The sequence below is a fragment of the Pistacia vera genome, unplaced genomic scaffold, assembly GCF_008641045.1.
Source record: "Pistacia vera cultivar Batoury unplaced genomic scaffold, PisVer_v2 Contig277, whole genome shotgun sequence".
Classification (NCBI taxonomy): Eukaryota; Viridiplantae; Streptophyta; class Magnoliopsida; order Sapindales; family Anacardiaceae; genus Pistacia; species Pistacia vera.
Genome location: NW_022196087.1, coordinates 1,451,876 through 1,510,922, shown reverse-complemented (window position 1 = coordinate 1,510,922; position 59,047 = coordinate 1,451,876). Strand labels below are relative to the sequence as shown.

General features: G+C 35.2%; 5 protein-coding genes, 1 non-coding gene and 1 pseudogene across 6 annotated transcripts; 4 read left to right on the top strand and 3 right to left on the bottom strand.

Annotated features, from left to right (window-relative positions):
* Nucleotides 1-1,564: 1,564 nt before the first annotated feature.
* On the bottom strand, nt 1,565-3,766 carry LOC116133938. Its single transcript, XM_031419602.1, has 4 exons — nt 3,661-3,766; nt 2,200-3,576; nt 1,975-2,088; nt 1,565-1,857 (listed from the first exon to the last, which is right to left on the bottom strand). The coding sequence occupies exons 1-4, from the start codon at nt 3,764-3,766 to the stop codon at nt 1,565-1,567; spliced, it is 1,890 nt and encodes a 629-aa protein (XP_031275462.1).
* On the top strand, nt 3,225-3,331 carry LOC116133962. Its single transcript, XR_004128626.1, has one exon. It is a non-coding gene; the product is annotated as a small nucleolar RNA R71 (small nucleolar RNA).
* Nucleotides 3,767-11,495: 7,729 nt separating the features above from the next.
* On the top strand, nt 11,496-14,111 carry LOC116133937 (annotated as a pseudogene).
* Nucleotides 14,112-15,628: 1,517 nt separating this feature from the next.
* On the top strand, nt 15,629-16,459 carry LOC116133935. Its single transcript, XM_031419601.1, has one exon. The coding sequence runs from the start codon at nt 15,629-15,631 to the stop codon at nt 16,457-16,459; it is 831 nt and encodes a 276-aa protein (XP_031275461.1).
* Nucleotides 16,460-19,635: 3,176 nt separating this feature from the next.
* Nucleotides 19,636-20,460, top strand: LOC116133934. The gene has a single exon (XM_031419600.1). The coding sequence runs from the start codon at nt 19,636-19,638 to the stop codon at nt 20,458-20,460; it is 825 nt and encodes a 274-aa protein (XP_031275460.1).
* A 13,942-nt stretch (nt 20,461-34,402) lies between these two features.
* On the bottom strand, nt 34,403-39,292 carry LOC116133906 (protein NDL2-like). Its single transcript, XM_031419577.1, has 12 exons — nt 39,137-39,292; nt 38,884-38,983; nt 38,534-38,631; nt 38,338-38,426; nt 37,154-37,214; nt 36,987-37,073; nt 36,635-36,712; nt 36,494-36,550; nt 36,278-36,333; nt 36,036-36,133; nt 35,050-35,087; nt 34,403-34,642 (listed from the first exon to the last, which is right to left on the bottom strand). Exons 1-12 carry the CDS (start codon nt 39,194-39,196, stop codon nt 34,403-34,405), a joined length of 1,062 nt encoding a protein of 353 aa, XP_031275437.1. The 5' UTR covers nt 39,197-39,292.
* A 4,435-nt stretch (nt 39,293-43,727) lies between these two features.
* LOC116133933 (protein phosphatase 1 regulatory subunit INH3-like) lies at nt 43,728-44,039 on the bottom strand. Its single transcript, XM_031419599.1, has one exon. It carries the CDS (start codon nt 44,037-44,039, stop codon nt 43,728-43,730), a length of 312 nt encoding a protein of 103 aa, XP_031275459.1.
* Nucleotides 44,040-59,047: the final 15,008 nt, after the last annotated feature.

Sequence of the window (59,047 nt, the reverse complement as noted above, 5' to 3'; positions counted from 1 at the left end):
TTGATCGATCAATAAAAACTTGTGGTTAGACAAAGAAATAATTAATGATAGTCTCTTTCTCAATGAGCTATACTGCAAAATTAATGAAGTTAAAGATATTGTAGTAATTAATGGTGTACAACTTGAACGTACATGATAGGTTATAGAAATTAAAAGAAAATCCTCTCTCAACAATGGTGTTGTAATAATAATATGTATACTATTAATATGCTTTTATATAGGCTAATTGATATTGTATTAAATTCAGCATCACTATTTTAACAAACTGAGATTACATAGATCTACCAACACATGAAAGAATTATCTATAGAAGGCATGTTATTTTAGCAAGATGAGTGGCTTAAGGGGTTGTTGTGCAACTTTTAAATGTACTTGCTCGTCCCGAGTAAAGAAATATCAGAAAAAAAACTCAATAATCATCGAGGATTCGCAGCACTTCAAAATAAAGGAAGAAGGCAAACATGCTTTAAATAATTTCATGCATCCAAACATACAATCCAGCTAATTGTGCAACTCTATCTTTCCCAACCCAGTCGTGCTCACCAAGACTTTATATTTTACCCCCTGCTATTTTCTCTTTTTTTTTTTTTTTTCCTAGGCTTCTTTAGATTGTCGCATACCTTTTTACACCGAATGCACACATTGTGATGAATGCCCCCGTTACTCAGCACGTCACAACACATAAAGTGTTTTGCATACTCATAATTCAAGCTACAGTTTGACGCAAAAGCAAACATGGGTCTTATGAATACTCTGGTTACTAAGTAGCTCGAATAGCGGAGTAGTTCATTCAAAAAAAAACAAATAAGCATAGTTAATTTATTTCAAGACTGTATATGCACACTTTTTTTTTTTTTTTTTTTTTTTTTTTTTTTTTTTTTAAGAGGGTAAGGAGTGAAGACAAGGCTCGGCTGGTACACAACAAAATCATGTAATCAACCATAATTGCATAACCATCTAGAATTGCATACTCTTCAGCATTTCCTAAGATATGACCATGTTTGAATCCTTTCAGACTTGATACTATCACTACTCCAAGTGATTACCAAGTTCATACAAAGAGCAAAAAAAATTTTCTTGGGGATATCACAAAGTTTCGTTTGGGATTGTATCAACAGCATAAGCATACTACCCATACAACAAATACTAAATACAAACCAAACAAAAATAAGATAAAAAAAAAAAAAAAAATAAGAACTTCCTAAAACAAACACACCAAACAATGAAATAAACCATCAATAAGGCGACACAAAAACAAACCCCCACTCCCCCAAACTTAAAAGATGCAATGTCCTCAGTGCATGAAAACAAAAAGAAGAAGAAGAAAAAAAAAAAAAACCTGAAAAATGAGAGACAGAAACTTCCCTAAAGCGGAGGACAAAACTACTAGGAATTTGGGCTCATAAGGTGGTCAAATGTGGCTCCACGAATGAGCAAGCAGTCATTGACAATTGTGATGATAGGCTTTAGGTTTTTTTTTTTTTTTTTTTTTTTATGCCACGGTTGTGTAAAGTGACACGGGGTACCTTGTGGTGAAGGCTGGACTCTGCAAGCTTTTTATCCTTTAACATGACCCTTTTATAAGTGGACCGGCCTCCAATCTTGCTACAATCTCAATTAGGTGCTTATTCTCCCCTCCATCTTCTTTTGAATCAATTAAGCAAGTTTCTAATGGATCTTCATACCTGTTATCTTGAAAATACTCATGAACCAAAGGATCAAAAGCATCGATTCTAAAGCACGTGTTATCTTCTAAAGGGTGTTTTACAGTTTTAAAAACATCGATTTTTACTTTTTCATCTCCTACCCTAAGAATTAGCTCACCTCTTTGCACATCAATCAATGCCTTACCCGTGGCTAAAAATGGTCATCCAAGAATGAGAGGTATATCAACATCTTCTTCCATATCCAACACAAGAAAATCTGCAAGAAAAATAAACTTATCTACCTTGACAAGCACATCCTCCACAATACCTCTTGGATATTTAATTGATCTGTCAGTCAGTTGTAGAGATACTGTGGTGGCCCTTGGTTCTCCAAGTCCCAATTTTCTGAAAATAGATAAAGGCATTAGATTAATGCTAGCACCTAAATCACATAAAGCTTTGGAAGATGAAAGTGAACCAATAATGCAAGGTATTGTAAAACTCCTTGGATCTTTTAATTTTGGTGGCAATTTATTTTGCAAAATTGCTGAACATTCTTCAGTGAGTTTTACTGTCTCTTGCTCTTCCAGTTTTCTCTTGTTGGAAAGGATCTCCTTCAAGAACTTTGCATAGCTAGGCATCTGAAGAAGAGCCTCTACAAATGGAATATTAATGTGCAATTTCTTAAAAATATCTAAAATTTTTGCAAATTGCTGATCAATTTTCTGCTTCTTCAATGCAAGAGGGAAAAGAGGCTGAATCACTATCTTCTTAGGTACAAACAACTTCTCAGCAATGCTGTCTGGTTGCACTTTAGGTGCTTCCTCTTTCTCTTGTTCTTTATGCCCAATTTCTTTGACATTCTTTAGTGTAATTGCCTTCACATGCTCCTTTGGATTCTTCTCTGTGTCACTAGGCAACGTTCCTTGGGCTTTCCTTGATATCAAATTTGCCAACTGCCCCATCTGAGTCTCCAAATTTCTGATCGAAGCTTCTTGATTCTGAAATCTTGCTTCAGTGGAGCTTACAAACTTTGTCACAAGTTCCTCCAAATTGGGCTTCTTTTCTTGAGGAAAACTCGGAGGTGGTGGTTTCATTGCATTTTGATTGCTCCATGAAAAATTGGGGTGATTTTGCCAACCAGGGTTGTAAGCACCGGAGTAAGGATTATCCTGTTGTTGCCTGTGAAAATTACCAACATAATTAGTACTTTCAGTAGAATTAGCAAAAGGGTTACCTACTTGACATTCATTGCTAAGATGGTCTCCTCCATATAGATCACAACTTGTGCTCTTCACTTGCATGATTGGGGCACTCATATTACCAATCTTTTTGTTCAATGCTTCCAATTGAGCAGAAATTGTTGTGATTGCATCCACTCCATATAATCCTGCTGTCTTTCTTTGTGGCGCTTTATCAGACTGCCATTGGTAACTGTTTGAAGCCATCTCATCCAATAATTCATACGCTGCTTCTGGTGTCTTCTTCATTATAGTGCCTCCTGAAGCTGCATCAATTATAGAACGATTAGCAGGAATTAAACCATTATAAAAAGTTTGTACCTGTAACCAAATTGGTAATCCATGATGCGGGCATTTCCTCAACAACTCTTTGTAACGCTCCCATGCTTCATATAATGACTCTCCATCTACCTGCATAAAATTAGTGATATCATTACGCATCCTTGCAGTTTTAGAGGGAGGAAAATATTTAGCTAGAAAGCGCTGAGCCAATGCATCCCAAGTTGTAATAAATTCTGCAAGCAAAGAATTTAGCCAATTCTTGGCTTTATCTCTTAAGGAAAAAGGGAACAGTCTCAATCTAATTGCATCGTCTGTGACACCATTCTGCTTGAATGTATCACATATCTCCAAGAAATTTCCAATGTGAGCATTTGGATCCTCGTGGGCTAAACCACTGAATTGGTAGGCTGACTAAATCATCTGAATAATCGTAGATTTAATTTCAAAGTTATTTGCTGCAATGGCTGGCCTTCTAATGCTAGAAGCAGTGCCTCTCAATGACAGCATTGTATAATCCATTAAAGAACGTGGAGCTGCACCGTCTTCGAGATTCTCCAAAAGTAGAGGATCCTCTTGATTATTATTGTTGTCTGTCATATTCCTTGTTTGCCTTCTTCTCAATGCTCATATTGTTCTCTCAATTTCTGGATCAAAAGGTTCAAGAATCTCCAATCTTCGTCTAGTGTGTGTTATACACTGGAAAATCTGAAAACAAGAGAACTTGAAAAAGAAAAAATTATATAAATATAAAAAAAAAATGGAACAAGATCTAAAGTAAAGCTAAACTAATGATTTCAATATTGCCTACCTATAATCCCCGGCAACGGCGCCAAAAACTTGTTGTGTCGTTTGCAACAACTACTAGCAAGTATACTAGTCTCAAGTAATATAGTATAATAAAATACAGGTTATCGTACCCAAGGGATTGCGTAAACAAGTACTGAAAAATTAATTAGTCTTAAGTTTATCTAGATAATCAAATCTTAGAATGGTGATCTTTAAAACTAAAAATATTAAAATCTAAAATATTAGAAACGAATTGCAGTAAAACTAAAATTAAGAATTCAATGAGAGAAAATGGCTAAGACTTCAGGCTCATCTATGACTTCTCTGCACCGCTCAATTTACTATGGTCAATGAATTTATTTAATTAATGTGACAAAGGGTTTTCCTAGATTAACCAATATTCTTTCTCAAGCAATATTAATTCTACTTCTATTTCACAACCTAGATATCTCTATATAGATTTAATGAAATAGATGAGCATTAAGCTTTGTGAAATCCTCTAGCTTTCAACACAAGTTAATCATGCCTATGACTATTGCATGTATCAATTCATATATCTCTCTATCCAATTAATCCATAACCTATATTACTAGAGCACTCATGTGATATCTCCTCTCGGTCTCAATCACACAAAACAATTCTATCAGAAATTGATCAAGTTCCTAATAGCATTAAGCACATAATATAAACTCATCATTAGAAAAATAATTCACTGACCAAAGAGTAAAAGATTGATCACAGATCCATAGATAGACTAACCCTAGTCTTAGCCTGAGAAAATTAGTTCATAATAAAAGAAACAAGAATATAATCCAAGAAATAAATCATATTGAAAAAGTAAAAACAAACTCTTTGATGAATTTTATTCTTGATTCTCCTTTCTCTTTTGTTACACAATAATCTCTCTCCAAGAATGGGTAAAATTCAGCCTCCCAAGGAGTAATCTTAATTATCCTTAAATACCCAAAAGAGTCCTAAACGAAAAAGGAAAGAAAAACTAATAAAAACCATAAAAGTGCCCGACACGACCCAGACCGTGTCTAAATGTACGTCACCACAGCCTAGGCTATAGTGTTTCCTGTCCTCATTATTTTATCTTCATTCCACCACCACGGCCGTGGTAAACCACCAAGGCAAGGCCATGACCTTCAAACTTGTCAGCTAATCTCAATTTTTTCAAGCTTTGAATTCCAATTTCATTCCAATGTTCCAATCTACTCAATTAATGCCTGAAAATTACAAAAATTCTTCAAATCAATAGCTGACCATTCATATTTCAAACTTAACAAAAATTAACATCAAAACACAGAAAACAAATGAGAAATTAACTAGAAGGCTATAAAACAAACCTAAAAACACTAAATTTATGCAACTTATCAGTACTCGCAAGCTTACTGAGTCTATCGGGGTATAGAAATATAAGCAACGAGGTCGAACCCACAAGGATTGCAAAGCCTAGAAAGTTTAATTTATTCTTAACAAATTATATTTTCAGTCTAAAATAATGAAATTGAAGAGACAATGTAAATAAAAAAATTACTGTAGAAAAAGAACTCAAGGTATTGAAACTACCAAGGTTTTAGAATCCACCATTGAGGAGAAAGAAGTTCTGGTGCTATTTATGCAAGAGTGGCTTAAGGGGCTAATAACTCGTCATAAAGTGAAGGGTGATGCTGATGCCTTTAATGGCCGGTAAGCCTACCGATGGGCTGACATCCTTGAGGACGTTCAGTCTAAATCTAAGACATAAATGTAATAATTTGGAGAAAATAGTTGTTTAACTCACCAACCCTTTTGCTCTCTGGAAATTTCTTCTGCAAAACCTTAATGCAGTCCTGTGAAATTAAAGAAAGAATCTCATAAAAACAACCTACCAATAAGCAAAGTACATAAGTTGGAAAAATGCAACATCAAGGCAATGATAAAGAAAAAGGACCAGTTTACAGAATCAAAAAGCTAACTTAAGGAAGTAGGCTTGAAGTAGAAATTTTGTCCAAACAATACAAAAATCAATGTGAAATTATGATTACAATGCATTTCCAGCAGCAGATAGCCATTGCAACACAATATCCAGAAGTAGAAACCACTTTTGTGGTTCAACTAGCATTTCTGAGAAACTAAATCATGGAACTAAACCAAATCTATAATCACTTTGTTACAGTACACAAAAAATATTGAAAAGAATCCAAAAAGGAAAAACTTAAAAAGGGAAGAACAAACCTTCGCAACATCAAGACACTGACAGTCCATAGCTGCAATTGATACCTGCTCATACAGTGTCCATTCTGCATCAAAAAAAAAAAAAAAAGTATTTGTTGGTCAAAATTATTTGAATGGATGAAAAGCAGTACAACAACCAGAAACAGCTAGCAGGCAAATATATTATATTGATTAAACACAACTAAAACAACAATTTAAAAAGTTATATTGATGAAACACAACTAGAACAACAATTTAAAAAGTGTTAATTGAGCCTATACTATGAATCACAATTTGGCAAAATAATAGAATACTGTATCCAAATTGCAGATTGAACTAACTACCAATTGGATCCATAAAGTGGTCATCCAAGTAATCCTAAAGATACAAAATCTTAAAGTGTATTAAGGAAAAAGGTTCTCTCTCCTTTTCTGCTTCTTGATTCTCCTTGACCTTTTACCACCAATTTCACATCAAAGGCTTAAGATCCAATTTCACCATTTACGGCCAGATCTTTGGCCATCGTTAACGACCGAATGTTGCAATATCGACGTACAATAGGCCAAATCCAGTCGGTCGTGCATCATTACGGTGACTTCCAATCACATTCTAGCAGTGGTGGCCGGCTGTAGACATTTAATGGGTGGGTGGAGGTGTTTTTGTTAATTTTTAATATTTTATTATAAGGGTGTTTATAATTAGCTAATTAACAAACTTGGGAGGTGTTTTTGTAATTTTCACATGCTACTCGTAATAACTACCTAATTCAACTTTTTCAAAAATCTTACCCAAAATAATAAAATAAACTATGTTATTCGTAATTTGTTTTTTTTTTTTTTTTTGTTTTTTTGTTTTTTGAGTTGCATGCAAGACAAATCTAGCTTTTTAATCCTCCCTCTGAAGGATAGTGTTCTAATCATAATATACTATCCGTATTTATTTTTATCTAGGGTAAAATATATAATACAACGTATGTTGTACACTTTTTCTATTATTATTATAACAAAAACTTAAATATACAAAAAAGAATTATGATAAATATATTTCATAAAAATAATAGATTTTCTTACAATTAGAGGTCTTTTAAATGTTTATTGATAGAGAAAGATCTTGAAATTATAATAAAAAGTTTAAAAAGAAAGTATAAATTATATAAAAAAATTTAAAGAATTTTGTAATTAATTAACTTTTAAATGGTCTCATATAACCAAACTTTAGTAATAATATAGCCATTCTTTTTCTCAAAAACTAGCCCAACCTTAGTTTTCTCAGGGCTACACGATTGGAATCATCTTTCGTATAGAATTCTTTCAGAAACTTCGATAAGATTTTTATTATTTGATCAAATTTCAGATAATTAAATTAATAAATTATCTGTTAAATATTGATTTTGAGTTTAACTAAAATACAATAATGTGTATCTTATTAGGTTTAGGAAACATCAAGCTTATCTATATATATACATATAACAACTCCCATAATCTCACGACAACCCTAATTGATTCTCATCATTATTTTCTTCTTCTTGCAAATTCAGAATGGTGAAGATAAAAGTTCACTATCCCTCTCTTTCTCTTCAGAATCATTCATCAAATTCACACAGAGCCACTGGCACTGCCACCGCCGGCAAAAGTATTCGTTTTCCATGCCACCCAAGTAAAGCCGGAACCAAACCCAACACAAAAATCAACAAAAACTTTGAATCGGTTAGAAGAAATAAAAAGAAAGCCCTTGAGCCTGCAAAACACACATTCGAGAAAGCCAAGAGTAGCTATAAAGTGGATTCCAGTGAAACTGAGGTGAAGAAAGGTTTCCAAAACACTACTGCCATTGAAGTCAAAGGGTTCGATGATGAAGTGGGTTCTGATCAAAACCCTACTGATCAGGGTGAAAGGAAGAGGCTAGTTATAAGATGGAAAGTTACGGCAGATGGGAGGACAAAGATAATCAAAGATTCGAATCCGAATGGCGAGCCACGCGCAAACTTGGAAGGTAATGGTGATCATGAAGCAAAGACTGAGAGAGATATATCTTTTATAACTGGTGTACTTGATCTGATATTGAAAGATATGAACAAGAAAGGAAAGAGTATTTTCAAGAAGCAAGACAGAAAAGCTGTGCAGGAAACATCGAGGGAAAGGTTTAAGATATGCACACCAAGGTGGAAGCCAATCGGCAAACCCAGAATTTCACTTGAGGCTCCAGGGTTATGCTCACGCTCATCAGTTGCATACACGAAAGTTCTTTAATTTTGTTATTAGCAAATTGTAATGTCTCTTAATTTTCTGAGAGGATCTGGATCTCCACTAAATCTGTCCAAAATTTCATACAAAAAATATATAGCAAAAACATATTTACCTATGACGATATCAAGAGATATATAGTACTTGATCGATCAATAAAAACTTTTGGTTAGACTAAGAAATAATTAATGATAGTCTCTTTCTCAATGAGCTATACCGCAAAAATTAATTAAAGTTATAAGATATTGTGGTTAATGGTGTACAACTTGGACATACATAATAGGTTATAGAAACTAAAAGAATAATCCTCTCTCTAAACAATGGTGTTGTAATAATAATATAGGTAATACTTTACTGACAAACTCTTCATACTAACTTTTTTTCACAAACGTGACGTGGTAGCTGACCAATGGATCCTGTTTGCCCAACAATGGGTCCTACATGATCAATTACGAACTACCACGTCACGTTTGTGAGAAGAGTTTGTCAATCTATCTTTATTGTAATAATATATACTATTAATATGTAGTTTTATCTAGGTTAATTAATAGATTACATTCAACAGAACTATTTTAACAAATTGAGAAATACATAGATCTGCCAACACATTGAAGGAATAAAGTATACAGATATCTATAGAAGGCATGTTAATGAAATCACTAAGATTTTGAGGAGAAAGAAGTTTTGGTGCTATTTATGCAAGTGTGGCTTACAGGGTTAATAGGGTTCCAACCATTATTTGATGAAGATCAACAAAGTCATGTGGTTCATAGTTGTCAAATCGCGAATCGTATCATGTATCGTAAGATATGTCTTTTAAAATAATAATAAATTTCTAAAAATTAATATCATCACCAAGATTAATTAACGAATTTTGTAATATTATTGGCTTTAAATTATAGTATTATATAATAAAATTAATCACAAAATTAAGAATTTATATCATTCTATTTCAATCATTTAAATCATCTCCAAGATCAATGCCAATATTTATATCTTCACTTGTGTTATTATTATCATGCAAAAGGGTAACATATCTTTCTCTTCACTTTCTCCATACAAAATGGGTAAATTTAGATGGGTTGGGTGACCCAGCTCCAACTCCAAATTTTTTTTTTGAGCCTTTGGCCCAAATTAACAAAGTCATATCGATATCTTTAAGGATAAAAACTAATACATATTGTATCATAGAATACATATCAACGTATTGAAAGATTTTGGATATATTCTCTAATACGTATCATTAGCGACCCATATCATAGGATATATATCGCATATCATATGATACTAATAACCATAATGTGGTTGACTGGTTATCTACAGTACTGAGTTCTGTTTGAAAGAACTCAGATTGCAAGGGGGAACTTAGCGAAATTTTTTAGTCTAATATAACATGTATTATAAATAATACTAATTATTTTTTCTTATACAACATATATCTAATGTTTCGACATGGAGAAAGATCTTGAAAATAAAATAAAAAGTTTGAGCATTTTGTAATTAAACTTGTAAATAGTCTTATAACCAAAACTTCAGCGATCATAACGAATTTTTTTCCAAGAAAACTAGTCCAAATATGCGATTGTTATCATCATGTCTAATGGGTACATATTCTTTTTTTTTTTTTTTTTTTAAATGATCGGGGGTATCTGAGCCAACTTATACACATCTTAACTAATCTCTCAAGACCCTGAAACTACCAGCTGAATAAGAACTCCAATGACCTCACCTATTAGCAACCGTAGGGACTCGAACTTGGGAGACTATGTCAGATCGTTCTCTTGCTTTTTCACTATCAAGAAGGCTCGAATTTAGGAGACCATGTTAGATAGCCCTTTGCCCTTTTATCATCAGGCCAACTTGTGGTGGTTTACGTATTCTTTTGTTACCAACGAGCTACATGCCTGAACTATTAGAGTCACAAATGTTGAAATAAAGAGAGTTTTGAGGAATCATATAATTGTATATTTCTGTGTATTTTAAACTATAAAAAGGAGACCTTTATATATAGTGGAGAAGGCCAAAGTTAATAAGGAAATACACTATATGGAAAGATTCAAACCTAGCATAATTACAAGAAAAATCATATATTTTAGGGATATTATAAGATACTAATATATATACTAACATCCCCCCTCAAACTCTTGGTGGCGAAGTCAACTGGAGTTTGGAAACAAGATCACCATTTTGACCAGGTGGATGGGATTTCGTAAAAATATTAGCAAGATTATCTTCAGAAGAAACTGAATGTAACTGGAGGACACCCTGCTGAAGATGGTGGCGGATGAAGTGACAATCAATCTCAATATGTTTAGTACGTTCATGAAACACATCATTATGTGCAATCTGGATGGTACTACGATTATCACAGTGAATAGGAGAACTTATGATTGAGGAACACCCATATCTTTCAGAAGGCAGTGTAACCACAAAAGTTCAGATGTCGTATCAACAAGAGTGCGATACTCAACCTCAGTGCTAGAATGGGCAACAACAGACTGTTTCTTACTATGCCATGAAATCAAAGAAGTACCAAGTAAGAAACAATAACCAGTGGTGGAGCGACGATCAGTAGGATCACCAGCCCAATCTGCATCAAAATAGGCCCGTAGCTCCAGAGAGGAGTGGGATGAGAAGTGTAGACCATGAAACAGAGTACCCTTGATGTAGCGTAGAGTTCGAAGAACTGCAACAAAATGGGTAGATCGAGGTGCACTCATAAACTGACTGACCAGATGAACAACATATGAAATGTCAGGCTTGGTGACAGTAAGATAAATGAGATTGTCAACTAACTATCGATAAAGAGTTGCATCTGCAAGTGGAGAACCATCAATGGCCAGAAGCTTAGTATTATACTCAAGTGGACTAGTGGCTATCTTGTTGTCTGTCAACCCAGGTTTGGAAAGTAAATTAGAGGCATATTTTACTGCATATTGTTGTTAATTCAGCTCTTTTTTACTTGATGTTGTGACATAAAGAGTGGTCTAATGCTATGATATAAGGAGTGGTCTGATGCTGTAATATAAGAAGTGGTCTGCAGTTGAATGAAAATTCAGTTTGAACTTCTGTGTTTTTGGTGATGGAAAAATTAGAAAATGTTTGGTTTAAGGGGAAATGTTAAGCAAAGGTGCTGAGAAAGTTTAAACAAAGTAGACATCTAGTTTAAGGGGAAATGTTAAGCAAGAGGAAAAAGTGAAACAGAGTAGTTTTAGAGGAGCTGGGTCTATTTTGTAATGATTGTGCAAGCTACGTGGCTTAAGTGTAATTATAGAATTTAAAAGCACTGCCGTTTTATAAGTAACAATGGCTATATAAGTGCTTATGAACTGTAACAGAATTTAGTTAATAAAAATTCCAGATTCCGTATTTTCTTCTTACTGAAACTTCCTTTGCACTTTTCTTTCTTGATTTTACAAAATCCTTTACTGGCCAACTAATTGAATTTGATATATTTTTGTTGAAAGCTACTCGCTTTCTTTTTTCTTGAATTCATCTTCTTTCTTGCTTTGTTCTTGGTTTTGCATTTTCCTGGCTTTTCGATTTTTTTCTTTTCTTTTCTTTTTCTTTTTTCTTTTTTCTTTTTTCTTTTTTCTTTTTTTGGTTGGGTCAGGGGTATTCATTTTCAGCCCTCCATTACCATATCTTTGAAGCTTCGAAAACCCAACGAACCAGAAATATGTGACCAAGAAGTCTCTTGGCTCTGGCAAAACTCCAAAAAAGAAGGCGGCGATTGGCTTTTGATGTCATTCGCTTCACCAGGGCTCTTGCTTCTTTGTCAAAGATAGCAACAAACAAATCTTGCGGTCCCTCTCTTATGTTGCCATTGTTATCGGTAGACGCTGGAGTTAATTTTCTCGACATTGATGAGAAAATACTCACTGCCATGGTGAAAGAGAAGAACTTCGAATCTTTGAGTAATCTTGGAGGAGTGAAGCAAGTTGCTGCAATTCTTGGAACCGACGAAAAGAATAGTGTCCAAGGTAATGAGGCTCAACTTCTGCATAGAGCGAATGCTTTTGGTCAAAACTGTTATTAAAAGGCAGATGCAAATTTTTTTTTAGTTTTGTTTATGAAGCATTCAAAGATACTACCGTTATCATTCTTCTACTCTGTGCAGTACTTTATCTAGCCTTCGGAATTAAAGAAGATGGCTTGAAAGAAGGGCGGTTTGATGGCAGCAGTATTATATTTGCTGTGTTTTTTGTTGTAATTGTCTCTGCCGCGAGTAACTTTAAGCAAAATAGACAATTTGAAAAGCTTTCTGATGACAGTGGTGACATAAAAGTTGAAGTAGTGAGAGATGGCAGGCGCCAAGCCGTGTCAATCTTTGAAGTTTTAGTGGGTGATGTTATGTGTCTGAAGATCAGCGATCAAATTCCGGCTGATGGGTTGTTCTGAAATGGTCACTCTTGAAGTTGGATGAATCTAGCATGACTGGTGAAAGTGACCATGTTGAGATCAATGGCAGCAAGAATCCTTTTTTGCTTTCTGGCACAAAGGTCACAGATGGTTATGGTTCTATGCTCATCACTTCTGTCGGTATGAAAACGGCATGGGGAGAGATGATAGTTCTATTAGCCGTGACTTGGATCAGCAGATTCCACTGCAAGTTCGCCTGAGCAAGCTGACTTCCTATATCGGAAAGATTGGATTGGCAGTAGCTGTGCTGGTCCTTCTTGTTATGTTGATTCGTTACTTCACAGGCAACACCACAGATGAAAGAGGAGACAGAGAATTCAACCGCGGCAAGTCAAAGGTTGACGATGTAATGAATGCAGTTCTGAGAATTATTGCTGCAGCAGTCACAACAGTGGTGGTTGCAATCCCTGAAGGTTTGCCTCTGGCTGTTACTCTCACTCTGGCATACTCTGTGAAGCTTATGATGGCAGATAATGCATTGGTTAGAAAACTCTCTGCTTGCGAAACGATCGGATCCGCCACAACAATCTGCTCAGACAAAGCAGGCACGCTTACATTGAATTAAATGAAAGTGACAGGGTTTTGGGTTGGAAAAGAAGCATTGAAGGATACGGATATAGCTGCTAACATTTATGAGTTGCTACAAGAAGGGGTTGGTCTAAACACAATGGGTACTGTTTATCAGTCAAACTCTAGAACACCGCCTGAGATATCTAGTAGTCCAAACTGAGAAAGCAATACTTGCCTGGGCTGTGTTAGACTAGGAAATGAACCTGGATGTGTCAAAACAAAATTGTGACATAATCCATGTAGAGGCCTTTAATTCAGATCAGAAAAAGAGAAGTGGTGTCTTGATGAGGAGGATCAACGAAAAGGTTGTTCACACACACTGGATGGGAGCTGCCGAGATAATACTGGCCATGTGTTCGCATTATTATGACATAAGTGGTACGATGAAAGTCATTGATGGTGAAGAAAGAATGCAAATTGGAACAATTAATAAGGGTATGGCAGCTAAGAGCCTGCGATGCATTGCCTTTGCTTTTAACTTCTGATTATCAACAGTGTACCAGTAGAGCCGAGAAAAGGAATTAACGAGGATGCATGTGAGTTTGTTGTTGCAACTCTCCAAAACCAGCCATGGACTAAACTTATCCTGACAGAAACTTGCAAAAGAAGTCGGACTCGTAAGACTTGATGCGGTTACATGCCATAATTATGCAATTATGCAGTTCAAAGTGCAGTTCAAAGTGGTTTAAAGGAGTTATTTAACTGCCTCTCTTGATCTTTGATGGAAGGTTAAAGGCAATGGAAAGGAGTAACTTGGTCTCTAGCCTAACAATATATAAAGATATCATCTTCTCCATCAAAGATAGATCCCAAAAACACAATAGGTTGGGAACCCATACCTTTGTATAGTGTTCATAAATTTATAGATACCATGTTAGGAAAGGTTGAAGTTCCCATCTCATTCATTCTATTGATGATAACCACGAAACATTCTATGTAATTCAGATAGAAGTCACTTGATCAAAAATTAGCAAGCGAAAAAAAACACAACAGCAAAAATTATTGAAATATATGGTAGGTAGCACACTGGATTGATTAAGAAGCCAAACAAGGATTCAATTCAACTGGGCAACAACACATTAATTTAAAGAACGACTATAACTCCGGATTAACATATACTGTCAACATGAAATAAAGTCATTCTCATTTCCATTGTTCGAAATAACATAAAAGAATTCAATACACAAAAACGTGCATACACTCAACATGAAACTAAATACTGATTTTCACACCTAAAGTTAAACTAACCTTGATTGAATTTTCGAGCACACCAACCATCTACAGCGTCACAAACAAAGCTGAAGTAATATTGTAAACATAATAAATTATTCTTATTAAAAGTCTTAAAAATCAATAAATTAATTCTTATTCAAATTCTTATTCCTACTCTTGAGTGAAATTGTAAATTATCTGAAATCTGTAGANCCTAAAGTTAAACTAACCTTGATTGAATTTTCGAGCACACCAACCATCTACAGCGTCACAAACAAAGCTGAAGTAATATTGTAAACATAATAAATTATTCTTATTAAAAGTCTTAAAAATCAATAAATTAATTCTTATTCAAATTCTTATTCCTACTCTTGAGTGAAATTGTAAATTATCTGAAATCTGTAGAATCAATATCCTATCGGTATTGGAAATTTGTTAATTTAACTCTTAATAAAATTTCTTTTCGTAAAGGCATATCACAGACTTGTTACATAAATAGAGTATACTTCTTTGACACAAGAAACCATAATTCCCTAAATCAATTTAAATCCTTGCCAAAAATAAATATAAAAAGACCTACAGTAATTTTTAACTCTTATATAGATAGTAGTATTGAGAAACACTAGTTTTAGAGCAATTATGAATTGAAAAATGTCTTGAAACTTTTAAAAAGAAAAGAGAAAAATACAAAATTAAAAGGGTAATTTTAGATATTACATAGAAATAGGGGCTAATAGTTTCATTGTTGGGATGCGTATATAGTATCACTCATTAATAAATTACTCTTATTAAAATTCTTAAAAATCAATAAATTTATTCTTATTTAAATTCCTACTCCTACTCTATCAGTAGAATCAGTATCCTATTGGTATTGGAAATTAATAAATTTAACTCTTAATCAAATTTCTATTCCTACTAGTAAAAGCATATCACAAACTTATTATATAAATACTAGTATACTTCTTTGACATAAGAAACCATAATTCCCTCCCTGCATCAAATTTCTTGACATTTCCCATTCAATTCCATGGCAAACCTTTTGAAGAAGATGTTAACTCTGTTACAGGGCAAATTCGAAAAGAAAGAGGAGAAAGACCATAGGGATGATGAGGATGAAAAGAGGATTTGGGAGTCACTTTCAGAAGATATATTAGGCGAAATTATCTGCAAATTAAGTTTACGTGATGCTCTTAGTATGAGTAGGACTTGCATGTCAGGGAGATGTGCATTGCAAAACAATGTCCAAAACATTGTCATCTTCCCATGGATGATGTTACCTTATGAAAGGGAAACCAACTGTGTGAGATTCTTTGATTTGTCTGGAGGCTTTCTTTATAAATTCAACCTCCCCAAGAAATTAGGAAGAGTCAATTGGTGTTTTGGATCTTCCAAAGGTTGGCTTATAATTGCTAATGGCCCTCAACGCAATCCCCGAAGTTTTCTCTTCAATCCAATCTCAGGTATACATATTCAGCTACCTCCTCTCACGACAATTCCATCTTTTCAAACTTACCTAACTCACCAATCTGAATTGAAAGTTTCACGAGATATTGATCAATTTTTTGTTAAATTTGAATTATCGTCGACAGATTCTACGAATGTTATAGTTGCAGGAATCATGTTTCCATATGATAAGTTGGCAATTTGCAGGCCAAAAGACAAGAGTTGGACTATCTGGGATTATGATACTTATTTACGAGACATCCTATATTCTAATGGAATATTGCATGCTTTGATCCACACAGAATTACCTTTCTTGAACACATCCATTAGGGTAGGGGATGAGGATGTTATTCTCAAAATATATCAGTCCCTTGTCCTGATATCCAACAATATAATGAAATTGAATTTGAATTAGGATCGACAGCGGTTTGTGGAGGGCTCGAGTCATATTTGGTGGAGTCCAAAGGTGAAATTTTACTTGTTCAAAAGATGCTTGAACATACAGCTACTCAAATAGACTACTATGATCATTATGATACTAGATGTCTATTTAATTATGACTCAACTCGGATTTTATGTGTTGAAGATTGGTTATCCTACTATCCATCCATCGATACAACTGGGTTAAATAGCTTGGATGATCAATATTATTTGTGTCACAACAGAGTTCATACATTCTAGATAGAAATCTCAACTACTTGGAAGGGAATTGCATTTTCTTTTTGGATGAGAATGGTCATGTTTACGAGGAAGATTATGATCTGGGAGGAAATCTTCTATTTTGTGAACCACATCCCTCTCGCGAATCGGGTATTTTTTATTTTAAAGATAAAAAAATATTACGTGCTTTCCCAAGTTTCAAGAATTTACCAGATTTTCAAATGCGTTGGTTTTTACCCAATATATGGTAGAAACAAAGTTGAAGTAATTCATAGGTTTTATTTATTTATTTTTATCATATCTTACATGTATAAGCTCGGAGTTAATGTTAACTTGTTGTCTTTATTCATTAATATAATCCCTATTATAAGTAACAATTGTTATGTATATGGAGTTTGTAGTATTTGGGGTGCTAGTTATCGTGTACTCTATTAATTATTACATGAAATCTTAATTTATTTTGAAATGAATTTGAAGAAAATTGTGTAGAAAGAGATATATATGAAAGTAGGATATCCTTGAAGAATATCCATGGCATGTGTTCATCTTAGAGAATGCGTGAATTAAATAATTAGGTTTTGGTGCCTTGCACTTGGACTTGGAATTGGTTTGCCTCTTTTGATGAATCATGAATGTTGGTCTACCACGTATCTAAGCTAGCTGCTAGCCTGCCAGATACTTTTTACAAATAATTAGGTAAAGAGCGAATCCACATTCACCACCTCATTCAGTCATAGCTCAAAAAGGTTCATGGAAATTGCCATATATATAAATATGCCCACTCCTTTACTTAATATGAATTACTTTAGTTTGGTAAAATAACCAAAGCTTTTGAAATTATCTTTTCCTTATCCTTATATATGACGCTGGCATTCTACAGGTTTAAAAACTAACAGTGATAATTCTGACTATTTTCAATTCTTAAGAAAATTATAGATAACGTGTAACATGGACATATATATTTGGTATTGCCATGTCTCTGCATATTAGCCTATATGGCAGAGGATGTATAAGTATGGAAATGAGCATCATATCAGTAAGACAGCCAGCATATTCATTGTAACTTAAAGCACACATGTGATATATTTCAGCATACAATTTGAATTTTCTTTCATTTGAATCAATGTCTTATCAGAATTGGATGTATTGAGAGTACAACCAGTATATGACATATTTTTTTAATTTGTATGCTAGCTAGCTAGCGGTTGAGAATGTATTGAGAAAAGCGACTCTAATTTTGATCAAACTTCTATACAAGCATTCAAGTCCATCTTCAAAATCTTGAATGCACAACTCCAGGTTCTTTAGCTGTTCTGCAAATCTGCGACTTGCTTCATGTTATCAGATTTGCATGTCTTGTGTTTTTACCAATGAGAAACTGCAATGAAGCATCCACCTTCACAAATTCATTTGCTTGTGTTTCTCTCTCTACACAAGCCATCTTTTGTGTTCCTTCTTTAGAATGCTCTCATTGTCTTGTTAGAGAAAGCATTTCTATTCTTCATGACCTTCAGATCTCCCAAGGCCTTTTGCATTGCCTTTTTCGCCGCCTTCCTTGAGGCCAGGTACTTCCTAGCCTCACTTGTGAATCCATTGTCACTTCCACATCTTCAGCACATGATGGACAGAAGTTCTTGTGTTGATTCCTTTTTTTGCAACAATGCATCTTTAGCAGTGCTAGCTACACAGATCCCTGCAATATATATATATTATATATATTACATATATATTTTTTTTTTTTCCATTCTCTGAGAAATTCTTATTGATTTCTCAAATTAATTGAATTACTGCAAACTGGAGGTCTAAATCTATTCTCATGATATCATCATCCCTGCAAGTGTGTGACTATGCGCTGATCAATAAAGTCTTGGAAAGTGCACAGAGTGCTGGAAGATGCAGTACTGGTGCAATGGTACAACGAACTTTCTGTATAAGCAGGAATGTGTTTCTTTGTGTGGTTGACTGTGGTTCAATTGTGTCTTTGTTGGTGCTGACTGTGGTTCAAGTCTTCAGGAAAAAATACTTAGCTACTGTGGCTTTGTTGATGGTGTAGTTGGTATACTGAATAATTGAAAGTCTGCTTACTAAGTAAATTGTGCTGAAATTTACATGCGGCTGCAGGTAACATTGTGCTGAAATTTACATGCAGACTGCAGGTAACATCAGCCTGCAAAACTCGTTCCATTGATGTCCTGAATGGTTGATTCTTGTACTGAATAGTTGAAGATGTGTTAGTTCAGTCTGAAATGTAGCATTAGATATGCAGAGTTAAAATGTAGTCCAGCATAAGATGTGCAGTGTTAAAATGCAGTCCAGTGCAGAATACAACGCAGTTTAACATCAGATGTGCAGAGTTAAAGTACAGTTTGATTTGAGGGGGAATGTTGACTATCAGCTGATCAATAAAGTCCTGGAAAGTGCACAGAGTGCTGGAAGATACATGGTTTAGTTTTAGGGGGAATATGAGTATGCAAAGTACCTGGGTTAAATTCTCTCTATTCTAGACTTTCTCACACAAGGCATATTCTAACTTTCATTTCCTGCTTGTACTGCATATTGTTAATACCTGATTACACAAATTTATATATTAAATATATATGCACGAGTGCACAACCATCATGTTTCCTACAGGAAACTAGTTGTTCAGGAGACGGGTCACATAGTTTGCGGATCATTGAGAAAGAAAAGTAATATTTTTTCTCATGAGAAGATATTAGTGTGATTTTGAAGCTCTGGTGGGAGACATTGTATAAATGCAGCTAATATAATGTTCGATCCAAATCTGAAATCATGTACCTAATTGAATAAGCAGAAGAGATTCCTCTTGTCTCTCTTATTCATTATATATATATAGACATATAGTCACAAAATGAAGGCAGATTGAACTGAACAATCAATTTCTAGGCATTTTCAATTCCAAAGGAAGAAAAAATGGCTCCTTCTTACCAACTCGCTCTAACAGTTTTCCTTCCGACCACACCCAATTACTTCAGAGTTGATCAGCATCTGAGCAGATTAAGGGCTTCTCAAGCTACTTCTACATCATCAATAAGCCATGGGATAAATGGCCTTCAAGATTTGCATGATTGTGTTGATAAGTTGCTTCAGTTAGCTTCGATTCAACAAGCTTTAGCCCAAGACGAGTTGTTGACTGGATCTCTTAGACTCTTGGATATCTGTGGCATTGCTAAGGATTCCTTGGTACAAACCAAAGAAGCTGTGCAAGGCCTTCAATCAATTTTCCGCAGAAGAAGATGTGATGATATTGAGCTTACAAGTAAGGTTAAGAAATACTTGACCTCCAGGAAGACAGTAAAAATGACCATCCAAAAGGCCTTGAAGAATTTGAAAGCCATGAAAAACCAAAGAATCTCTCCAATCTGTGAGAAAGATGAGTCAAACGCCACAATTTGCATATTAAGAGAGGTTGAAGCAGTCACTTTCAATGTGATCGAATCCTTGTTGTCCCTTATCTCAGGGCCAAAGGTTCCATCAAAGCTAAGCAGCTGGTCAGTAGTTTCCAAGCTAATCCACTCAAAAAAGGTAGCAGGTGAAGAAACAGAAATTAATGAGTTTGAAAATTTGGATGCTGAATTGTCTACCATCATCGCTCACAAGACGAGCAAATCCGATAACATTCAAAACCAGCTTAAGGAATTGGAGTCAAGCATTCAAGATTTTGAAGATGGCCTTGAGTCCTTGAGCAGGCGTCTGATCAAAACTAGAGTCTCTCTTCTCAACATCCTCAACAATTAGATTACAAAATTTTGATACTCTATACTTGTACATCAATCAAATACACTTGTATATTCCTATTGATACTAAATCAATCAGATAAATTTTTTCTCTGATATCTCAATCTTCCCTCTTATCTGAGAGCGTATTCTTTTGCAACTAAAATATTTTGTAGATTATACTTGATTTTCTACTTGCTTGGAGACGAAACTAACATTCTATCATAAGCAACTCTGGATATTTCTTCTATTTCAGAAGTAAAATGGAAAAAAAAAAAAGTAACTTGGGTGAATAAGTTCAGTTAATCTTCAAATGCTTCACAAAATTTACCCCATGAAAGCCTTAGTTTTGAAATAAATCAATAATGAGACTGGATCATTAGTTTATGTCAATTTTAAGTATATATTAGAGCTGTCAAGATTCCAATTGTCTCCAAATATATTGAAAACCATCAATTAATGAAATTCAAATGGTAGATTCAATTCTTACACGTTTTAAGCAACGAAAAATGAGCTGGCTGTCGTGGTGTTACAGTGCACTATGCAATATGTAATAACTAATATTTCTAACATCAAGGAAAGCAATTAATCAGCATAGGACCTCAAATTTTTTATTAAATATTTGCAATTCTGATGTCAACCGCCCTCGTATGCTGAAAATTATAGTAGTTCTAGTATCAATTGGTTATGTTTACAGACTTTGTCTCCTGATTACATGAACCGATAAATATACAATTATCATGTTTTATATAGGAAGGCAAGCCAAACTGGATTGCTATCCCATGTACTGCTGCAGAGGAGACAGAGTCAACGCAATTCACAGCCTCTGAATCAGAAAGAAAAAAAAATTTATGAATTGTTAGCAACGTGAAGATACTAAGTATGATTTTGAAGCTAAAGAAAAAGAGTTGGGTAGCAGGTGGGAGACATTGCATAAATGTAGCTGATATAATGTTTAGATCACATTCCTAATTAAATAAGAGAAGAGATTCCTCTCGTCTTCCTTATCTCATAAGTTGCTACAGCTGTCCCACATTCAGCAAAAGGATTTGGTTGATGAGTTGTTGAATGGATCTCTAAGACTCTTGGATATCTGTGGCATTGCTAAGGATTCCTTGTTACAAACCAAAGAGGCTGTACAGGAACTTCAATAAATTTTCCGCAGAAGGAGGGGCGATGATATTGAACTTACAAGTGCGGTTAAGAAATACCTGACCTCCAGGAAGACAGTGAAAAAGACAATCCAAAAGGCCTTGAAGAATTTGAAAGTCATAAAAAACCCAATCAACGAGGAACACGCCACAACTAGCATTTTAAAAGAGGTTGAAGCAATCACATTCAATGTGATTAAATCTTTGTTGTCCCTTATCTCAGGGCCAAGGAAGCTAAGCAGCTGGTCAGTATTTTCCAAGCTAATGCACCCAAAAAAGGTAGCATCTGAGGAAACAAACACAAATGGGTTTGAAGAGATGGATGCTAAATTATCTATCCTCATCGGTCACAAGACAAGCAAATCTCAAAACATCCAGAACCAGCTTAAAGAAATGGAGTCAAACGTTCAACATCTTGAAGACGGACTCGAGTCCTTGAGCAGGCGTTTGATCAAAACTAGAGTCTCTCTTCTCAACATCCTCTACAATTAGATTGCAAATTTTTGATACTCGTATATTCTGTTGATATTAAATCAATTATACGCACAATTGTGAGCTGTTAAGCTCTGGAACTGAGAGAAAACGTAAAAGAAGAAGCAAGAATTCTTTATCGATTTGCTTAAAACAAAATGGTACAGTAAATGGCACCTTTATAGTGCTGATATAACAGTAACTAACTGTTAAAACAAACTGAAAGTAAACGGCAGATTGACTAACTCAACTCACTCTAATTCTTTACTAATTTCCTCCCTTAAGCTGGACAGCTCTGACTCTTACTCTTGACTCTTTTCCTAACATCCTCTCGTAAGCTGAGCTGACGATTGAGAAATATTAAGAGTCACTTTGGTGAATTCTGATACTGATGCTATTTCAGCCAAACTGAAACTAATGCCTAATACTGAAGCTGTTACAACAAAGTCAATTTTGGTAATATGGGGAACACATAAGACATTTTTAAGATAAAGAGACCTAGAATGACATGGTAAAGAGGTATAGCCAGTGTGAGATATAATTAGAAGCTCACCATTCCCAACCTGAAGCTGCTCGCTGCCTGAGTAAGTGGAGTTGCCAGTGAGCTAAGAGAGATTTGCTATCATATGACCTGTGGCGCTTGAATCCATATACCAGGAGGCATCCTGGACTGTGGAGGGTACTACAACATAATTGGCAGTGGGATTAGCATAATGTGATGGCTGATTTTGTGACAAAATCACCTGATTATGAGCGTTTCATGATGTGCTAGGATCATGAATCATTTGAGGCTGTCTCGAGACTGCTGAATTAGATCCCGCTAGAGGACTGACTTGATTGACTTGAGTAGAGTTCTGGCTTCCAGGGTTATTGTGAAATGGTGCTCTAAAATAACCAATTGAGGTAGACATTGGACCTGAGTGAAATCCAACTGGTGAAGTCATTAATGCAGGATTGTAAGGAGGTTGGTGGGAATTTGGAGAGGAATGCAACAATCCTGGAAAACCAACTGGTGGTCTGGTGGAGTAACTAGGAGCAAAATTAGATTGCATCATGGAGTTGTTTCCTCCGGTAAAGCTTGTATCGAATCTATGATAACAATTTAGAGCTAAATGCCTTGTTTTACCGCAGACTTGGCAAATAAGCCTGCCTCTTCTAGCTCCTCGTCCTCTTCCTCTATTTCCGACAAATTGAGGAGAAAAAAAGGTAAGTTGTGGTGCTGGATTTACAAACTGACTTGGTACAGCATTCACAAATTGACTTTGTGCTGAATTCATAAACTGACTAGAAGCTGGATGTACAAGTTAGCTGTGGCTAAGTCCAAAAGTGGGGTTGTGTTGTGAAAAACTAGAAGATTGCATGGTTGAAGACTGAGGTTGTTCACTGTGATATCATGAAACTACCAGCTGAGTAAGAGCTCCAATAAGTAGAGACTCGAACTCGGGAGACTATGTTAGATCGTTCTCTTGCTTTTTTACCATCAAGGAGGCTCGAACTGAGGAGACCATATTAGATCACCCTTTGCCCTTTTATCATAAGCCACCTTGTGGTGGTTTACGTATTCTTTTGTTACCAACGAGTTAAATGCCTGAACTGTCAGAGTCACAAATATTGAATTTAAGAGAGTTTTGAGGAATCATATGATTGTATATTTCTGTGTATTTTAAACTATGCAAATGAGGCCTCTATATATACTGGAGAAGGCCAAAGTTAATAAGGAAATACACTATATGGAAAGATTCTAACCTAACATAATTACAGGAAAAATCATATATTTTAGGGATATTATAAGATACTAATATATATGCTAACATCCCCCCTCAAACCCTTGGTGGCGAAATCAACTGGAGTTTGGAAACAAGATCACCAAGTCGATCAGGTGGATCGGATTTCATAACAATATCAGCAAGATTATCTTCAGAAGAAACTGAATGTAACTGGAGGACACCCTACTGAAGATGGTGGCAGATGAAGTGACAATCACTCTCAATATGTTTAGTACATTCATGAAACACATCATTATGCATAATCTGGATGGCACTACGATTATCACAGTGAAGAGGAGAACTTATTGATTGAGGAACACCCATATCTTTCAGAAGCTAGCATAACCACAAAAGTTTAGATGTCGTATCAGCAAGAGCGTGATACTCAGCCTCAGTGCTAGAATGGGCAACAACAGACTGTTTCTTACTACGCCATGAAATCAAAGAAGTACCAAGTAAGAAACAATAACCAGTGGTGGAGCGACGATCAGTAGGATCACCAGATCAGAATAGGCCTGTAGCTCCAGAGAGGAGTGGGATGAGAAGTGCAGACCATGAAATAGAGTACCCTTGATGTAGCGTAGAATTTGAAGAACCGCAGCAAAATGGGTAAATTGAGGTGCACTCATAAACTGACTGACCAGATGAACAACATATGAAATGTCAGGCCTAGTGATAGTAAGATAAGTGAGATTGCCAACTAACTGTCGATAAAGAGTTGCATCTGCAAGTGGAGAACCGTCAGTGGCCAAAAGATTAGTATTATACTTAAGTGGACTAGTGGCTATCTTGCTGTCTGTCAACCCAGCTTTGGAAAGTAAATCAGAGGCATATTTTTCTTAAGTGAGATAATAACCATCCTGATTTGTTCCTGATTTGAAGTAACTTCAAGGCCAAGGAAGTAGTTAAGATGTCCCAAATCCTTCATCTCAAAATTCTGACTAAGAAAAGTTTGAAGATCTCGAATACCAGCAATTTCATCACCAGTAATAATCATATCATCTACATTGAGAAGAAGAAGAAGGATAGTACCTACCCCAATAATGCGAAGAAAGAGTGCAACATCATATGGGCTAGAAAGAAAGCCTTGTTGAGAAACCACTGACTGAAATTTCTCAAACCACTGGCTTCCAAGGTTTATGTGGAGGATGCTCATAGCTAGGTGGAGGTTGCATGTAAACTTCTTTAGTAAGATCACCATTAAGGAAGGCGTTTTTAACATTCATTTGAAAAAGTTCCCAACGCCGGACAGTAGCAACTGCAAGTAAAGATCTGACAGAGGTAAGTCTAGCAACAGGAGCAAAAGTCTCCTCATAGTCAATCCCATACTCCTGGGTGAACCCTTAGCAACAAGTCGAGCCTTGTAGCGTTCAACTGATCCATCTGCTTGAGTCTTGGTTTTATAAATCCACTTGCATCCCACTGCAGCTTTACCATGAGGCAAGTCCACCAGATCCTAAGTATGTGTTTTGACAAGAGCATTCAATTCATCAGACATAGCTTGCTACCAAAGAGGGTTAGTACGAGCCTCACGATAATTGTGAGGTTCGTGGAGGGTGGCAAAGATAGAGAAACGGTGATAATCATGAAGATGAGTAGGAGGAACACTTACCCGACTGGAACGACGAGGTTCAAGGAGTGGAGAAGACTGAGGAATGGGTGGTGTGGCAAGTGGTCCATCAAACGCATCAACTGGATTGGGTGCAGCAGTGGAGGAACTGTTTGAGGAGCTCAGAATCTCTATAGAAGAGTAAGAAAATAGAGCAAAAGAGGGATCAGTGAATATGAGTGAGTGGTTAGAGGAGGAAGGGGAGAATGTGGATATGCTAGTAAATGGTTTGTGTTCCCAAAACTCCACATGACGAGAGACTCGAAGACGTTTGGAGATAGGATCATAACAATGATAACCTTTTTAAGTTAAGCCATAACCGAGAACGAGGTTCAAGTTTGGTCCATTCATGAGGAGGAAGAGTAACAAAACAGGCACAACCAAAGACACGAAGTAAGGAATAGTTAGGAACCATACCATAGAAAAGCTCATAAGGAGATTTGTTGTGAAGTATAGGTGAGGGTACTCGATTGATTGTGTACACATCAGTAAGAGTAGCTTCACCCTAAAACTTTTCAGGTAAAGAAGCAAAAAGGAAAAGAGCTCTTAAAGTATCAAGGATATGACGATGTTTTCGTTTGGCACGACCATTTTATTGAGAGGTATAGGGACAAGAACGATGTGACCATGTGCCTTGTTGATTCAGGAACTCAAGGAGAGTTTTGTCATTGTATTCCATGACATTATCTGAACGAAAAACTTTACTGGTACGAGAAAATTGAGTTTGTACTGAAAAGTTTGGTAAACACGAACAAGCTCAGATCGATGTTGTAACAAGTATAGCCATGTATAACGAGAATAGTCATCAACAAAGATAACAAAATAACGAGATCCCCCCTCAGTAGGAGTGGGTGCAGGACCCTAAATATCAAAGTGAATCAAATCAAAAGGTGCAGTCGAAAAAGAGTCACTTATATTAAAAGATAAATGAGTGTTTGCCAAGTTAATAGGAAACACAATCAAGAGACTCAAAACCTATAGAACCTAGGTGACCTTGGGAGGCCAAAAGATGAACACGAGGTATAGAGGCATGACCCAGCCGAGAATTCCATAATTGGGAAGAGATGGCAGGAGCAACAATGGAGCGAGACAGATGGGATGGAAGCTGCAAAGAAGCGAGCTCCAACAGATGTCCAATCTTACGGCCTGTCCCAATGAGTTGACCCGACAATGGTGGTGGTTGTTGAAGACCTTGCCACGGTGGACCTTGAAGATTGGACGACGGTGGATCTTGAAGATCGTGTGACAGTGGAGCTTCAAGATCGTGCGACGGTGGTGATCGATCTTGAAGATCCTGCGACGGTGGTGGTGGATGCTGAAGGTTGTGCGACGGTGGTGGTGGATGTTGAAGGTCGTGCGATGGTGGATGCTGAAGGTCGTGTGATGGTGGATGCTGAAGGTTGTGGATCTTCAAGTTCGTGCGACAGTGGTGGTGGATCTTGAAGATCGTGTGACGTTGGAAGTTGAAGATCGTGCGATGATGGTGGTGGACCTTAGGTTTTTTTTTTTTGATTCAGGTGGCAGATCGTTGGGAGAGATTCTCGGTGATGAGTGGTGGTGGAATATAGACAATGTGCAGTGGTTGGGGAAGATTTTTGTTATATGACTGCTTTTGGGACAGAGATCTTGGGGAAGGAGAGCTGCAAGATCTTGGGGTTTTTTTTTTTTTTTTTCTGATTCAGATGGAAGATCATTTGGAGATAGATTTGGGAATTAAGAGGATGGGTTTTTTTTTTCTGATTCAAGGGAAGATCGTTTGGATGGGGATTTGGGAATTGAGAGGAAGATGGTTGTGACGGTGGTGAAGGAGTCAAGACAGAAAAAAAAGTGAAGAAAGAAAAGAAGACTGCAAAATAGATAGACGACGGTCACATTTGTCATAATCAAATTTTGAAGATAGTGTTTTCTGAATAATAAAACAAACACATACTTTGAAAATAGGATAAGAAATAGGGTTGCAAATAACAAAACAAACGGACCCTAATATATTATAATGTTAAAGTTTTGATTAATTAAGTGTATAAATTATAATTGGAATTAGGATCCAATTAAAAGTGTTTTAATGTTATTAAAAGAATTATTTTTGAATAAAATAATATATTTCATTGAATAATAGTTAGTTATTTACTTCAATTATCAAGTTCTAAGTATATCTATAATGAATTAGTAATTAATTAATTATATATGATAAATTGATAAACATTAGTACATGACTAGTTAAATGGTTACCTAATTATTAATAAATTATAACATTACATTATAAACATTAGTAATTTACTACATTAGTAGATTATTTAATTAAATGATTATAAATTTAATTAATTATAATATTACATTATAAATATTAATAATTTACTCCATTAATATATTACCTAATTAAATGATTAAAAATTTAATTAATTACAACATTATATTATAGATTTATAGTATGATTACTTAATTAATTATAACATTATATTATAGTTAAATAATTAGCTAATTAATTATAACATTAAATTATAAACATTAGTAATTTACTATATTAGTATATTACTTAATTAAATGATCATAAATTTAATTAATTATAACGTTATATTATAGATTTATAGTATGATTACTTAATTAATTATAACATTACATTATAAACATTAGTACAATATTTAATTAAATAATTAGAAATTTAATTAATTATAACGTTATATTATAGATTTATAGTATGATTACTTAATTAATTATAACATTACATTATAAACATTAGTAATTTACTAAATTATTACATTACTTAATTAAATGATTATTACATTACAATATGACAACTCATGCCTCATGAGTCACGATATATTAAGAAATCATTAAACAAACTTAAAGTCAGAGTCATACTAATTGTTTAATTAAAGATTCATAAATCATATTAATATTAATATTTAATTTTATTCTTTTGTTACAAATTCACAGTTAATGTTAATTTAACTTTATTTTCACTCTAGTAATTATAATATTATATAATATTTTTATTTTTGGACAATAAAGTTTATTAAAATTTAATTCCCAAAATTAATTCCATAACAATACTTTGTAAAATATATATAATTATAATTTTAAGGTTTTCTTAATTTCTCAGGGGTGTATTTGTAAAATTTTAAGTTGAGTTTGTCATTTTTAAACCAATAGGGGGGTAACTGATTTTTTACAAGGTACTCAGGTAAGGAACCTGTGCTTTCAGGTTCTGGTTCCAGGAATCAAAGAATTCTTTTTTCTAAGAATCTGCACGTTTTGGTTCTGATTTTGGTTCCGATTCCCCAAAAAATGCAAGGTACCAGGAACCGCTCACCCGTAAAAACAAGCCCATTTTTGTGTTGAAAAATTGTGAAGAAGTACAACCTTTTTTATGGTATGATAGTTTCCTTGTTCATTTTTTTATTTGGTGCTTAGTTTATATATATATATATAAAATACTATTTTTTCAAATCGTTTGCAGTGAACATGAGGAGCAAGACATATATCAAGAGGATTTTCATGAATGGTTTCATCATCAAGTAAGGTTTTCCTTCGTGAAATTTTATTTTTATACATTTTGACATTTAATTCTTACTCTTTCTCCTTGTCTTCTTTTTAATAGGTTGTACAATCGTATAAAGAAGGGAGTATTTGTGTAAATGAAGATCTATTATCTTTGCCTTGGGGTCCTTTTTATGGTATACAAAGGTTTTCAGGCTATATCATAAATGGTTTTAGGCTTCACACTAAGCAACTTGAAGGAAAAAGGGTAAAACAAAATAGTGGTGTTTTGGTAAAAGGAATGGTGGAGGATAAAAATATAGATTATTATGGAGTTCTTAATGAAATAATTGAACTTCAATATTTGAATGAAAAACGGATTGTGTTATTTAAATGTGATTGGTGGGATGTTCATGGGATTGGAAGAGGTGTGAAGAATGATAAGTATGGTTTTGTTAATTTTAATAGAACTTGAAAATTATATACGGATGAACCATTTGTGCTTGCATCTCAAGCACAACAAGTATTCTATGTTAACGATGGTTCCAATCCTAATTGGCTTGTTGTTTTAAAAGGTCATTCGGATAGCTTTTATGACCTATCATGTGGTGAAAAATCATCAATTGATGAAAAAGCTTTCCAACAAGACAACTCTGAAATGGATCCTCAAATTACAAATATGTTTGAAGATGATGGTGACATAATCAATTGGAAGAGAAATGAGATATGTGCTTCTAGTAGTGCAATTGTTGATGATGGTCATAGTATTGATGAAAGGAGAGATTCTAAGACATTGATGATGAAGATTTGCTCATATAGATTATTAGATTGTTTGTTACATTTTTTTAATCTTTCATATGATGTTTGTTTGAAAGCTTTGAGATTTTTGATGCAGTTTTTATATTTTAAATGATTGTTCAACTTGAGTTCAATTCCTTTATTTTACAAAATATGCTTTCAGTCTTATAAAGTTTTATGGTTATACAATTCAATTAATTTGCTTTACATATTAATACTTTGTGAAGTGAGGCAGGTTTTGATAAATATATTAATGGTGGTTTTGGTTATTTTGATATATGCACCAAGTTTTATATAAAATCGATCTTCCATACAACCAAACAATTTTTTTATCAACGTATAAATAATTTAAATAGTTTATTAACTCTATCATCATCATCATCATTTAAAACATACATAGAAGTCCATATATACAAATATGTAACATAACCAATTTTTATAATATCTCATATCTCATACCTAAAATCACATATATTTCATAAAGTGTTAGTTTTAAATCATCATAGAAAACACAAAAACCTCATAGATCCTTTAAAATACAATTTTATTTTACAAAAACCCACATTCCTAGGTCGCTGAAGAGTTCTTTTAAGTTAATTATTGGTTGAAGATTCCATTTACTATTGACCTTAGTGGTATGATTAATACTATGTTTGACTATAACTATTTAATTCATAAGTTATAAAAATATAATTACTCACGGGATAAATTAGAATATTTATAGCTTCATACTATAAGGATTGTAACAAATTAATTTTCATATTCTTTATTTGCTACAAATTCAAATAATTTAGAGCTAATAGCCTAATACACACATATTAGCTATATATTAAAACTAATAGTTAATAATGATACTACAATATTGTTACTACCATGAAAATAGAATTTGTATAACTAGATACCTTAATTAGCCACAAATTTCAATATTTTATAACCAATGTACAAATAATAGCTATATAGTTAAACTCGTAGCTAATAATGATACTCTATGCCATGTAAATAAAATGTTAATAACTAAATATATTAATTAGCTACAATGTTTTACCATAGCTAATACATTGTAGCTAAATGACTAATTATTGCCACGATTTTAATTATGGTTGCAAAAAAAAAAAAAAAAAAAAACTGAACCAATTTGAACCGAGAAACTAGATCGAAATCGGTTCGAAAAACTGATTATCTAGAGTAACCGGTTCAATTTCGGTTTGCAAAATTGAATAAACCGAAAAATTAGTTCAGTTAACGGTTCAAAGGTTAATTTAAAACTGTTAACCAAAACCGATTGCATATATATATACCCAAATCCCTAAACTTAAAAATTTCCTCCTTTTTGTTCCCTCTTTCCCCAACGTTTTCACTCTCTTTGATTCCAAACATTTATTTTTACTCACTGTCAAAGTGTCAACGCAACAAACTCCACTCCCTATTCTCTCCAATTCGGTGATTCCCTTCACTTCTCTCCAGTTCTCTCCTTCCTTTTCAAATTTCTAGGGTTTGTTTTCCTCACTTTTATTTTTTACATTAATCCCTTAATCAGTTAATTTTCCTTTCGTTTTACTGCGCCTTTACCTTCACTGACTTGCATTTTATGGCGATAACGAACTGGTCGCTATTTTCAGTCTTTGATTAGCACGAAACCACGACAGCACACTACTAGAAATCACAGGCAAAAGCATCTTCAAGTTCACAAATGCGATTCTTTTAATTTTTGTGTATTTTGTTGATTTTGAATCTTTTGATTCGTTTTGGTGGTGGGTTTGAACTTTGTTGAAAGTTTTGATTTTGGGGTGTGTGGGGTGCGAAATTTTGAAGTTTGTTATATTATGTTTAATATTTTAATGATCAATTTATATTTTTAGTACTTGTTACTTAAAGAAGTGAATGATTATAATTCGTTTCTTGGTTGTGGGTTTTTTTTTTTTTTTTAATGGTGAAGCTGCTTTCTACAGGTTGGATTTGATTTTTTGGGTAAGTTTGAATAATCGGTTAACCAGTTTCTGAACCAAATTATCAATTTAGTTAAAAACTGGTTTATGGGTAATCTGGTTCGATTTCGGTTTGGCATATTGCTTGAACTGAAAAACAAGTTCGATTCAAAAAACACCCCATTTGGTTCGATTAACCGAATTTCCACACCCCTAATGTTAATAAGTTAAAGCAAGCGATGAGTATTAGCTTCGAGAGAGGAAATTTTATCACTAAAATTATCTCAATTAGCTACAAATATTGACTTTGGTAGCTGTAAATATGTATTTACTACAGTTTTCCTTTCTGTAGCTAATTTTCATAGCTATATGTGTATAATGTTGTAGTGTCTCCTTCTCCATACCTTCCATTCTATTCTCCATTTTGGTTGATACCAATTTGATAGGAACACCTGGTAAAATGAACCAATTCCAAGCAACAAACACACAAATAACAGATAACAAGAGAATCCACAATTCTTATGTTAATCCATATTGTATTTAAGTAAGAAATGAAGTGCAAATCAGATCAAAACAACAAAGTAACACAATAACCGGATAATTCGTAGCAGTTCGAAGAGTTAGGTGCCTCCATTGATAAACCCTTGAAGAAAAATACTTGACCCTTCCCCAAGACTATTCTTAGCTACATATACTAAATATGTTACTAAAATATCCCCACTCTAATCAATCCCTATACTCTGCCACGCACGTGGAGATTCCCATAACTAACTCTCCTTTACCACCTCTCTGCCGTTAGTGTCGTTAGAGCCCTTTACGCCTCTTCAACTTGTAGACGGTGGTCTAGCTATCAGGGACATATATGTGATATCAACAAAGTGAACTTTGTGCACGTATAAAGACTTCCATACAAGGTTATGTGACAGGAACTTTGTATTCATTTTTTCATGAATTTCCTACCTTATTACTTCGTATAGATAGTAAAAATGACATTCAAATAGCACTACTACTCCTTCAACGAGTACTCAAACCCTTCCACTTCCTTGCGACCCAATTATTAAACTCGGAAGTAAACTCAGCAAGAAGATCAATAAAAACTCTGAAACAGCGAGGAAGAAGAAGGAAGCGCTAGAGAATAAATAAAATTTTTAGGACAAGATCAGTGCAATAATAATAAGGTTATTCGTAGCGATGAAGTGCGTCGTTCTACCTACTGATGAAGGGAAGAGACTTTTGATAACGTGGAAGCTTACAGCAGATGGCAGGGCTAAGACGGAGCAAACTTGGATGGTGATCATGAAGCTAAGACGGAGAGAGATATATCTTTCATTACTGATGTTTTTAATCTCATATTCAAAGACATGAATGTGAAGCGAAAGAGTATTTTCAAGAAGAGAGACATAAAAAGTGCCGGGGAAGCATGAAGAGAAAGGTTTAAGGTATGCACGGCAAGGTGGAAGAGAATCTGTAACCCAAAATTTCAATTGGGGGTCCAAGCTTATGCGTGCGTTCAATCCCATGCAGGAGAGATGGAGTTTTTTTAATTTTACTTTAATGTCTCTTTGTTAACAAGGCCTTCCGAATGTAAAATTCATTGATTCTTTTAATCAATTTATGCTCTTTTGTTCTTTGAAATATGATTTTGCTTCCATGCCAATTGATTTTTAACTTTTGTATTTCTTCTTTTATTGATTTATTGATTTTTTAACATTTTTATCTTTGTTTATATTGATTTATTTTTATCTGAAGGGCCAGAATTTTAACTTAAATGCAGTGTTTTGATACTCGGTCCGGCCCAGCCGGTTGAACCGAGACTTGAGGCCTTTGCCGGGCAGGTTATAATTTTCAACTATTCACCCTAAACCGTAGAATTATGGATGACAGTTGACGAGTATTCGATGACAATTATGTTGAAACTTTTGGAGAGGGAGTATGGTGAGTTCAAAGGTGGTGAAAAGAGTAATTTTCGGTAAGTGAATCGACTAGAAAAGGCAAAAATCAATCGACCAAAACAACTGTATGTTGTCAGGATTGGTGGAGCGAACAGGAGACAGGTGAGATGGGTTTTATTTCAAACATTTGAACACCGGTTTGACCTACCGATCAAACCAGTTCAACCTGGGACTCGACGACTCTGCCAGACTTCACCCCGGGTTGGTTATTAAAACATTGCTCAAATGTACTCACTCTCATTCGTAAAAAATTTATACTAGTCCAGTGATTCCAATAAAATATTACTTTGATGTTAAATGATTGGATCAAGATAATGAATTGTTAAAAGATTTAATTAACTCTTTTCCAAAAGAGAATCTGGATTCTATAAATATTGTTTCTTCAACCTTTAATCTCATTAGGAGACAAGAAGATAGAACCAAAATTGTTTTGCCAAATTTTGATTTAAAATATAGAAAAATATAATTATCAATAACAACATCAACGAGTAAGAAAATAATGTTCTCTCTCAATCACTCAATAAGCTGTACTGGAAAAATTAAAAGTTACAGTATTGTGGTAATGTGTACAACTTGGACATCGGTTACAGAAAAAGAATAATCCTCCCTCTCTAAAGAATGGTGTTCCAACTATGATATATATATATACTATATATATTGTCTCTAGGCTAATATAATACATTCATCGCCACTATTTTAACAAAGAATTAATACATCTACAAACACAATGAAAGAATAAGCTATCCTTCTTCCTCTGATTGGACAAGGCAAGTTAATGAGATCACTCTGTGTGATGAAAACTTGTACCTAGAGCATCAAATTTCAATATCTGCGCGCGTTTTGATCGGTTTTAGCTTGATACCTAGACTTTCGGGAGAAAGAAGTTCCGGTGCTATGCAAGAGTGGCTTGAGGGGCTAGTAGGGTTTGAGCCATTGCTTGATGAAGAAGCAAAGTGTGGTTGTCTATAGTATCCGAACCCCATTAGAAAGAACTCGATTGGAATCAACATGGCTAATGGGTATTCTTCTGTTACCAATGAGCCGCATGCCTGAACCTGTCAAAAACACAAACAAGAACATCAACACAAACTTCCTACTTTTCTTTCTTTTTTTTCCTTTGGTAACATACAGAGTTTCCTCCACTTAATCAGTTTCCTCCACTTAATCAACCTTACTGGCCTATTTCTAGAAATGTCTGAAAAAGTAAAATACATGAAAAGAAAGTTTCTTTTAAAATTTAATTTCAGAAAATCTGCACCCATTTATTTCCTTGTGCATGCTAATTTCATATTCTGCAACGCCTGTGACTTCAAGTGACTCTGCATTAATGATAAATTATTGAAAACTTAACCTATTTATATAGTCAAACAATTATTGATCAGAATTGCACTTACATGGACAAATTACTTTTATAAATAAAATAGAAACAAGAAATGAATCAACAATGTGAATAGCATTCTACCTCGACTAGAGCACAGCTTTTTTTTGCCCATTGCGGCACTCACAAACACGGATTCAGCATGGAGTGGACTAATTTCACCCACAACAATAAGCGTTTTGCACTGCAGATTCTGCAAGCCGTCTGTAAGGTCATGCCTCCTATCATTAAATTCAGAAAATACTCACTGCCATGGTGAAAGAGAGGAACTTCGAATCTTTGAGTAATCTTGGAGGAGTGAAGCAAGTTGCTGCAATTCTTGGAACCCACGAAAAGAATGGTGTCCAAGGTAATGAGGCTCAACTTCTGCATAGAACGAATGCTTTTGTTCAAAACTGTTATTAAAAGCCAGATGCAAAAAATTTTTTAGTTTTGTTTATGAAGCATTCAAAGATACTACCATTATCATACTTCTACTCTGTGCAGTACTTTCTCTAGCCTTCGGAATTAAAGAAGATGGCTTGAAAGAAGGGTGGTATGATGGCAGAAGTATTATATTTGCTGTGTTTTTGGTTGTAATTGTCTCTGCCGCGAGTAACTTTAAGCAAAATAGACAATTTGAAAAGCTTTCTGATGAGAGTGGTGACATAAAAGTTGAAGTAGTGAGAGATGGCAGGCGCCAAGCCGTGTCAATCTTTGAAGTTTTAGTGGGTGGCGTAAGTTGGATGAATCTAGCATGACTGGTGAAAGTGACCATGTTGAGATCAATGGCAGCAAGAATCCTTTGTTGCTTTCTGGCACAAAGGTCACAGATGGTTATGGTTCTATGATCATCACTTCTGTCGGTATGAAACGGCATGGGGAGAGATGATGAGTTCTATTAGCCGTGACTTGGATCAGCACACTCCATTGCAAGTTCGCCTGAGCAAGCTGACTTCCTATAGGGGAAAGATTGGATTGGCAGTAGCTGTGCTGGTCCTTCTTGTTATGTTGATTCGTTACTTCACAGGCAACACCACAGATGAAAGAGGAGACAGAGAATTCAACCGCGGCAAGTCAAAGTTTNGCACTCATAAACACGGATTCAGCATGGAATGGACTACTTTCACCCACAAAAATAAGCATTTTGCACTGCAGATTCTGCAAGCCGTCTGTAAGGTCATGCCTCCTATCATTAAATTCAGAAATCAATTTATGACAGCATTGTAACAAAATACACAGTTTTTTATCCCTTGCACAACATCCCTGTAGGACAGATATAAGTATGAGTTGAAATGGCGAAACTATACGCATTGAAGTAACGAAAACTTACTCATTAATTGCTTGAAGAAAGCGCATGACATTTAAACTTTGGCCTTGATCCAAAACCTGTATACACATTACAGAAAGTATCAAAATCCATTCAATTTGAATGTCTTGTTTTAACATACAGTAAAAACTAATATAGTGTTTGCCTTGCCAACACATAAATATTGGAAAAGACCCAGTGATTGGACTATTACACTGATAGGAACTGGGTTTATCTTACCCGTCGGCAAGCTTGAATTATGTCTGATTCTTCACCATGTTCACCACTCCTAAATTCCTATCAGAATAAGTTGTTAAGTTATTAGATCATATAGCCAGTCAGATACATTATACCACTCTTATATAAGGCGATCCAATGTACCTTACTGAAGTATCGCTGGAGAAGGCACTCCTTCAACACTCCACACATTCCATAGAAGTACAACAAGTTCATTAACACCTGAAGAAGAATTCAAACAAACCTTAATAAAATTTAATTTTTATCTTTTAACTGCAACCATCATGGATGATGCATTTTTTTTTCTTGGTCAAATGGGCATATTTATTCCCATCATATACACATAACACTTGAATTGTCTGAAGTTGCTTTCTCAATATCCATTTTTATACAGATAGCGTGTCAGTTTTTATGATATAATAATTAACTGGTGAGTGCTGACCCATTAATTTTCTCAATCACAAATGCTATTGATTTAATAAGTGGAGATGAGAACCTTATTGTAAAGCCACTCTGCCCAAGAAGGTGCTTTGCAAATAGGGGAGACAAGTATTAATCCAAGCACCCGCTCTTTATACTTCATCTGCCAAATTGTAAAAATACATAAATCCATCATTGAAGAAAAATTTCAGAACAAAAAGATAGTCAACTTCATGAACATACTGCAAAGAGTGTAAGGACGTAAGCACCAGCAGTCACTCCCAGGCACAGTACCTTTTTCAGTCTGAATTACCAAAAAAAAAAAAAAAAAAAAAAATAGAGCTTTAAGTAAAAGTATGGGTAATGTAACAGGAAAAGAATAATGCAAGTGTCAGCTGTCGGAAGAGAAATTTGCTTAACACAGTGGGTAGGGACAAATATCAAGATCTTTACACTAGTACGATGCAAAGGAAACATAGATGGCATGGACTTCTCTAATTTAAGTAGGCAAGCTAAAAAATAATAGAAATCAGAAATCAAATAACCATTTAGAAACCTTAAGCAACAACACCTAAACACCCCACCCCCTAATGGCATGATGAGGCTGGGTACACTTGGCTTGAGACTCCAGGACCCCTTACAGATCCTCACACCAGCATGATACTCAATCCTAAATAGGATAATTTAAAAAGAGCATTTTGCAAAAGTTTTCTGCACCTACCCTTTGCTATCTCCAGAAAGTCATTGTCTATATCTCCTTGAACAGTAAATAAAGACTGCAAGGAGATATCGAAACGTGCCAGGGGAGTTAAATCTTTCTGTAGAACTCACTTTCATAGTGAGGGGAGGATTACTACTATTCTGCTATGAAGGAAATGTGTCTGGTTGGCAAGGAACACTTTGAAGAGAATCTCAAAAGTATTGGATTCAAATAGACAGGGACCCTGACATTTAATAATTTTGTCAAAGAAACGAAATGAAGATAAGATTAAGCACAACCTTGTTATATCATGTCACATCTGGCTTAACTGATTTGCCTCCACATACTATTATCTATATTCAAAAATATTATCCTACTCCATTTGGTTGCCTGTTTCTTTAAAATTCTCACAGAAGTCTTTGCATTGCAAGTACCATCAATACTTCTAATTTTCTACTATATAATCAAACCAAGTTAAAGTCATTCACATAGCTATCAAGATTTATTCTCCATTGACTAATATCAATAAGCTGATCATATCTAATTCATCAGTCTTAACAAGACATGCATGCTACTCGGTTTTTCTTCCATTGAGTTTTCACTATCAAAGAAAATCCAAGTCTTCTAGGGTTTCTCTTAGCAAAATGAAACCCCAATATTTCAGTTTAAGAACAATTACCACGACAATAATACAAAAAATGCAGGTAAAAGAACAAGAGTTGCATACCCAAAAAAATCGAGCACCTCTGCAACTTGCTCAGCTAAGTCATCTACACTAAGCAGTGGAACATCTGAAGAAATCTCATGAGCTCCTAACTGCACAGAACTCTTAAACAAATGGTGATAAAAAAATTCATTAATATCACCCAAAAAAAAAACCATAATTAAATAGCCAAACAAACACTTATCTCCCAAAGACAGACCTCATGCCCAGGGGCATCAATGTGATAAATGCAGAAGTTATGAAGCAACAAAGAAGCTGCATCCGGGCAAAAGAACAGACCTTGGAAACAAAACATGTCTGTAAAACCCCAAAAGAACCAAAAAAAAAAAACAAAATTAAATTCATTTCGATTTTATTATACAACCGAAAACCCATCAAACCCTAAAAAACAAAGAACCCTTCAACACCAAAATCTCAATCAATCTCAACTGATTTAACCACTTCCCCCTAACTTTCAAACAAAGAACAGCAAAATCAAACCTTTTAAAACCCTTATCAAGAATTTAACTGGCACCATTAAATGAAAAGAAAAAAAAAAATGAAACGTACAGTTGAGAGCAACATCTGGGTATGTTACCAAAGCAGGCTTCTCTTGATCACCACATACAAACACAGACACTGATCCTTTACTTGTTTTAACCAAACATTCCTGCTCAAACAAACACATTTGAAATTACATTTAAGCAAACACAAAGAAATGAAAAACACATTAATCAAACTGTGAACAATTCTATAAAGAGTAAAAAGGGCAAAAAAAAAAAAAAAAGGTAATTTCTTTGATAGTTAATTTAAGCTTGTTCACCTTCCCTCCTAAAGGTACCATGTCAATGTCTATGGACACCGAGTCACTTGACTCGGCCATGATTCACTCGATCTGATGCAGGCAAGCTCAGTCAGTTAGATTTCTTGCTCTTGTTCTTGTTCTTCTTCCTCTCTGTGGTTTTGTGGCTTTCTTTCGTTTTAACTGAATGACCAAAATGCCCCCAAGAGCTTCGATTTGGCTGGCTAGGAAATGACGGTTTTGGGCTTAGTCAACGGATTGAGTATTTTGTCTTGTTGCTTGTTTTAAGCGAAGTAAGTGACCGTTAAGGTTGATAAAAGTGTCAGTTCAGTTGAGGGCATTTTTGGTGTGAGCCGTGAGGTTTGGATTTCGTAAAGCGGTGCCGTATCAATAGGGCTAATATGAATTCAGTGAAGTATCAGACAGCTGTATGCCACCTGGATACTTCAAGAAAGATGCTACAGCTACACAGCGCAATGGGCCTTGAAATTTTTTTTTCCTTCTATTTTTTTTTGACCTTTTTCCAGCAAATATTTTCATGAACGATATTACCAAATATTCGTATAATTAAAATTAGTTTAATATGTGAAAATAACTTTTCTTTTAATCAATAATCATTATTATGATTTATCAATAATAAAATGGGCAACTGATTTATGTATGCTTTAAAAGAAAACTAGAATAGAAGTCTATATATATTGTATTTTAGCATTTTTAACATCTCTAAAGCATATATTAAGACAACCATCATTTATATCACCAATTTTAATGATGATATGCCCAATTCCCGGATGGTAAGATTTGTGTTGTATGTCCTTGAACTACATCAAATCCTTGACGACCAAGATCCTCTTATGAGTTGTTCCGTTGACGTTTGCCTTCTGTCATAAGGTGATTACTGTCATAAGTATAAATTCAGCTGTCATTAGCATATCTAGTCTGTCACAAACATAAAAATTGTTGACTCAGATCCTAGTTAGGGGGATTATGCGAATAAGTAATCTTGTAGCACTCACTCTCAACCACTGTCAAATGAGATGAGTATAAAAGAAGCCTACAATCTACGTTTCAAGGGGATTGATTTATGCATTAGTAAAATTCAAGAGATAAACACATTGATTTTTTCAAAGAGAATAAGTTGCAAGAGTCATGTACATCCCATTAGTCTCACGATCTTTCATTTGTAACCTCATTGAACCCTGTAACACCCTACAATAATAATATGACAGTGGATATAGGTTTGATTTGATTTTTATACCGTCAAACTAATAGAAAATTTTTCTTGTTTTTTACTTTATTACGTCATTTTAGTGATATTGTTGATTATCAAGAACTATACACACATCTTGCCTGATTCCCTTCGAAATTGATTGGGTATTTTTGATTAATACAAATTATCGTATAAACAAATGAACAATACGAATGATTTGAACATAATAAAAATGGTTTGATAAGGTATTACCCAACCCGTCTTCATCTAGTAAAATATGACAAAGTAAATATTTAATTTGAAATTATAGAAAAAATTGGAATAAACACATAAATTAATAAAATAAAGTATTATGATTACATTAAAAATTATAACATTAATAAAATGGAGCAACAAAATGGTCGATCAGAATATTTGATGACAGGATCCAATGGAACCTAAGCGTGGCTAGCGATGAGCTGGCACACTATGATAGATTGATTACCTCGTGTTGTGTTTTTGGAGGCATCCAGGTGGCTGACAGCTGTATAATGATACGACACTGTGCAATTAAATTCGGTGAACAGAAACAGACAAATTGTCACTAGTTAATGCCTTAACTCAAGGCCTGTAAATCTTCGTTTCTTTATAGCGGGAATTTAAACTCTTGAGTAGGAAGTTAGCACACCTGACTTTGTCGGCCACGTATACGACGCGCGCTCCCTAATTAATGCACATGCCTAGAATTAGGATTTTAGTAGCTGTACTGCAACCAAAATGATTGTTGATTCGCTGGCAATTTTTTTTTCCTTTCTTTCTTTTACCAAATATTAATTTCTGGAATTTTCTCCTCCGTTCTTCTTATTTGGTTTACATCATTATTATAAAAATTAATCCGAGAAAATAAAGAGAGGGATCGCTTATTTTCTATTCAACCTAAAATATTTTTCTAACTCTATTCAACTAAATATAATTACATTTCACTTCTTCAAATCTGAAAATTATCCACCCAAGACCACCAACATCGATTACCAAAATAACACAAGATAAATTGAATCTGATCAATTATGCACCGATCTGACCGAAAACAATTAAATCTATCTAGCTGTTGATGATAGTCAGATTTTGGCCATTAACGACGGCTAGATTTTGACCATAAATCTGACCATTTTTTATCAGATCGGCATACAACTAGCCAAATCTAATCGATTATGCACCATTATGATGATTGTCGGTTGTCGTTCGACAATGGTGGTTGGCCGCTAGCAATGGCTTGGATGGATAGGGGTACTTTTATCAATTTTTAAAGTTTTATTGTGTGAGTGTTTAGATAAATTAACAAATGTAAAGGGTTAAAAAAATATATAAATGTTTTCAAAAAATATACCAAACAACTTTTTAGTATTTTATTCAATTCTAATATAATTTTTAAATATTATACCAAATACATTCTTAGAATCATATCCTATTCGATTTAATCAAACTCAACTCAGCTTAACTTAAAATAGTTTTTAAGAATAATATTTTTTAAATAATCTATCAAACAGACCCGAAATTTCAATCTTTATAAAGGGATAATAATAGAAAACCCTATGTGTTTGAATAAATGAATGAGCCCCCTCTCTTGTTAGAATAGGAGCATAACCCCATTCCGTTAAATCTGTCAGTTAACTTTAACATATAATAAGGTATATTGGTAGTTTTTCAATCTTATGAAGGGTATTATTGACTTTCAGATTTTATAAAAAAAAAAACCCTAAATAAGTTTATTCTCCTTATTCCTTCGCTTTTTTTTTTTTTCTTTTTCTCTCTTCCATCGTTCTCATCCTTCATCCTCTTTCTCTTTCCTTCTTTTCTTCTCTTCCTTATCTGTTTTTTGATCTAGTGGTTGGCCACCACTATGAAGCTTCAATTTTTTTATTTCTTCAATTTGTTATTAATTTTTCTTAAGAAATTAGATTCCATGAATTTGGAGATTGAAGGGTTGTAATTAATTATGTTTTATAATGTATTTTTTATTGAGTTTTGTAGATTTAGATTAAAGGTAGAATAATAAATTTGTTTGGAGAGTACAATTCGGATTGGTATGAGATAAAGTAATCAGATGAAACAATAAGTGGATTAAAAATATGAAAACAATTTATCTTAAACTAAAATATATATTAAGAAATTTTATTTGAATAAAAAAGAAAATTGAAAAAAAAATCAGCTTATTTGAGTGAAAAAGAAAATTGACAAAAAAAAAAAATCAGTTTAGCATTCTATTGAAGGGCAAAAATGTCATTTCATAATTTCACAGATTTTTATGAACGGATGGTAACCCAAATGGGGGTTATGTTCCTATTTCTGAAAAGAGTGAGGAATTCTAGTTGAAACACATGGGGGTTTTCTATCATTATCCCTAATCCTATATATAAATAACAATCTTTTAATTTTATAAAAAAACATTATCAATTCCTGCCAAATAATTATTAACCATTGGCAGTTTGGTGAGGGAATTAAGGAGACCCAAAAGTTTCAGAATGAAACACTTACACCTTTGTAATTGAATGATGTTTGTAAAAAGTAATACACATCACACACAATGCAAAAAAGCAAGTTTTTTATTTCGCAAATATCTTATCAAATTGTCAAAATTTATTAATAATCTGATCATATGACAAAGATCAAATATTAGCTTCTTTTTGTTGTAAGGAAAAAGATAAAATAAGGGTATATTAGTCAATGTATAAAGGTCCTTTGTCCGAATTCGCTTTTAACAAAATATTTGTCAATTATAAGGGGGTAAGTATTCCATTATGAAACCTGTGAATCTTCTTGTTTCTCTCACTAAATTTAAGGGTGTCCATGTAAAAACCTCGAGTTAAACCATAGATAATCTCTCAACCATCCAATCAAAAAAGTGAAAGATTCAAACATTCATTAAACTCAAATAAACAGCATCACAAGCCAAATATCACAAGTACCATCTTGTCAAGGTCACCTAGTACTCGAATTCGCAAGGAAAATAAGAACTGAAATCCTTTTTATGTCGGATTAACTTGGAATTGCATGCATCTAACATAAAGATCAATGTAATTGTATGTAAACCTAGAAAGGATGTTATGATCTCATACTGGACTGATAATGAAAGTAGGAAATGTACATCCAATAAACCTTTACTAATATGATCAAATCCAGGATACAAAAGTCTGTCATCTATCTCCTTGGACAAAAGAAAGAAAACACAGTTGACAAATTATGCTTGAATTTCAATAATATGAAAAAGAAAAAATTTCATAGATACCCAGTTTCAGCTTTTAATAGAATATCAATATTCCAATCATTTTCCTATCAATAAAATTCTTCCTGTTATCCAAACTTTACACAAGGACAATACCTGGCAGTGTCCACTAACATGGATTGCGTCGTCGAATCAATCAATCATACAGAGGTTGAGCTTCCACCAGCATCCTTGGAATTATGGTCATGCTTATGATGATGATGGTGATTATGGTCATGCTCCTCATCATCACTGGTATCTTCGTCAAACGGCTTCTCTTTGTGGAAAATGCAGCACTTCTTGGAACTCTTCTTTTGCATGAATTCGTTGTCTACAGTTCCATCTTTCCATGATACCTTCTTCTTCCTTCGATTCAGCCGCAGGACCAGAGTTTGAGATTGACTGCTCTCTGCATTTTCTACAGTGACAGTGTTTGTAACAGAGGCAGAAGGTCTTGTACTGGTTGCACTCATCGGTCTTCTATTTTTTATCCTACGACGTTAAAATTAGGTTTAATAGATCAAAGTCAATTCTTCTCCCTCACAAAATAGATACTAGGATGATATTGATAACACAACAGAATGTTCAAATATGTATTGCAGAATCCATATATATGAAACTGCTGTGATCAGCTGCCTAACGTCACACTTTTCCATTAGTTTTGCTCAATTATCACTAATTATGATAATTCTCACCAACAAAGGCGATTATATCATGCATTTTTAACAAATACAGCATATCTATTACTAGAGAACAACTGCAAAAAATAAGAAAGAAAATTCTGAGTGACATGGCACTAAGCACCTATTTTGGATTAAATTCCAATTTGTAAACCTAGATCAACTGAATATACAGAATATGAGGCTAAATGCAGCACCATTAAATAGGAATGAGACTAATAGTGAACTTGAGTGTACTTCCATTATTGTCAAACAAAAAAAGGTAAAAAACACTTCTATTTCTAAAACCTGTAGTATGTATCAAAATAGACAGAAATGATTCCGAGGGTTAGAAAAAACAAAGCAAAGTACAGTTTACATAAACACTTGATAGATGTTTTTTCTTGATCTCCTTTAGATTTGAAGAGCACGGAACCGCTTTCAAAAGGACATTTCACAGAAAACATTTTTACTCGATATGTTATCTACAAATGCACTCCCAAAAATGCCATAATCACAAAGAGAAGTTCTTATTTAGGTTAATGTCACTGGGGAAAGATTACAACAACGTTACTTAAACCATTCTAACTCTCTAAACTTCAAAATTCATTCATAGTTAACCTTCTTGCGAGCCAAAGTCATAGGTAAACTTAGCTTGTAAATGTAGTCACAACCAGATTTCAATAATGTCAAAAACCTAAAAAAAAAAAAAAAAAAAAAATGAAAACAATACAACTGATTTTAATTCCTTCTAATCCCATGAAAGATCATAAACTATCCCGATTTAATCATCACTCACATTCCATATTGCCTAAAAAAAAAGGTCAAAGACTGCAATTCGTTCGCGCAACAATTTTTTCCAATTATGCTTCGAAAAAAAAAAAAAAAATTTAACATAAAATTAGAGGAGAAACCGATCAAAGCATAGGGAAACGAAAGAAATCAAACATTAAATAAAAAAATCAATGAAAACTTACCAGAGGTTGATCAGGTTAAAGGTGGGCGAGCGACGGGTGAGGTGATTAAGGTCGGCCGTAATACAGAGAGATGTCAATAGGAACAAAGAAGACAATTCTAGCGTCAAAGAGGGATAAAGATGGGCCTTTGTTGGACTGGGCCGGTTGGGCTAGGTTTTTGTATCCTCGAACACTAATTTCGGTTTCAAGTTTAAATTTAAAAAAGAGTAAAAGACATGTTCCCGCCCAAGGTTTTGCGAAACTTTTAAAACTTTTACTTTCCGCCCCTAGTTTCATAAATTTCAATTTCCACCCTTAAACCAAGGGTGATTTTTAGCCACAAATTAGTAAATTACCTTTTTAACCTCCATATCTCAAATCTTTCCACCCCTTTGCCTCTGCCTCCGCCTCCGCCTCCACCGTGATTTGCAATCTTTCGGGGCTGATTCCGACCGATTTCCCATGCCAAAATCCCACTGCACATCATCATCAGACTCACCACTTCCCCCTAAACAAAATCCATATCATCAGTGTCCACCATTGCTCGCCGATTGTCGTCGGCCACCTGCTACAACTTCGTAGGATTTCCTTGTTTTCATGACCGAATTCCAATTGTTTTTTACGTAAAAAATTCCCCCTATTACCACCATTAGCATCACCAGTTTCTCCTTTTCAAAATTATACTTCTCCGGACTGTGGTTGCTCGTTGATCGTTGTTCGCCACGCCCCCGCCCCCCTTTCTTTTTTTTACACCACATTCACATTTTTGCATCGATTTGGTGTAGCTCGCAGCCTTTTCCACTTATTGCAGCTTCTTATTGATTGTTATGATATTTGTTATTGCTGTTGTGTGTAATTTCATGGTTGCCAGTGACTCCCCATCATCTCCAACCTTTCCCACAGCATACCTACCCTCCACCTATTCTACAAAACTCCTCAACCAATTTCCCAACTACACAGCCCTCTCCAAGCAAGTTGCACTTGCCTCGGAGTTTATTACAAGAAGGAAAATAGCGAATGATAGGGTAAAGGGGTGTGGAATGAGACGGGTCTTGGTGAGGGGACAGTGGGGAGAAAAATGGTGGTGATGGGGAGGGTCATCGACGAGGGATTCCGGCCAATCTGAGGGTGGTCAAAGAGGTCACGACCACCTGCTTTTTCTGCCATTTGTCGACGACAACGACTTTCCCCACTACCACCATCCTCTTCCCCGTGCCTCAAACACCAAAACCCCTTGTACCCCACCCCTGCCGACCACCCCAATCGCCAGATTTCTCGACCGATTTGTGTCTCACGAAATTATCCCTCCATTTCCGACCAAACCCAATCACCAAAATCCAATCTCTCACCACCTATAGACTCACTGGCCTCTCCTCTTCAAAAGCGCTAACATTCCCAACCAAGTTAGCTCCCCAATCGTCGTGACATCTCGTAGAGTTTCTTGTAGGTTTTTGTGAATTTGGGGTGCTTGTGAGAGAAATTTGAAATATAGAGGGTTATTTTAAGGTTTTCATTTTTATTTCATATTTAATATAGTTGAAATGACTATTTTACCTTAATTTAAGAGTGAGAATCTGTAATTTATGAAATCAGGTGTGGAAACTTGCCATTTCATCAAACCTTGGGTGGAAACATGTTGTTTACTCTATAAAAAGGTATCATTAAAACTATTAATATTTATTAATTAATTATGAAATTTGGGTTTGATTGGGTTGAGTGATCTATTGTATTCTAGGAAAAATAATCTCAAAATAATTTATTTGATTTAATTACTACTTTAAATTAAAAAAAATTAAAGTTATTTTCTATTTAATTAAAAATATTTTAAATTTTTTTATTTAAATCAAATTTATTTCCTTATTTCTTCTAGATAATATTATTTAGCTGCATAATATAACATTCCTTTGAACTGTTTGGCTCAGCCGTTCAGGAATTGAAATTCCTGCTGCGTCATCTAATGATAGTCAGATTTTACTAGAAAGTGTTGTAGATGCAGACATGCAGTCATGGTCGAATATTCCTGAAGATAACCAACCCTTTGAGTGGTTGAGTAGTTCGATGGGAACTCTTGAATGTATTACTTAAGATGTTTTAAATTCGAATCCTTCTTTAATTGTTAATAGGGTTTGCCATTAGTGCTATTATCCAACCGATAATTTCAGGGTCTGAGAGATTAACTAGGGTGCACATAAACTGGTCCAAATATCAACAAAAAAATTCCTGAAGATATCATAATCTTAATCATTAATCGTCCTTATTATAGTGATCAGATAGGTTTCCGAGGTGTATGAAAGAACTGGGGGAACCTGCAGATAAACCGCCATGGTTAATGGCGTACAATTCTTCCTCTTTCTTGCTTCCTCTAGGAACCTTATCACAAAAACAAAAGCCCATACACTATTTTTTTTAATAACAGTGATATTCATGCTGAAACAAGAATAGGTGATTCAAAATATGGTTGGATCCTTCTCTGCGACGACCAAAGGTCTTCATATTTCTTCTACAACCCTTTTACTAACCATCCCATCATTAAAATCCCAGGATTACCCCCAATTTCTTATAAAATTGAAAGTGCGGCAACATTCTCTGCAACTCCAATTTCTCCAGATTGTTTAGTATTGGTGGCGAGAAGGTATGACAAAGGTGTGAGTATCAACATCTCCGCAAACCTCCGTACAAAAACTGGACAATGTTTTGGATCGATACTGGTGGGCAGTGGTATGGACCGTCGATTACAGATGCGAATGTTGATGGAGTCCTGTACTGTAATTTCTGGGAGAACGCAATCGGCGCCTTTGACGTGGCAAAGACTCCGATATCCTTCAACTGTTAGAAGTAAATAATAAACTGGTCAAACCTGCAGATAAATTGCTTTGGCGCCTCCACTGTGGCATCAGAGGACTGGAAAGGGATCCCATTTCCTCCTACCAGTGAACTTGGCGTGCCGATCAGTTCTCGCCTGCTCAACGCTGATGACGAACTCTTCCTATTACATAACGCTTTCAAGGATACTAAGTGGCATATTTTCAGGTTCGATATGTCAAAGCTGAAATTTTTTCAAGTAACAAGTTGGAAGAACATATCACTGTTCTCGGGGTCATATCTTTGTGGCCATCCAAGTGGAAGAAAGAAGTGAATTGGAAAACACATTACATATGCAATATATTGACGAGGCAAATGTTGAAAGTCAGCCATTTATGCCCACAAATTTCACAAATTTATGACTGGGATTCTGAATGGAATGTCACATGGTTGAAGAAGTTTTCGGTTCAGCCTCCTATTTCCTCAGCTGCATTCAATATATTGCAATTTTGTGTTAAAAATCTTGATTTAGAATGAAAGATTGGATTATATGATTTCTGTTCCTATATAAACTCTGAGTGGTCTTACATAGCTCTTATAATACAAATTGGCGTGGTACAACTTTTTTTGGAGACATCATTCATCCACATTAATATAGCATTAACTAATATGAGGGTTCACAGTCGACAGAGGTGCAGGTAACTACTTCTGGATGACCGAATGATTCGATAGGGACTCTTGGGTATATTACTCAAGAGGTCATACATTCGAATATCTCCTTAGTTGTTAATAGGGATAGCCACTGGAACTCTTACCTAGCAAATGGTTTCAGGGTTTCGGTGGACTAGTTGAAGTATGTGTAAGTTGGCCAAGACACCCTTGTCGTAAGAAAAAAAAATGGTGCAGGTATTGTCAAAGGTTGCAAAGATGCAATCATGGTCGAATATAATTGATGATGTAATAAGCTTAATCATTGATCATCTTTATTATGAGTATCAAATACATTTTCGGGCTGTATGTGTTGATATTTGATTTTGACATCAACTATTTGCACGTGAAAAATGCTGAGCAGGCTCAGAAGTCACATGTGATTATGGAAGTGTTTAATTGAATAAAGAGAGAAGAACAACGTTTAAAGTGGTTCGGATGCTCACAAGGTGAATCCTACGTCCATTGATATTGTATTAATGAGTAAAATCAAATCGCGATCAACGAGCTAAGTTTTAGCTTTGAGGATACAAGAGAAAGAGAGAGAGAGAGAGTAAGCTTTTCTAGAGTGAAATTAGCTAATCCCACAAATGGGAGAGAAGTCTTTTATTTATAGTGGGATGAACCAAGGTAATGATTACTAAATCTGCGAGTGGGGTAGATGTCGTGCAAATCCATCTCTGTATCCCATTGCTCACCTACCCGCGTGATTTCCTCGACTTATGCAGGGATTGGACACGTGGATCGTTTCCAACCATTTGCCAACCTGACGTACCTACTACACTAGCAAGAGCATGCCGCTCACGTCATCACGCAACGTGGCCGCATCTGAGCGGTTGTAGAACTTTTTTAAGCTCTGACCATCCATGCTGACAAGGCTTTTGCGTCAGCCCTACTTTTCCAGGCATAACAGTATGCAAGAATTGGCGAGAAGTTACAAATAATCAAGATGCCGATTATGCAGATAAATCGCCATGGCTAGTGGCCTACAATTCCTCGTTTTGTTTCCTCTATGACAGTGAAATTCNCATTGATTAACATATTAAATTTTGTTTACATAAATCTCTCATAGGTACTGATGGTAATATGCGTAAATGGGTTGGGTCCCTGCAGGTTTTAACCCATTTGGGCTACTCCATACCCAACCCAATCAGAATTAGGGTGAGATTGGGTTGTCCCAGTTTTAACCCATCTATTCGCGGTACCCCATGCCCAATCTATTACCCAAACTTAATTTAAGAAAATATTTATAAAACAAAAATTAAAGTAAATCAAATTTTTACTTGACTTAAAAAAATGTCATAAAAATATTTATAAACATAGACCACCTGCCACCCAATCAACAACCGAAGAAAAGAGAAATCGATTGAAGGATGAGCTTTAAAAAAATTTTACTTGACTTTAAAAATTTTTATAAAAATATTTATAAACAACTTAGTTAAGAATAATCACCATCAGACAAAAATACAAATAAGGCAAAATGAAATTTTTTATTTATTCATTATGATCTGGTCAACCGTCGGTTAACTGATAGTTAATATTAGTCAACAAGTGGTCAATGTTAGGCAAAGTGGTGCTTTGTGCCACCGTTGGTCCCATTGGGACCGGATGGCCATGATTTATCGGAGCTGATGGTTTTCACCACATTCCGACACTTGTTTAGTTGCAAAAGGTGGCAAAATCTTCAACGGCCTTTTGCGGCCAAATAAAGTGTTGAAATGTGGTGGAACCATTGGATTCCAATAGAAAATTGTTGTCTAATCCCAACTGGATTGGCTGTGGTGCAAATGTGTCGCATTTTTTTGGTGTTGACGGCTAGTTGACTGAGAGTTGATCGACATCCATTGTTGGTTGATTGACGATGGTGGTTATTTTTTTAATAAATTAAATATCTGTTTAAGTTTACTTCTAATTGAGAGAATGACAAGAAAATGACTTTTTTTTTTCTATAAAAGCCAAAAAAGAGCAGTTTTTGAAAAAAAAAAAAAAAAAGACGGTCAACAGCCCAAATACGTTTAAATTAAGTAGAAAATAAGTACAACATACAAACTGCAAAAATGTCCTTATCTTATGATGATATATGATTCATATAACATTTTAAAGATGAAAAGAGTATTTAATCTTTAATTGCACCAATAAAAAGAAGATCGTTGATCTAACAGTTTCCCTTACAAGGTTGTCACCATCCTTTTGAACTAATTTGTAAACATTTTACTTCTGGTTCATTCAAGCTCAAATCCTTATTTTACTTACAAGGTTAGCCGCATTGGGGCACCTTCAATCAGTAGTGGTGACTATTAGTTTATTGTGAATTTATTCTTAAAGTGCGTTTGGTACAAAGAATGTTTTATTACTAAAAATGTGAGATTACCACTGAGAAAGACTGCCTTGAAGATTATAGGAGAATGTTATATTAATATGTTAGGTTAGATTGGTGGGTATAAATAATTAAAATGTTTGCTTGGGAAGAACAAAATATTATCGACAGAGACTTTTACTGAATTGTCCTACCTTTTTAATAGTATTATTATTTTATAACCCCCAACATTTGAGAATTTAGCTAAAACACCCCAACAACAAAAGTTTAAATTTTAACAAAATACCCCCAGCCACTGCAGACGATTGCCGACCTCTGACCACCACCGTCGGCCGCTGGCGATATTGCCAAAACGACACTCGACCTACTGGATATGGTCGACCATACACCGATCCGGCTAGATCGAAGGTAGAAAAAGGCTAGATGGCCATGGATCAAGCTATTTTTGGCCAGATCCATGATAAAAAATGGCTGTGTCGGTGCATGGTCGGCCAGATTTGGCCAGTCATGCGTCGTTCTGGTGACTATCGATGATTGTGGCTGGTGGCCGTTTGTAGTGGTTGATTAATTTTGGGTGGTATTCATAAAAATAGTGAGGGGCATTTCTATCCAAAAATTAATTTATGAGGTTATAGAAGTCATTTTGCACAGTTGTACTAATTGTTATTTGGTAGACATATGACGACATTTGTGTCCGAAATGTTTTTTAATTAAGAATAAAATTGGTATGAATTCTCATTTACATCCTTGTGGTATAAAAAACCATCTAAGGCCAGGCAAACTTTCACATTTGAATAAATTGTCACTACCCTTCACTCATATCTGTTTTTTTTTTTTTTTTTTTCTCTAAACATCAACTGTTAAGTCAAGGGGCAAAATTGTAATTACAGTTTTTAACACAAAATGGAATTAAAAATTAATTTAAAAATCTAAAAAAAATCTAGAAAATTAGAAATAAATGATATAAAAAGTTGAAATTGTTGTGTGTGGTTTTTCCGCCAAGCTCGGGCCAACTCGACCTAGAATGAGCTTAACAACAATGATTGATCGACCCAGCATAAGCTTTTCGAGCCAAAGCTTGACCCAACACAAGCTAGTCGCGGACAATTCAAGAAATCATTTAATCAACCTCTAGATTATTTCAGATCTCAGATATTACGAGAATGACTAGAACAACCGCGATCACTAAGGAATCACAACGCCGAATCGCGAGAATATCAGAATTGCGATTCAGATCAATTGTAATCCTCTTAATTTTGCTCTTTTCTTTGTTTCAATCTTGTATGCAAACCCCCTCAAATAATGAAGAAGGGGTTACGAATTTCACATAGGAACTATATTGTAAGCTCTCACAACAAATACAAAAACAGTGGACGTAGGCTTTAGAGTTAACCTCGCCGAACCACTTTAAAACTCTCATTGTCTTTATTTTATTGCATTCCTTTACATATCAATTCTGATCCCGACAAAGTCGATCAGATCTCATTGGTTGGTGCAGATTTTTGTATCAACATTTTGGTGCTAGAAGGAGGGGCCTCTGCCAATATCTCGAAGAGTCCAGCAAACGTTCACCGCAATTTACTTGTTCCAGGATCAAAATGGTGTTCACCAGATCAAGAACTACCACTGGAAATCACGAGAACGTAGAAACCACCCATCACGAGGTGCAACAAGAGAACACTGGGCGTCGACCACCCGTGTATTAGAGTAAATGCCCTAGAGCCAATCAATTATTGTAGAATTGACTCTTTATAATAATGTTCATTAATCAATAAAAGACATTTTATTCTATATCGCGTAAATCATTATTATTGCAATATGTATTGATATATGTCCTTAGAATGATAGAACTGTGACGAGGGTATCAAGTGTTTCAAATCTTGATAGTGAGAACCCTATGAGCACATATAGTGGTCATTCTAGAAACGTCCGTAGCCCCAGTATTATTCTAAAGTAATGGCACAGATAATACGGTAAGGCTATCATAGTGTTGAACGACCCTGTCGAAAGGCAGTGACGAATCTCACTTGTCAAGGTTGTTTGGTGACAACCTGGTGCAACACATGGGTGCTTGCTATAGGCGGATATACCACAGCAAGTTCACTGGACTGACCTACCAGAGGATTCTATATGGATGGTAACCCCAGTGTATGGAATAAATCCTCTAACGAATGGTGGTACATGTGATCCTTAGACTTGAGATCACCAGAGCGCCTTGTGCACCGATTGGTACAGTTTGACACTAGCCTAACGCAGTTCTATTCAGAGCTGTCAATACGGTGGTGATTAGCTGCATCAAGGAGTGTATCAAGACTATGGTGGATTGATAGAGGATTCATCACTCTCGGGTACGGGAGAAGTTATCTCACGGCGCAATTCAGTAGATGGCAATGACACTAAAACTGTGGCCACAGTAGGATTGAGTTGTTGCTCTATCCGGTTTATAATATAGGTCATTTGTAACACCTGCTCTCTACTACTATTCTTATAGTTCATACTATGTAAATTATAGATATACATAGCGTATGGAAAATAGTGGGCTCAAATTTTTTCTTTACTCAATAAAATATAATTCTTTACAAATACAAAATACTATGTATTAAAAACTTTCTACTTAATACAAAATATCATAACTGGTGGACAGTAGTGCCAATACTCTCGGCTCCTCGACGTTCATCCGACCGTTGCTCCTATTTCCTGCAAAACAGGGAAGAACAATAGGACGAGCACAACAATGCTCAGTAAGTAAATCCTTTACTACCTGTCCCCGCAACTCACTCTTTGGTTCTTTCCTTACTCTATCGTTCTTCTATTTCTAATTCTCACTGTTTTTCTCTTTCTTTCTAATACTTTTATTCTCCTTTAACTCTATTCTGCTCTTTTTATTCTTTCTTTCTCTCTGTTCTTATTCTCTTTTCTCCTTCTCTTATTCTGACTCACCATGAAGGAAAATCATGGTTCTCTCTTATTCTCATCATACTCACCATGAAGGAAAATCATGGTTCTCTCTCTTATTCTCGTTATACTCTCACTAACCATGGAAGAACTCATGGTGCATGCATGTATGAGATGTACATGCAATTAATGCAAAAGAACTGCATGTTTCTTTCTTCTACTCTCTATTCTTACTAACTCAAACTCTCTCATTCTTTCTCATACTCTCTCTCTCTCTATCTCATTCTTTCTCAAGCTTTCTCATTCTCTCTATTGTCTCATCTCATTTCTCATATTCATTTCTACTAACTAGCTCTTGAATGTCACGGCCCATCTTACCGAGGCACCTGGGGCTTCTCCCATTCTACGTGACTTCTACTATGATTCTCTTTCTGTCTCTCTTTCTCATAACTCTTTTCTGTTAACTTTCTGTTGTAGGTCACGGCCTCATCTACCGGAGGCATGGCTGGGTACTCATCCCACTCTTCGTAACCCTACTTATTGTCTCTCTTTATTCTTTCTCATGTTTGCTCATTCTTCCTCACTCTCACTTGCGTGTCACGACCTCATCTTACCAGAGGCACGACTGAGTGGAGATCACAAAGCACCAACCCACTCTTTGTGACTTCTACTCATCTCTGCCAATCGGACTCGGTCATGCATGGATTCGGAACCCTTGGCCACGTGAGTGTATTCTCTCTCTCTGAATGTCACGACCCCATCTAACCGGAGGCACGGCTGGAATCTCATGTTCCACTCTTCGTGATGGTCACGGCCCCATCTAACCAGACACGTCTGGGGATCACAAAGCACCCACTCTCGGGACTTTACTTATCACTCACGGTTCCCCATCGCACAACCTACTCTATTCTCTTCTGTAGCACTTTTCTCTCTTTTATTCGCTAGTGCTCAATCTCTCTTTCTCTTTACTATTAGGTGTTCTCATTCTCTTTACTCATAGAGTTGCTATTCTCAACATTCTCTACTCTTTCGACTCAACTATTACTCATAGTATAGCTTATACTCAAAATTCTCTACTCTTGCTCAAGCTAATACTCATCTCTTCCTCAAGCTAGTACTCATAGTATGCTTAACTCTTAGAGTAGTCTATTCACAAAGTTCTCTACTCTTTCTTAAGCTACTTCTCAATGCACAATTAATGCACATGGATGGCTCTGCTCAATAATGCACTTAGGAATGCCAATATGCAATGTTGCATCAAAGACAGTCATTCTGTGCAGGTCACACTCAAGAAGGCATAACTTGAGTTATCTATCGGATTACTACGATTTTTGTCTCGTTTTAAAGCTAGAGACAGGGCTATAAATTTTATGCTTGGTCTAACCTAGTTCAATCCGTAAGATGCCCAAAACATCTCAGAAAGTCACGGCTGTGACAGGGCAGTTTGGTAACTGTTTTCACTTAGGCATTTCATCAAACAACTCACATGCATACAAAAACTCCTCTATAACTACAACTCTATTTCTATTTTTAATCATCCAAAATGGGAAGAACCTCCCTTCTATGGACATAATTCCTATCATAGAAGAACACTCCTCAAAATTTACTCAATCTCCTCCAACTTCATCTCAAACTCATCACACATCAACACTTCTCATAAAGGAAGCATATCCAACAAACACAACATGAATATTCATCTCAACTCCATTTCTCAACAAATAGACATACATCTCTACCAATTTCTCAACAAGCATCATATATACATGCTAAGAAAATCTCTACTTAAGGATTTCTAAACTTTAGGTTGAGTTGGATTTACTTACCTCATACTTGAGTAGTCTTCACTAAAACTCTCTACTCTTGTTGGACCTTAGCTTTCCCTTATTTCCTAGCATAAACTTAGTAACTTAACCCTTATATAAATAAAACTCATATCTAGAGTAGAGATTCTTACCTCTTCTTGCTTAGGATCAATTCTTTGTCAAATCCCAACTCAAAACTCTCAAAAATCCCTTGGAAGATTGAGTGAGGAATTGAGAAAAATGGGAGATGAAGAGGCGGTGGAAATGGGTGAAATGAAGGGGTTTAGAGAACTAAACCCTTATTAGCTCATATAATAACACTCTTCCCATTTTGCCCCTACTCTTCTTAAAATTTCACCTTTATCCTTAATTCTTTACAACTCACCCCCATTCTACACTATTCTCCATGAAATTCCCTTGCATTTTACTCCCCACTTTTCTTGCTAATTAGGGGTAAAATGGTCATTTTGCCCTTAGGAAAGAATTCTCTAGAAAACTAAAACAGAACTCAACCGGCCCTTCGCCGCGGCGAAGAATTCTCTGTCGCCCCAGCGAAGAATTACAGAATCGACATTGCAAATTCAGAGCTGACGTCGCCGCGACGACAGCTTCTTCCTCGCCCTGACGAAGGCTGCAACTCCAAAATCCGCCAAGTCTTGACCAATTCCAAGGTAAACACTCAACCAACCCAAAACATAACTCAACCAAGGGCCAACCAAACAACATGAATAATATACAAACTCATTTAGGGGCAATTCAGTAAACCTTGAGGCCATACCATAAACAATGGCTATGTATCTCAAATGGGGCGTTACATCACTGGTCCAGAAACTGAATACATAATATTGAGTAATCGGAGGTTGACACATTTCTATGCCTCGTCTCGTCGAGCTACAGTATGATGAAATGATCGAATTGTACGGTAACCATATCGTTGACAGGTAGCTACTTTGCTGAATCCGAATCTATCGGTGGCCATAATGCCTTGCTAGGGGCCAATCTTAGTCTGTGTATTATGAACGATTAATTGGTGTTAATCATGATACTAACACTGTCGGTATGATGAGGAGCATATGGGTCACACACATAAAGATAATTTAAGACCAGGAAGAAAGAATAGCGTTTTCGTCTTTTTGGGCGAAAGGGTATTTTGGTATTTTTACAGTGCAATTAAATTTGCTGGGGTCGTAACCTTTATTTAATTTGTTAGAAAATTAAATAAGTGAAATTACATTTAAATGTGTGTTCCACATATTTAATTAAATCATCATTATTGTTAAATGTTAATTAAATATTAATTGATTTTAATTGAGATAATGATGAATTAATAAAATATCTAATTGGGAGTGTTTGGTAACATGGGGTGTTTGGGTTGGACCCAAGCCCATTCCATATGGGAATGAGGCAACTAAGTTTGCCTATAAAAGAAAAAGTGTTTGTGTGATTTTAATAAGATTTTAATTTGCCTTTTGAGAGAAAAAACACACACAACACAAAGAAAAACACTCTCCCACCCATTTTGGTTTGTGCCAAAATCAAAGTTTTCTTCTTGATTTCTTAAGGCCAAGGAGGATCTAGCAAATCCCTCCTTGGTTCCTTGTGATTATCTTCGTGTGGACTTCTTGGGTTCGATCCTATACTTGGATCGGTAGCAAACACGTTCAGAGACAATATTGGTGGAGCCTCCAACGTGGTATGAATCTAAACTTAGATTTATTTTCTGTAGATTCTTGAATATATATAAACTGTAATTTCTGTGCCCTGATTTTGGGTTCTAAGGAACGATCCATTGTTGTAAATTTTTTTTTGTTTTCCGCTGCGCAACTAGGCGTTCCTAACACCGTGCGCCAGCTCAGCATGCCACAAACAACCGGGGCCAGGACGTCAACCCCGAGAATGGCCAACTGATGGAAATGATCAAGACAATGGTTGCACAGGCTGTGCAATAGACTGCTGAGCTGATGAACTGATAAGCATATTTTACACTATGATTTTGCATTGAATTTTGATAGGTTTAGGATACTTTTCATACAATTTGGGCCATAATTGCTACCTAATTCTATAATTTGTCTTTGTAGGCCTAAACGATGATTTTTAGCATAAATGACATGTTTGAGCGTAAATTGTGTAACTTGAGCTTGAAAACTCGGAATGACCTGAATTTAGAAGCTTTGGAAACTAAGAAGAAGAGCTACACGTTCATGTTTTGGGTTTTTCCTAATTCTGACTGGACAAAGTTGAAAACTGGCTTGAAGTCGTGAAAAGTATGCTGGGAACTGAAGGAAAACGTCTTTGGACTGCTTCAGTATTTCTGCCATAACGTAGTTTTAGACCTCGGATTGTGTTGATTCTTGAACTACCAGATATAATTGAAAGTCTACAATTCATATGTTTAACACTTTTCCAGATTCGAACTCTATCATGCTCAAATTGGGCCTGTAATTCTTCGCCGCGGCGAGGAAAATCTTCGCCGCGGCGACAACTGCAGCAGCTGTAAAAAATAACGACGCGTTTTGGCTTGCTAGGGCTTCGTCCTTAAGTGAGAGAGGTATAATTAGAGCAAAAAGGAAAGAAAAAGAGGCTTGGTTCGTGATTTGGGAGGCAGCTCATGGAAGGAGAAAATTATTGAAGATTTGGGCTTCAAATTAGAGAAGATTTCTCCATCTTTTGTTTGCTTGTCAATGATGAATCTTGATTCAGTTTGTTTTTGTTGTTTTATTTCGTTTTTGAGTATGAACTGAGTTGTTTAGCTAGGGTTTGATGTAATCTTGTACAATGATTCAAATTTATGGATTGAATTACTTTGAGTTTTAATTTTGATTGAGTGTTTATCTCTTTGCTTAATGTCTTTTGGATCTTGATCACCATTCAAATGTGTGTTGTTCACAATGAGACTGAGAAGTGATTTGTGATTGTGCCTCTTGGGATAAATACCATAGATAGCAAACGCTAGAGATAGGTTTAGCGATCTATGAAATCTAGATAGAATTCCACAAGCTTAAAATCCTTTGAACTATTAATCTTCATTTTGTTGGTGCGGAAGCTTAATAGGGATAAGTAGGGAAATGTAGCATGAGAATGTATGTTTTACAACTTAAGGATTCGATTTGTCAATCAAGGAATTAGAACTTGGGTAATAGATTCTATGATTTGGGTTAGCGTATTTAGGTGAATTCAACACCCTAGCATTTGTTTTAGAATTGTTTAATTAGTTAAGTTGTTGGGTTTTGCATTTATATTTTGCTTGTTAATCTTCCATCAATCCAATTTATTGTTGCTTCAATTAGGACTTAAACTAGAAAAATCGGTAATTAGTAACACTATCCTCGTGGGAACGATACT

Coding starts and splice junctions, on each gene's coding strand:
- LOC116133938 (XM_031419602.1), bottom strand. CDS start 3,766: ATGACAGACAACAATAATAATCAAGAGGATCCTCTACTTTTGGAGAAT. Junction 3,577..3,660: donor TACAATGCTGTCATTGAGAG/GCACTGCTTCTA, acceptor TGATTTAGTCAG/CCTACCAATTCAGTGGTTTA. Junction 1,858..1,974: donor ATCAATTAAATATCCAAGAG/GTATTGTGGAGG, acceptor GACCATTTTTAG/CCACGGGTAAGGCATTGATT.
- LOC116133935 (XM_031419601.1), top strand. CDS start 15,629: ATGGCAAACCTTTTGAAGAAGATGTTAACTCTGTTACAGGGCAAATTC.
- LOC116133934 (XM_031419600.1), top strand. CDS start 19,636: ATGGCTCCTTCTTACCAACTCGCTCTAACAGTTTTCCTTCCGACCACA.
- LOC116133906 (XM_031419577.1), bottom strand. CDS start 39,196: ATGGCCGAGTCAAGTGACTCGGTGTCCATAGACATTGACATGGTACCT. Junction 36,713..36,986: donor CAGAGTGGCTTTACAATAAG/GTTCTCATCTCC, acceptor ATTCTTCTTCAG/GTGTTAATGAACTTGTTGTA. Junction 34,643..35,049: donor AAAGCTGTGCTCTAGTCGAG/GTAGAATGCTAT, acceptor TGTTTTTGACAG/GTTCAGGCATGCGGCTCATT.
- LOC116133933 (XM_031419599.1), bottom strand. CDS start 44,039: ATGAGTGCAACCAGTACAAGACCTTCTGCCTCTGTTACAAACACTGTC.